The 72,089-nt window shown below is 47.1% G+C and overlaps 1 protein-coding gene across 2 annotated transcripts; it reads right to left on the bottom strand.

Moving 5' to 3' along the window:
- Window positions 1-24,150: 24,150 nt before the first annotated feature.
- LOC135827761 (uncharacterized) lies at window positions 24,151-50,832 on the bottom strand. 2 transcript variants are annotated; one of them, XM_065340210.1, is made up of 7 exons: window positions 50,553-50,820; window positions 49,126-49,338; window positions 48,644-48,784; window positions 33,200-33,331; window positions 27,715-27,837; window positions 26,622-27,241; window positions 24,151-25,508 (listed from the first exon to the last, which is right to left on the bottom strand). In XM_065340210.1, exons 1-7 carry the CDS (start codon window positions 50,683-50,685, stop codon window positions 25,074-25,076), a joined length of 1,797 nt encoding a protein of 598 aa, XP_065196282.1. In that variant the 5' UTR covers window positions 50,686-50,820; the 3' UTR covers window positions 24,151-25,073. The 2 variants fall into 2 exon arrangements, with proteins under 2 accessions (XP_065196282.1, XP_065196283.1); XM_065340211.1 differs by lacking the exon at window positions 33,200-33,331 and having other exon boundaries at window positions 50,553-50,832.
- Window positions 50,833-72,089: the final 21,257 nt, after the last annotated feature.

Below are 72,089 nucleotides of genomic sequence, written 5' to 3' on the forward strand. Positions count from 1 at the left end.
TTGCAACGTGAGATGTCAACACGACAGAGCTAGAGGCCCAACACACTGCGATAATTGTGATGCAGGGTACGTTTTTTCTCACGTTCGAAATTGGAAAAACGTGAAACATAATATTTTCTCCATTATTTATGGGCAAGCAACACACAATGATGGACTCGCCGATTCAGATCTGATCCTGGTGATTTTACAACAAAGAATCCGCCTCCATACACACCATCGTGAAACTAAAAGGTACGATATACATAATAATTATGTACTTCAGTATAACTATGTGCACGTAGTCCGAAGTAGTGTAATTCTATGGTGCATTTCTACGAATGGTTTGCACGTGTGCATGCAGTGAAAAGGATTTTCGACCTTTGACCACTTTGTGGTGGGTGTGATCTACATACACACCACAGGAGCTGCATCTGGGCTTTGATCCCAGAGGGTGGTGGCGTTCCTACGGATGCGGAAAACTCGGTCACCAGCCGATACGAGTCTCACATGAACCGTGGTCTTGTTTTGCGCTACCAGTTTTGCAGGACATGAGTGCTTATAGTTTACTCCATCTAATGCCTGGTTCCCACGATTTTCCCACTGATGCTCCCACACTGACTTCGACGAGAAATCGACGACTGTGTCGGATGAGTCGTAGACTTCTAGCTGTTCACACACAACGGTGGGCAATTTCGCTTGTACTATAGTTGTAGGCTGGGCTGTTACACGCGTACATGCGGTACACAGCCGCGCTAGACAATACTAGACGCTAGACAGCGGAAATGAGATCTTGCACTAGCTGCAAGGCCATCGGCAGAAGGGCGTGAACGGCTAGCGTCTAGTAACGGTCCAGTGTGGCCAGATCACGGTCTGCCCCCACGTTCTCCGCTGTCACTGTCAGTGTGAACAGCCGTGATTGGTCCGATGCCCGCTCCAAGCAGGAATGTGCACTTCAGTATGTCAAACAAATAAACAAAAATCAAAAATTGACTCTTGGTACATAAATCCATACTCAACCAGTCCACAGTTCTTCTGTGCCTGATTCGGCGTTGGAATGTCCAGGGGACCAAGTGACTTTCGTACAAAAAACTCGCCATTCAAACGCACAAAACACATCGTCAGAGCCTGAACAATACTGATGGGTATCAATGGTCACGTGTTTCCAGGGGGGGGGCAACCAAAGTGAAATACAACAATGGTGCAATGCGGTGAATAACGTGATGTGAACTGCACAGTTTCCAAAATAAGTAGAAGTGAAGCAACTGGTACAATGAGCAAATTATAACGAAATACTGTCATTTCAAAGAGACAGTGTCACACATGTATGTCGCAAATATGGACAATAAAAAAGTCTAACAATGCACCATGTGCCACGTTTCCACACCTTCCACGTACTGGTCGGAATAGTGCCAGTGGAATCAGCAGCTATCCGTCCTCCCAGTACCTGCGTAAACAGCGTTAGCTAGTGATAAAGCCTTTGTGGAAGAGTTGCACTCTAGTGTACAGGCAGTCCACCCCAGTGAACAGTGAAGACTACCAGTACATACAAAGACTTTAGTTTAGGTAGCTATGTCTAGAGTCCAACATCATCCACACCAAACTAACCGGCCAAGTGTTACTCTATGCAGCATTCACGGCATTTCAGCATGCTTGCCAGTTGAGTGACTTATTTTTCAAAGGCGTACTGCCGGTCGGGCAAGTGATCATACAGCTACCATCTTTTCTCTCCACACGGCTACTTTTCTCTCCATACAATGCTCGTATGATATAGGGTAGCGTGATGCCTTAGCCGTCAATATTCTCTCTTTGAAGCCAACAGTCCTCTCCGCAACGACGAGAATGCTTATCGCAAACGTCCACGCGTCGCCGAATGCTGTCATTGGCGGCGTAACATCTTGTGCCAGGCCAGCTTCCTATAGAAACTTGAGTGACGATAACGGACCAGGTGATCTGAGACAGAGTGAGCGAGTGAAATCGGACGTCAAAATAAATAAATATTTGAAATAACGTTACGACCCTCTTCACTGGTGAGTATCGTAGCCAGCTGGAGTCCTAGTCGGCAGGAGGTGGTGAGGGTAGTTCATAATGGTCTTCCTCCATCAGTCAGCTGCCATCAAACTTGCTGAAGTGGCGATACTACGAGCTCCAGACGCGGAGCCTCCCAATCGTTTTCTCTTCAATAGCAGACGTTAGACTGGTTTGATTTTATTGTGGGAGTGTAATCACGGCCATGAAGTGTAACTTGTTTCTCTCTCTGATGGTTAGTCGCACCCGGGTAACTATGTTGGCGGCTTTTTGGAAGGAAAAGATGGCACTTCCCAGCTGCGGAATCAGCTCATATTGGGAGTAGAAGCTGGGAGGCCACCACCATGAAGCTAGCGATTCTGGTGTTCACGCTTCCCATTTTTCAATTTCGAAAGAGAGATCTCACGGCCAATTTGGCGCCTCTAACGTTGCAACGTGAGATTTCAACGCGAGAGAGCTAGAGGGCAGACCCACGGTTAGAAAGGGCGATGCAACGCACGGTTTTTCTCACGTTCGAAATTGGAAAAAAACATTTAGAGTAAACTCTGTATTAGATGCGAGTAACACGTAGAGATGTGCTCTTAGATATTCATTGTAGATCTGCTGCTTGTGATTTTATGGCAAAGAACCCGCCTTTTTTCCCACCTACGGAAAACGAGAAGGTATGATTTACATAAATGTACATGTACCCCGAAGACTGGTGATTCTATGGTATATTAATTTTCTTCGAATAGTTTGCACGTATGAATGCAGTTTTAGGTCTTTGATCACTTTGTGGTGGATTTAATCTACTCACCTCTGGAGCTGTATCTGCGCCTTGATCCTAGAGGGTGGTGGCGCTCCTGCGGGTGCGGAAACCTCGGCCTTCAGCAAAATCTCACGCGAATCGTGATTTATTTGCACGTAAAAATATTAAATAACATAACTGCTTACATTTGACTCCTTCTTAGAAAACATTGGAAAGAAGCCAAGTCGGCGAGGATTTTATAGGAAAGGTTTTTGCGGCTCGCATGACAGCTCGCGCTTTTCCGCCAACTTGAACCTTTGCTGACCTACGACTGTCATCCAGAGCACTAGAGAAGTCCATCGAACCTTCAAATTCTTTTCTCTCGAAAAATGGCAGATTCTGCTTGAAAAGCAGTGTATTTGGCTGAATAGTGATATGCACCACCACTGGTTACGTGCCCGCTTTCAACACCAACTTTGTCGTCAACGGTAGGAGTTAGGGACCGCCGGATTCTGCTCGAAAAGATGGCAGATTCTGCTCGAAAAGCAGTAAAATTGGCAAAACCATTCAAACCTTATGACGGGCAATTCCTCGAATTCTGCTCCATTTTTTTATCCACATCAAACTTACCAGAAAAAGTACCGAAATCTGCCAATTTTCTGCCGGCAGATTCCGCCGGACCATAGCAGGAGTGGCAGTGGAGGAACCTCACTTCGGGCGGGCAGTGCAGTGAATGCCCCATGGGCCTCTGGGACTGTCGCGTCGTCTGGCCTCCCGCTTCTCTCACCTCGTAGTCACGTCACTATGGGCCCGTTACTTCAATCTATCATTATGAATGTATGTGTGGCAACGTTAGTGCGAACTTCTAATAGACTGCCTGCTTCAAGTGCTGGTCTGAATTCTAGCGCCATCTGTATGCATGTTCCATCGGCACTGTTTTTTTTAAGCCTCTTATACGGGCAATCACAGAACATGATTTCACTGGCCTGACCGCGGCAACACCTGCAAAGCAAAACAAAACAAAAAACGTAAATAAAAAGAAAATGAAACTTTACAATCTGCACACAATGACAACTCCATTTTTAAGATAGTCTCTGTTGATCAGTCAGTATCCGTTACCCGTGTTAGCTAGTTGCCAACAAGGAGGTCTTCCGCAACAGGAACATCTGGAGAGGCGTCATCCATCCCCGTATGCCAGGGAAATGGTGAGCGAGCCCCCGCAGACACATGATGTTAGCATGTGCGTTTCGTTATCGCCTTGATCACCCCTACTAGGCTTTTGAACTTTTTCACCTTCAACTTCTTTGGGTATGGCACTTTTCTATGTAGAACGTGCGCAATTGCACCACTTTGCCTTGTGTATATACTCATTCCTTTATCTGCTATTCATTCGTCGTCTTCCTCCTCTAAGCGAAATAGTTGTCTGGAAGATATACAATGCAGAACACCTACCCAATAACGAACTCTCTGTCTATGGAGTGGTGTGGTGAATGTGGGCGAAGAGCGCAGTGTGGAGAGATGGACGGTTAAGATTATTCACATTTTGTAGTACAAAATAACCTGCGAGGAGATAATAATTTTGATACACATGTAGCTATAGAATAGAATGAAGGCCGCAGACATCACGTAACTACGTTACTTCTTTGACATGTATGTGTATTAATTTTTATAACAATAAAGTCAGTATCGCCTAAAACGTGGGTAGTTGATTTTGATCATTTTATCACTATGACCGATACTGCATGCCATGTACTTGCGAGTGGGGTGTCCACCGACTCAGCGTGCCATGCACATACGCACTACATAGCTGGTTACAGATCCTGACACACAGCATCAGCAATAAAAGCATTCGAGGAAACGAAAAAAGTACATGTACATGTTTTTGATTTGGTTCTTTCTTCATGGTTTTACGCGATCTGTGTTGTGAAAAAGCCCGTTTTCAAGCAGTACATGTCCATGTACATATAGCACTGTTCTGTAGTGTGTTGCACCCGAGCTGAAATACTTTGTTCTTTTTCTGAAGGACTTGTTGTGGTTATATCATGGTCAAGTTATCCACCTCGAATATCGGTTGCCTGATTCTCACTTCTCTAAAGAAATCTATATCTCACCTGTAAACATTGATACCAAGAGTCTATCAAGTCACAGGCTATACGCTGTTTATGAACTGGAGACCCAAAATCAGGGGAGGTAGTCCCAATTCATCAGCACGCTGCTCCCGATCCCCGCTGCTTTGTCATGTCTTGCCCTTGGTTCTGTCTTCCCCAGCATTATGTTCTCTGCTGGACTGCGACCTTCAGTATAATTATTACACTCATGTGCAAATTAAAAAAACTGACTCTTAGTACATGCAGACCATCTCCCCCTCTCCGTCCACAGTTTTTAATCTGTGTCTAATTCCGAGTTTGAATGTCGAGGGACCAGGTGACCTGCGTACAAAACACTCGCACCCGGGCATATTCAACTGAAACGTACGCATCGTCAAGCATGAACAGTACGGACGGGCATCAGTGGCCACTTGTTTCAAGGACAACAACAGTGAAATAGAACTAGGGTGCAAGGGGGTGAATACCGTGATGTGAGCTGCACAGTTGCGTAACTAAATTAATAAAAGTACGGCAACTGGTACAATGAGTAAAGGATAATGATTTACTGCCATTTCAAAGCGACAGTTTGTCACTTGTCGCAAATATGGACAATGAAAAAAGTCTCACAATGCGCCATGTGCCACAATTCACACGTACTGGTCAGAGAATAGACTGGAATCAGCAGCTACCCGTCCTCCCAGTACATGCGTAAATAGCGTTAGCTAGTGATAAAACCTTTGTGGAAGAGTTACACTCTAGTGTACAGGCAGTCTACCCCAGTGAACAGTGAAGACTACCAGTACATACAAAGACTTTAGTTTAGGTAGCTAATAGCTATGTCTAGAGTGCAATATCATCTACACCAAACTAACCGGCCAAATGTTACTCCCTACAGCATTCACGTGAGTTCAGCATGCTTGCCAGTTGAGCGGTTGCTTTTGCAAAGGCGTACAGCCGGTTGGTTAAGTGCTTCATACAGCTGCCACTTTTTCTTTCCATACGGCTACCTTTCTCTACATAGAATGCTGGTATGCTAGAGGGTAGTTTGATGCTTTTGTCGTCAATATTCTCTCTTCGAAGCGACGCCGAGAATACTTATCGCAGACGTCCATGCGACGGCGAATGTTTTAATTTCCAGCGTGATATCTTGTGCCGGACCAACTTCCTATCGAACCTTGATTGACGAAAACTAGTGAAGTGAGTTCAGACAGAGTGAGTCGGTGAATTCCGTCGTCAAAGAAAATGTTTAAAATCCAATGTAAGACGTTCCTCCATAGCGTTGGTGTTTCACTGGTGTGTAGCGTAGCCCTCTGTAGTCCTGGTCGGCAGGAAGTGATGACGGTAGTTCATGCTGTTCTTCTTCTATCAGTCAGCTTCCGACTCGTTGCAGTGGCGATACTACTAGCTCCAGATGTGGAGCCTCCCAATCGTCTTCTCCTCAACAGCAGGCGTGCATGAAAGGGATGAGTTTAGACTGATTAGATTTTATTGTGGGACGCGCCTACACCTTGGACAGAGGTGCGACCCCGGTCGTGAAGTACAACTTGTTTCACTCTCTGGTTGTTAGTCGCAGCCGGGGAGCATGTTGACTGCTGCTGGCAAAAAAAATCAATTCGAAGCTAAGGCATCAGCTCGGATTGGGAGTGAGAGGGAGACCATGTCCACTGAGCTAGCTATTACAGTGTTTGTTTACGTTTCGAAAGCGAGATCTCACGGCAAAAAAAATCGCACCCTCTTGTTGCAATTTCAGACATCAACACGACAGACCTGGAGGGCCACCTCACGGCGATCAAAGCGGTTGAGCGCAAGTTTTGTTCTCACGTTCGAAACTGAAAAAACGTGAAACATAAACTCCCCATTATTTAGGTGTGAGCAACACGCGTTGATGGGCTCCTAGATTCAGATCTGTTGCTTGTGATTTTACAGCCAGGAAGCCGTCTTCATTCACACCATGGTAAGCGTAGACGGTATGATTTACATTCACATACATGTAGTTCGAAGTGGGGTAATTCTATGATGCATTTCTACGAATGGTTTGCAGGTAAGGATGCAGGGAATGATATTTTCGATCTCTACCCACCTCTTTTGTCTCATCTACTCACCTCTTCTGTCTGATCTACTCACCTCTTCTGTCTGATCTACTCACCTCTTCTGTCTCATCTACTCACCTCTTCTGTCGCATCTACTCACCTCTTCTGTCTCATCTACTCACCTCTTCTGTCGCATCTACTCACCTCTTCTGTCTCATCTACTCACCTCTCGAGCTATCTGCGCCTAGATCCTGGAGGGTGGTGGCTTTCCTGCAAATGCGGAAAACTCGGTATTCAGCTGCGTGTCGCGCGAACCGTTTCTTCTCTCGCACCTACCAGTGTAGCATGACACGACTGCTTCCATTTTTTCTTAGGAAGGTATGGAAAGAAAACGAGCAGTAGTGGTAGCGACTTCGGCGATGTACTTATGGTGAACGTGTTTGCTCCTTACACCGGAGCTTGCGCTTTTCCTTCAACTTAACTTGACACTTGATCAAGACTGTCATCCAGAGCACTGGAGACGTCCATCGAACCTTCAAATATTTTTTCTTCGAAAAATTGCAGATTCTGTTCGAAAAGCAGTGCCTTTGGCAGAATATTACAAACCGTATGGGAGGCACTTCCTTGAATTCTGCTCCATTTCTGTATCGACATACCAAACATGCATGAAACATACCAGAAAAAGTTCCAAATTCTGCCTTTTTCGCGCTGTATAGTTAAGTTTACTCCCGAAAATACAGTATGTACTACTGTTCTGTAGTGAACTGCACACGGGATGAAAAACTTGGCTTTCTTTATTAAGGACTTGTTGGTTTTATAATTTCAAGTTACCGCCCTCCAATATCAGTTGCCTGGTTTGTGACTTCTCTAAAGAAATCTACATCTCACCTGTAAACATTGATACCAAGAGTCTATCAAGTCACAGGCTATACGCTGTTTATGAGCTGAAGACCCAAGATCAGGGGACGTAGACCCAATGCATCAGCGCGCTGCTCCCGCTACCCGCTGAATTATCATGTCTTCCCCTTGGCTCAATCTTCCCCGGAATTATGTTCTCTGCTTGACTGTCCACTTCAGTTATAATAAACAAATAAACAAATAAACAAAATGACTCTTTGCACACACAGTCTATACTCATCCAGACCACAGTCCCTATTGTGCATTTGCATCGGAGTTGGATTACCCAGGAGCAGGGAACCAAGTGACTTACGTACCGAACGCTCACCTCACAACCGCTGCATATCCAACTCAAACACACACAACACATCGTGAAGCCTGAACAGTGCGGATGGGTATCAGTGGCCACTTGTTTCAAGAACAACAGTGAAAACTAGGGTGCAATGCGGTGAATACCGTGACGTGAACTGCAAAGTTGCCAAGTTAGATAAACGTACAGCAACTTGTCCAATGAGAAAATTATAACAAATTACTGCCATTTCAAAGAGACAGTTTGTCACATGTCGCAAATACGGACAATAAAAAGTCTCACAATGCGCCATGTGACACGTTTCCACATTTCACACACTGGTCGGAGTAGTGCCTGTGAAATCAGCAGCTACCCGTCCTCCCAGTACATGCGGAAATAGGGCTAGCCAGTAATAAAAGGGAATAATAATATTATCAGTAAAATCCTCCATCACTGAACAGATAACCACTCACTCGCCATATAGCGAATGTCCCAGTATTTTAGGAAATTTCCAAGATTAAAGTTTGCCAAAATGACAAACCCTTGTGGACGAGTTGCACTCTAGTGTACAAGCAGTCCACCCCAGTGAACAGAGAAGACTACCAGTACATTCAAAGGCTTCAGTTTAGGTAGCCATATCTAGAGTCCAACATCATCCACACCAAACTAACCGGCCAAGTGTTACTCCATGCAGCATTCCCGACAGACCAGCATGCTTTCCAGTTGAGCGGCTGGTTTTTCAATGGCGTACGGCCTGTTGGGCAAGTTCTTCATACAGTTACCACTTTTCTCTCCACACGGCTACCTTTCTCTCCATACAGTGCTCGTATGGTATAGGGTAGCAGGATGCCTTAGTCGTCAATATTCTCTCTTTGAAGCCACCGGTCCTCTGTGCAACGACGAGAATACTTGTCCCAGACGTCCACGAGTCGGCGAATGCTTTCATTTCCAGTGTAACATCTTTTGCCGGACCAACTTCCTATCGAACCTTGATTGACGAAAACGAGTGAAGTGATTTGAGACAAAGCGAGTCAGTGAAATCGGACGTCAAAGAAAATGTATAAAATTCAATGTTGGATTTGCTGTTTCACTGGTGAGTAGCGTAGCCCGCTGCAGTCCTGGTCGCCAGGAAGTGGTGACGGTAGTTCATGATGTTCTTCTTCCATCAGTCTGCTTCCGACTCGCTGGAGTGGAGATACTACTAGCTCCATACGTGGAGATTCCCAATCGTCTTTTCTTGAACAGCAGGCGTGCATGAATGGAATGAGCTTAGAGTGGTTTGATTTTATTATGGGACGCGCCTACAACTTGAACAGAGGTGTAATCACGGTCATGAAGTGCAACTTGTTTCACTCTCTGATTGTTAGTCGCAGCCGCGTGAGCATGTTGACTGCTGCTTGCAAGAAAAATAGCACTTCGAATCTAAGGCATCAGCTCAGATTGGGAGTGAGAGGGAGGCCATGTCCACTAAGCCAGCTATTACAGTTTTTGTTTACGTTTCAAACGTGAGATCTCACGGCCAAAAAATTCGCCCCCTCGTATTGCAATTTGAAACTTCAACATGACAGAGCTAGAGGGCCAACTCAAGGCGATAAAACCGGTTGAGCGCAAGTTTTGTGCTCACATTCGAAATTGAAAAATCGTGAAACGTTAACTCCTCATTATTTAGGGGTGAGCAACACGCAGTGATGTGCTCCTAGATTTACATCTGCTGCTTGTGATTTACAGCAAAGAAGCCGCCTTTATTCACACCATCGTAAACCTAGAAGGCTTGATTTACGTGCATGTACTCCGAAGTGGGGTAATTCTATTGTGCATTTCTACGAATAGTTTGCAGGTAAGGATTCAGAGAATGAGACTTTCGGTCTCTGACCACTTTGTGGTGAGTCTTATCTACTCACCTCTGGAGCTGTATCTCCGCTTAGATGCTAAGGTGGTGGTGATCCTGCGAATGCGCAAAACTCGGTCTTCAGCCGAGTCTCACCCGAACCGTTTCTTCTTTTGCACCTACTAGTGTAGCATGACACGACTGCTTACATGTAACTGGTTCTTAGGAAACTATGGAAAGAAAGCGAGAAGTAATGCTAGCGACTTCGGCGATGGTTTTATAGGAAAGGTGCTTGCTCCTTGCACCGCTGCTCGCGGTTTTACGCCAAATTGACTTGATTCTGCTAGAAAAGCAGTGCAATGGGCACTGAGTAGCGTAGCCAGCTGCAGTTCGTGTCGGAAGGAAGTGGTGACGGTCGATCAAGATGGTCTTCTTTCATCACTCAGCTACCAGCCACCACGCTGCAGTGGCGATACCACTACTGCTCTAGCTCCAGAAGTGGAGATTGCCAATCGTCTTCTCTTCAACAGCAGGCGTGCATGAAAGGAATGGGCTTAGACTGGTTTGATTCTATTATGGGATGTGGCCTGCAACCTGGACAGACGTGTGACCATTGTCATGAAGTATAACTTGTTTCACCCTCTGATTGTTCGTCGCAGCAGCCGGACGAACATGTTGACGGCTGCTGGTAAGAAAATAGCACTTCGCAGCCGCGGCATCAGCTCGGATTGAGATTGATATGAAGCCACATCTACTGAGCCATGGATTCGGATGTTTACGCTTCGCATTTTTTTTCAATTTCGAACGTGAGTTCCCAGGCCAAATAATTGGCTCTCCTCGCGTTGCAACGTTAGATGTCAACACGACAGAGATAGAGGACCAACGCACAGCGATACATGTAATCCAGGGTACGTTCGGGTAGGGTTTTCTCACGCTCGATATTGGAAAAACATGAAGCATAATACTCTCCATTATTTATGGGAAAGCAACACACATTGATGGACTCGCAGATTCAGATCTGATCCTGGTGGTTTTACAACAAAGAATCCGCCTCCATACACACCAACGTACAACTAAAAAGTACGATATACATAATTATTATGTAAAAAAATAAAAAAGGTAATTATCGTGTCCGTTCCCGAAGGGAACTCACGACGGCCGCTAACACCCGATAAACCCTACCCTAGAGGTACCTGGTTCAAGTCCTGCCCGGGAGCGGTTTTTGTTTTTGTTTTGGTTTTTTGGTTTTTCCAGTCGTGCTGCTACCCACAGGCACAAGGGGTACATGGATGCAGCTAATGGGGTCGTTTCGGCACTTGTGTCAGCGGTTGTGAGACTTGTCCGCTCACCCCCACCGTTAGGCGCTGCATCTGCCGCTAGGGTTTATTATTATGTACTTCAGTAAAACTATGTGCATGTACAAGTAGTCCGAAGTAGTGTAATTTCTACGAATGGTTTGCACGTGTGGATGCAGTGAATAGGATTTTTCGACCTCTCGACCACTTTGTGGTGGGTGTGATCTACACACCACAGGAGCTGCATCTGTGCTTTGATCCTAGAGGGTGGTGGCGTTCCTACGGATGCGGAAAACTCGGCCACCAGCCGATCCGAGTGAACCGTGGTTTTGTTTTGCGCTACCAGTTTTGCAGGACATGAGTGCTTATATTTTACTCCATCTAATGCCTGGCTCCCGCGATTTTCCCACCGATGCTCTCACACTGACTCCGACAAGAAATCGACGACTGTGTTGGATGAGTCGTACTAGCTGTTCACACACACAACGGTGGGCAATTTCGCTTGTACTATAGTTGTAGGCTGGGCTGTTACACACGTTGGTTGGTTGGCTTTATTATTTCAGTTCGTTGCCTCAACAGTACAAAGTACAAATATCAAGAGGGACGAACGAAAAGAGAAAACGTACATGCGGTACACAGCCGCGCTAGACAATAGTAGACGCTAGACAGCAGAAAATGAGATTTTGCACAAGCTGCAAGGCCAAAGGCGTGAACGGCTAGCGTCTAGTAACGGTCCAGTGTGGCCAGATCACGGTCTGCCCCCACGTTCTCCGCTGTCACTGTCAGTGTGAACAGCCGTGATTGGTCCGATGCCCGCCCCAAGCAGGAATGTGCACTTCAGTATATCGCACAAATAAACAAAATCAAAAATTGACTCTTGGTACATAAATCCATACCCAACGAGTCCACAGTTCTTCTGTGCCTGATTCGGCGTTGGAATGTCCAGGGGACTAGGCCTCGACCAAAATTCATATGCTTGCGCATATTTCCGAATATTCTGTGAGACAGTTCATATTATGGCATATTGAGCGACAAAGGGAATATTGGAATGAAGCCACCATATAATTCAAATATTCTGAAGAAAATGAGGACAAAACACTCATATTATGAACAAAATGCGTTCAGAAATGCCTTTAATGGATGGATTTGGAATGGTTGAAGCGTTTGCTACATTCCCCCATGGATGAACACTATCACTACGGTTGCTGCGGACACACCCCAGTCAAACTATTCCGCATATGTTTTGATTTGCACCATAAGCATGATAGCCGTGAAGCAAATGAATATTCCAAGGTTGTACTTTTACTGAAATGATTTGCACGTACTGCTTATGTCGAGCATATTTTGGCATATCTTTTTGAATATTTTGCTAAGCCTTTGGCCTAATTATTATGGACGTTTTCCTGATATGCGACGAGCATAATAAGCTCCTTTTTTAGCATACTTGGTCGAGGCCTACAGGGGACCACGTGACTTTCGTACAAAGCACTCGCCACTCAAACGCACACAACACATCGTCGGAGCCTGAACAATACTGATGGGTATCAATGGCCACGTGCTTCAAGGGGGGACAACCAAAATGAAATACAACAAGGGTGCAATGCGGTGAAAAACGTGATGTGAACTGCACAGTTGCCAATTTAAATAGAAGTATAGCAACTGGTACAATGAGCAAAATATAACGAATAACTGCCATTTCAAAGAGACAGTTTGTCATATGTCGCAAATATGGACAATAAAACAGTCTCACAATGCGCCATGTGACACGTTTCCACAATTATGTCCACGTACTGGTCGGAATAGTGCCAGTGGAATCAGCAGCTATCCGTCCTCCCAGTACATGCGTAAACAGCGTTAGCTAGTGATAAAACCTTTGTGGACGAGTTACACTCTAGTGTACAGGCAGTCCACCCCAGTGAGCAGTGAAGACTACCAGTACATACAAAGACTTTAGTTTAGGTATGTCTAGAGTCCAACATCATCCACACCAAACTGACCGGCCAAGTGTTACTCCATACAGCATTCACGGCAGTTCAGCATGCTTGCAAGTTGAGTGACTGCTTTTTCAAAGGCGTACGGCCTGTTGGGCAAGTTCTTCATACAGTTACCACCTTTTCTCTCCACACGGCTACCTTTCTCTCCATACAATGCTCGTATGCTATAGGGTAGCGTGATGCCTTAGTCGTCAATTTTCTCCCTTCGAAGCCACTGGTCCTCTCCGCAACAACGAGAATGGATTTCGCACACGTCCACGCGCCGCCGAATGCTATCATTGCCAGCGTAACATCTTGTGCCGGGCCAGCTTCCTATCGAACCTGGAGTGACGAAACGGACGAGGTGATGTGAGACAGAGTGAGCGAGTGAAATCGGACGTCAAAATAATTTAAGTTTGGAAATTGGACTCTCTTCACTGGTGAGTAGCGTAGCCCGCTGCAGTCCTGGTCGGCAGGAAGTGGTGACGGTAGTTCATAATGGTCTTCTTCCATCAGTCAGCTGCCAGCCAACTCGCTGCAGTGGCGATACTACAAGCTCCAGACTTGAAGCTTTCCAATCGTCTTCTCTTCACCAGCAGACGTGCATGAAAAGAACGAGCTTAGACTGGTTTGATTTTATTATGGGACGCGTGTACAACTTGGACAGAGGTGTGAGGGCGGTCATGAAGTGTAACTTGTTTCATTCCCTGATGACTAGTCGCACCCGGGTAACAATGTTCGCGGCTTTTTGGAAGGAAAAAATAGCACTCCCCAGCTGCGGAATCAGCTCATATTGGGAGTAGAAGCTGGGAGGCCACGTCCACTCAGCTAGCGATTCGGGTGGTCACGCATCACATTTTTTTCAATTTCGAACGTGAAATCTCACGAGGAACTGACATGCCCTCTGACTCCTCTGGAGTCCTCTGACTCCTTTGGAACACCCTATGTCTCAATTGCTCCAACCAGTACCGTCTGTTTTTAGTGTAAGTTCGTTCAATGTTCGTGGTCTATCGTCCAACACGAAAAGCAACTGCTGGCCGAGGACCTGCGTTGCTATAAAATTCAAATTTGTTCTCTGCAAGAAACGAAAATTCAAAACGGCTACGACGGAGTTCACGGCGACTACAGGATTGTGTGCCTCTCCTCGACTTGCCGACATTATGGAAACGGCTTTGCTATACACCACTCGCTCCTCGATAGAGTGTATCGAATCTGGAGCGAGTCGGATAGAGTTGCCGTTCTGCAAATTCGACTGTCAAAAAATAAACTATTGTCGCTCGTCAGCGTGTACGCGCCGACGTCGACTAGAGTTGCGCAGGACCAAGACTGCCTAGACGACTTCTACTCCTCACTCAACGCTGCAGTTGCCAAGGTAAAATCTTCATCTATCTTCCTCGTACTCGGTGACTTCAATGCCAAGCTCGGAACACAAAATAAATCACTCCATCAATGCATTGGGCGATACGGAAGAGGACGACAGAATTACTCTGGCAAGGTCCTTGCTGACTATTGTGACTCAGCTTCCCTATTCGCCTGCAGCACAGCTTTTCAGCACCCAGCACGGCACTGCACAACATGGACAGGATGGAGAAAGAATAATTCAAGTGGCGGAGCCCCCATTCCCATCTATAATCAAATAGACTATATCTTGTGTTCCACTCGTCAGCGCCAGCTCTTCACAGATGCCAGATCTTACGCTGGAACCCTGCTGGACTCGGACCACCGATTGCTCGTGGCACGAATGAAGCTGGACCGGTTGCGTGGTGTGTGGGGCCCAATAGAGCACGCTAAGAAACAGCGAGTAGGCATGAAAATTGCTGTGGATAGGCTGTCCGATCCACGCATACGGAAGGAATATCAGTCCGCTCTGGAAAATGATATTACCCAACACTGCAGCTGCAAGCCCGGAACAAAGCTAGCCCCTCAGGAGCTATGGGATCAGGTACATACGACTGTGATGGAAGTGGCCAGCGCTACCCTGGGAGCATCAACAAGACCGCCAAAAGGAAAATGGATACCTGACCCACAGCTGACGGCTATGGTTCAAGAAAAGCGGAAAATCCGGCTTCAACTGATGAATACCCCTGATGCAGCAGTAGCAGCACGTCTGAAACTCCACAAAAACCAGTTATCTCATCAAGTTCGCAGGCAAGCCAGAGACAATGCAAGCAGATTATTGGACGGTAAGGTGGCGGAAATTGAGAACCAGAAAGATGACGCGCGCATGTTCAAAGCTGTGCACCTGCTCCAACGAAAGAAACAACAACCCATCACGATAAATGATGCCAAAGGACGACGGCTTTTGAACCCTCAAGACATAGTTGGCGGAATCACGAGTCATTTCCAAGAAATGTTCACTCAGCCTAACACTACCATCCAAACAAAAAATACAGAAAAATTTGCAAAAGAAATCACACAGCAGGAAATCACATCAGCAGCAAGGCGCCTTAACAACGGCCGTGCGACCGGGCCAGACAACATGGCAGGCGAACTTATCAAGTACGGGCCTGCCCCTCTTCACCATGCTCTAGCTCGGATATACAATGCCGCTATTTCCAACAATGAGCCACTCTGTATTGGCGACGGGACTCTTATCCCGCTACAAAAACCTGGCAAGGCCAGGGGGCCCCCATCAAACCTGCGACCAATAGTACTGTTGACGGTGTTGCGCAAGGTGTTGTCGCTTGTAGCATTGTCCCGCGTAAGCAGAAAAATACATAAATACTTATCTCCCACCCAGAGCGGTTTCAGGCCTAACAGAAGCACCTCGGACGTAATATGGTCTTACCGTTGGGCTATAGCCCGATGCCAACGCCTACAACAGAAGTATGACATTATCGGTATCGACATGTCGAAAGCATTCGATACCATCTCGCGTCCGAAACTGATCAATGTTCTTGCGTCATTCCTTGACAACGACGACGTTACACTGATTTCATATCTTCTGCAACACACCACCTTGCAGGTTCGATTGCCGGGAACGGATGGCATTAAGTTCAAAACCGACAGAGGCACCCCACAGGGGGACTCATTATCTCCTGTGCTATTCATCGTGTATCTAGAAGCGGCCCTGCGGGACGTGCGAAATATCTTACCGATCCGGCCACAACTCGACATCGACCTGCACCTCCCAACTGACACATCATATGCTGATGATGTTGACTTTCTGTCATCTAGGGGAGCTGACCTCCAATCATGCCTCCCTGTTATTGGGGACACCTTAAAGCAATGGGATTTGACAGTTAACTCCGCCAAGACAGAATTCACCCATATCGAGAGGTTCAGCGACTGCATTGCAGAAGAATGGAGGCTGACCCGGAAGCTGGGATCGCTACTGGGTGACAGGGAAGATGTATCTCGGCGTATGCAGCTGGCCACAGGTGCGTTTCAACGGCTTTGGGCACTGTGGGTGAGAGGCTCGCAGGTGAGAGAGAACAGACGTGTCAAGCTATACAATGCATTTATCACACCAATACTTCTGTACAATTGCTCAACATGGGGAGTCCCAAGCAATGTCATCAAGCGATTGGAAGCATTCCACAGACGTCAATTGAGAACAGTCGTCGGGATCAAGTACCCTCAAGTCATCAAAAATAGCGAGCTGTATAAACGCACCAACTCCCAGCCCCTTGGGGAAACCATTGTGAGAGCGAGGTGGCGGCTCTTTGGCCATGTCCTGAGACTAAACGACGATGTACCAGCACGCGTTATGATGGCAGCATACTTCGAAAACCCAAGTTCCGCTGCCACCTGGCGGGGCCGGCCACGCACCACTCTGCCACTGAGTCTGCACCAGGACCTGCAGCGTATCGGGGGGTCGCTCAAGAAACGCGAGGAACTTGAGAACCTCCATGCCATCTCCCAGTCACGACAAGACTGGAAAGACCTATGCAGCAATGTGATAAAAGCGTACATCAAAGCCTAATACTGCTTCCACCTGTGGCAGCTGCATGGCCGTACGGTGTACCATAACATAACTCATTGACTAACATATTTTGTGAAAATATTATCCTGTAAAAGAATAGGAATGTAAACAATATACCTGTGAAAACACAACCTTGAATGCTACTAACACAACCTGTGACTACAATAATCATGAGATCAACCCCAAAACATTTCTTGCAGTTTACTTTCGTAGAGTTTGCAACTTTGTGTTCCTCAACACAACTTGCAGCTTTCTTCAAACATATCCTCAACCTTGGTTCTGTCCTAGATTGTGTATACATACATTCATTGTTTCGTCTCATCATTATGGAGCAGCTTATGCGAAGGCTAGCCAAGCTTGCTTGGCGATGCCAACGCGGAAAAGCCTATAATAAATAATAATAATAAATCTCACGGACAATTTGGCGCTCCTCACGTTGCAACGTGAGATTTCAGCGCGAGAGAGCTAGAGGGCCAAATCACGGTTAGAAAAGGCGATGCAACGCACGTTTTTTTTCTCGTTCGAAATTGGATAAAAACATGTAGCGTAAACTCTCTATTAAATGCGAGTAACACGTAGAGATGGGCTCCTAGATATACATTGTAGATCTGCTGCTTGTGATTTTATGGCAAAGAACCCGTCTTTATTCCCAAAGGGTATGATTTACGTTCGTGTGCATGTACTTCAAATAAGGGTAATTCTATGGTGAATTTCTACGAATAGTTTGCACGTATGGATGCAGTTTTCGGTCTTTGACCACATTGTGGTGGATCCGATTTACTCACCTCTGGAGTTGCATCTGAGACTTGATCGTAGGGGTGGTGGCGTTTGTGCGGATGCAGAAAACTCGGCCTGCAGCCAAGTTTCACGCAACCCGTGATCTATTTCCATTTTTACAAGTACCAGTATTGCATGACACGGACTGCTTACAATTGATTCCTTCTTAGAAAACTTTGGAAAGGAAACGAGTTAGTGGTAGCGACGAAGGCGATGATTTGAGAGAAAAGGTTTTTGCTGTTCACAGCGGAGCTCACGCCTTTCCGCCAACTTGACGCTTTACGGACTCAAGACTGTCATCCAGAGCACTAGACAAGTCCAACGAACCTTTGAGTTCTTTCCTTTGGAAATTTAGCAGATGAGAAGCAGTGCAATGGGCAGAATAGTTATTTCGTGCCTCCTAACGAATATAGCGAAAGTTAATTCCAAAAGAAAATTTGCACTTATACGGTACGTCACGGCGATAAAAGCGATTCAGCGCAAGTTTTGTGCTCACGTTCGAAATTAAAAAATCGTGAAACGTAAACTCTATATATTAGCGAAACAGCTGTCTAAAGGAGTTTATCAATATCGTCTACGGAAGTGTCCTCGCAATGGTGATGGTTGTGTGCAGGAGGGTCTAGTCGTCTAAAGAGCGCAGTTTAATGGTGGAGGTGACTCAACATTTTCTTCAATGGCCGAGAGCTCTGTCGCACCCTGTAATAATGAAACGTAAACTCCCTATTATTAATAATTATTTAGGGGCGAGCAATACGCATTGATCGGCTCCTAGATTTATATATGCTGCTTGTGATTTTACAGCAAAGAAGCTGCCTTCATTCACACTATCGTTAACCTAGAAGGTATGATGTCCTGTACTCCGAAATAGAGTTATTCTACGGTGCAATTCTACGAATATTTTTTACATGTGGATGAGGTGAAGGGAATTTCAGTCTCTGACCACTCTGTGGTTGGTCTGATCTACTCACCTCTGGAGTTCTGTGCCTTCATACTAGAGGGTGGTGGCGTTCCTGCGAATGCGGAAAACTCGGTCTTCACCTGAGTCTCACGCCAACCGTTTTCTTCCTTTCCACCTACTAGTATAGCATGACACGACTGCTTACATGTAGGAAACTATGGAAAGAAAGCGTGACGTCATGGTAGCGACTTCGGCGATGACTTTATAGGGAAGGTGTTTGCTCCTTTCACAGGAGCTCGCGGTTTTCTGCCTGCTTGACTTGACACTTTATTGATTCGCGACTGGCCATTCAGAGCACAAGAGAAGTCCGTCGAACCTATTTCGAGAGAAAAGAATTTAAAAATTCTTTTCTCTCGAAAAATGCCAGATTCTGCTCGAAAAGCAGTGCAATGGACAGAACGATACAAAACTTATGTCAGTTATGGCAGGCACTTCTTTGAATTCTGCTCCATTTCTTTACCCACATACCAAGCATGCATGAAACATAACAACAATTTTCCAAATTCTGTCGTCTTTTCCGCTGTTTTGTTAGTAACTCTTGGAAATACAGTACGTACTACTGTTCTGTAGTGTGCTGCACCGTGGCTGAAACTCTTGGTTCTCTTTCTGAAGCACTTTTTGGTTGATCATTTAAAGTTATCGACATCCAATATCAGTTGCCTGCTTTTTACTTCTCAACTCAAACGCACACAGCACATTGCCAAGCATGAACAGCACGGATGGGTATCAGTGACCATTTGCTTCTAGGATAACAACAGTGAAATATAACTAGGGTGCAATGCGGTGAATAACGTGTTGTGAACAGCACAGTCGCTTATTGAATAGAAGTAAAACAACTGGTGCAATGAGATAATTATAACGAAATACTACCATTTTAAAGAGACAGTTTGTCTTATGTCGCACATATGGACGAAGAAAAGTCTCTCAATGCGCCATGTGACACGTTTCCACAATTATTTCCACGTACTGGTCGGAATAGTGCCTGTGGAATCAGCAGCTATCCGTCCTCCCAGTACATGCGTAAATAGCGTTAGCTAGTGATAACATCTTTGTGGATGAGTTACACTCTAGTGTACAGGCAGTCTACCCCAGTGAACAGTGAAGACTACCAGTAAATACAAAGACTTTAGTTTAGGTAGCTATGTCTAGAGTGCAACATAATCCACACCAAACTGACCGGCCAAGTGTTCCTCCATACAGCATTCACGGCAGTTCAGCATGCTTGCCAGTTGAGTGACTGCTTTTGCAAAGGCCTACGGCCTGTCGGGCAAGTGCTTCCTACAGCTACCACCTTTCCCTCCACATGGCTACCTTTCTCTCCATACAGTGATGGTATGCTATAGGGTAGCGTGATGCCTTAGTCGTCAATATTCTCTCTTCGAAGCCACTGGTCCTCTCCGCAACGACGAGAATGCTTGTCGCAGACGTCCACGGGTTGCAGAATGCCATCCTCACCACTGTAACATCTTGGATCTGCAGGGTGACCCCATCGCCATGCCTATGTATGCCTTGGGTGTCACCCCGCTTATCGCTGATATGGCTTCTGCCGACCTGGTACAGGAATGGTACGAGGATGATTCTTCAGCTGGCAGGCGCCTATGCCCGCATAGCTTTGCAACCGATTGTCCGATTTACGCAAATGACGGCCCATTGGAAAGGTCTTGAGTGAGGCTATACATTGGGATGTGATTCAATTTGATATTTAAGTAAACTTCATTGTGAAATGGGGATGTTCATAAATCAGACTTTTGAACCCGATTTTTCGTGGCACAATTATCAGATTTTTCTAACGGATGTTTTGCTTTCCACTCGCTGTCGTCACAAGGTGATCATAGCTCACCTTGACCTTGTGGAGTCTGCCGACGGCTCTCTTCAGCTCTGTGTTGGCCAACCGAGTGGGATCGAGGCCGCTATACACGCCATGAACGACACCTTTCACAATCCGGACGTGAATGGCGTGCTCCTTGCGGACGGCTCCAACGCCTTCAACCGGTTGAACCGCAAAAGCCTGCCTCCTGAACATACGCCATCTCTGCCCGGGACTGGCCCCAGTGGTCATTAATACGTACCGATCCCCCGCTCGTCTCTATGTCGACGGTGAAAGAATTCTATCATGTGAAGGCACCACCCAGGGTGACCCCATTGCCATGCCTATGTATGCCTTGGGTGTCAACCCGCTTATCGCTGATATGGCTTCTGCCGACCTGGTACAGGAATGGTACGAGGATGATTCTTCAGCTGGCAGGCGCCTACGCCCGCTACGGCGATGGGGTAGTAGTAGTACATGTAGTAGTATTCTTTCACGAGGGCAATCCCCACAGACTGTGAGTCTTTTCACAGGGTAGCCTTGGTAAGTGCGTGAAATGAAGAAAGCCGTAAGTGCGTGAAATAGAGTAAAGAAAAAAAACCGGTGCCTGCATACTATGCCTTTACGTGTTGCAAAAGAGGCTGCGAAGAGTACTGTTGAACATTGCGAAGGAGGCTGCCTGGCGGCATGCTGCTGGAAGCGAATTCCACCTATCACGGTGGGATGACCTGAATGCAAAAGGGTCGGATTATGGGTACTTCCTGAATGCAACAAAGTCGATCCTGCTCGTGAAACCTGAGGCGTACGAGGAAGCCACTGTGATTTTTGCTGGTACTGGTGTGCGTATTGAGAAGGATGGTTGTCGTTATCTAGGAGTAGCCCTTGGCACACAGTCCTTTGTGGAAGAATACGTTGCTAATAATGTCACCGACTGGGTCCAGCAGATTCGTCGTCTGGCTGATTTTGCAGCGACTCAACCTCAGGCAGCCTACAGTGCCTTCATTTAGGGACTACAGCCGCGGTGGTCCTTTCTCTCAAGAACCCTTGAGGATGCCCATGCGCTGTTTGGTCGTCTTGAAGACGTGATTCGGGATATCCTGATCCCAGCTCTGACAGGCCACGCGCCACCGTCTTCTCAGGAGCGTGCACTGCTGGCCTTCCCATGTCGCCATGGTGGTCTTGGCATCACCGACCCGACATCTATGGGCGGCAACTACCGCAATTCACGCAGGATCACGACATCCCTGTGGGAGATATTAATCACCCAAGATTCCTCCCTAGATGGCCCGCGGCGCAAGAAGGCAGAGTTACGTACGACTTTGCGAACCAACCTCCTGGCAGCCGTGAAGCCTTTCAAGGATGGTGCTGGAGCAGAGCTTGAGCTGCAGTTGACCCTCGCATCGGAGAAGGGGGCCTCTAGCTGGCAGACTTGCCGCCCTCTAGCCATTCATGGATTTCGTTTGTCCAGTGTTGCGCGATGCCCTCTGTCTCCGGTACGGGTGGACACCAGCACGCGTGCCATCAGGATGCGAATGTCACCATGGTAATTTTGACGTCACCCATGCCTTATTATTATTTTTTTACTGAATACCACAGAACCATCAGATGCTGCACAGCGGGGGCGGTGGCATATTATCCTGCAGTACTGGGGGGCTTCCCCAGTATTCGCCACAATGAGATTCGAGACCTCACGGCTGATGTTCTGCGTCAGGTCGCGCACGGTGTCTGCACAGAACCGATGCCGCCAGTCATCGGAGAGAAATTCCGGCTTCGGTCCACAACGACCGCTGATCAGGCTCGTTTTGATGTTGCCACCAACGGAATCTGGGGTGGCCGATTTGAGCGCACCTTTCTTGATATAAGGGTTTTCAACCCCTATGATGCCTCAAATCGCGCTGCCTCAGTTTCCTAAGTGTATGCACGTCATGAGAAGGAGAAACGCCGGAGGTATGAGCAGCGTCTGCTTGCGGTTGACCGCGCCACGTTCGTACCAGTAGTGCTGTCAGCCACTGGTGGCAATAGCAAGTGTGCATCGGCCCTGTTCAAGCATCTTGCCAGCAAGCTATCTGACAAGCTGAAAGAGCCGTTCTCCGTCAAGATAGCATGGCTTCGCTGCAAGCGAAGCTTTGCATTAGTTCGAGCTAGCGTGATGTGCCTTCGTGGGGCAAGATCCTCATCCGCACACTGTGTCACCAGGGATCCCGCGTCTGTAGTAATAGCCGAGGTACGTGTTTCCTTGCAGGACTGTTGAACTAAAGACACATATGTTCATGTGTGTGTCTCGAGCCCCTTGGCGAGCTTTTCGCCTCCATACAAATTACTTGCCCCTTATTATTTCAAGGAGAAGGCGGAGAGCCGGAACGTGCGCAATTTTATTTTTATTATTTGCCATGGCGACCCCGTAAGCCCTGGTAACTGGCAGGCTTGCAGGGCAGGGTTGGGCATTTTTTTCTTTTTTTCTTTGACATATCTACGTCTTGTTTTGTTCGCCCGTAAAAGAGGCTTACCAACAAAAAAGAAAAAAGTTTGAGTCAATTATGTGGTTATAAAACAATTCTTCAACGTGAAGACCTGATGTGATGCTTTGCAAGCTCTCAAGACTAGTACTCTCAAGACTAGTACTCATCATACACTCTCCTGCCACTGTGACGTGTTAGTAAAGTGGTGATACGCAGGTGACCGGCTGCACTGATTGCCCCCGGACGTCTGGTTTGATTAACCCCACCTGCCCACTCATAGCTCGACACACCACTTCTAATAGGACCAGGACCATGACGGACTGTGGTGTTGAAGAGAATTCAGATATTGAATGAAGTACATGATGAGTAATGCTGGGATTACTGCAATGTACGTGACACACAGAACAGTGCATGCTTGCGTGAAAGTGAATTAGCTTAGACAAAAGATATCATACTAAGTCCATATTCTTCGTGTTCCGTTGCATTCACCATATCTTTTTCGCCTCTCTGACATGTTCTCCCTTCGTCGTGACTGCGCTCACACAGCTAGAGTAACCCGCGGCCAAGTCAATTATTCCCTTTCCTTACCCATTGTGCAAGCTCAAGCTGGATACAGATCTATTTCATTCCTTGGTGCTGACCGCTTTGATGCGCTTCCCGAATTCCTTCGCACAAATCTAATCCCCAATTCATTTCGCGAGGAACTTAACAATTAAATTTCATTCATCTTGGGCACCCCGTAAGAAGACCTTAAGGGTCTGTTGGGAATCCCCAAGTAAAATAATAAAATACAATACAAAGTGTGCATTTAGGCATGTGAACATGCTTATGTGTTTGTGTATGTCGTGCGGGGGAGGAGGGGGGGGGGGGAGGTGCTGGACTGGATATTATTGTAAAGTACAATAGTTCGTTAAGTTTAGACAGAGTGTGAATGTGTGATACATGTATTGTGAAAGACACTAAGACATAATGGCACAGTAAGCGATGTAGCTCTACTAAGGAGACGGAGGGGAGACGAATAAAGATACATTTTTGCCAGCTAGCTGGCCTCTGCGTACACCGCAGACACACCCACACACAACAGAAGATACAGATCACAGTAGAAGGGTGGTCTTTGTTCACTCACGGTGGAATATGGAAGAGCTTAGCGTAGTGCATACATGAGCAAGAAGAAGGGCATGCCACCTCACACATATACATGTACACGTATGTACCAGACCAACATGATGCAAAAAGTGAACCACTGTGGTGAATGGGGCCGCCAGATAATTAACCAGCCCGAAGCTGGCGGAAAAAAAACCAGGACTCCGGCGGAGGCACATCCCTGAGGAAAAAAACGGTGAGAAAATCCCCATCGGATAAATGAAAAAAAGTAGCCTGCAAGACCTATCCAGAAGTGAGAATAAAGGGGAGGGCGGGAAACTACAACGAAAAGAGAAAGACCACGAGGAAGAGAAAAGTTTGAGAACACTGACAAAAAATCCAGCTATAGCAATCCTGGTGCCGTAACTATGGTGCAAATGCTGGCAAAAAAAAATACATTTTCGTTTCATTTGCTACGCTCAGCCAACGAAATATAACACATCTAAGTTGAAGCCTAAATCGAAGCGTGGTAACGTAACTACTCTATCCGTCTAGTGGCACAAATGTCGAACGTCGGAAATAAAAAATGTACGAGCAATAGCAAAAGCGAAAGGATGAAGACAATGTGCAGACAGAGCATGGACATAGTCTGATAAACCATTATCCAAACACCATTTAAGAAGAGGTACATTCAGGGCGACAGGACGACATTAATATCGAATAATTTTACACAGGCAGAAGAACGAGCAGTTGCGGTTTCGAAACTCTGAGTTTCACGAAGTGAATCGATCATCTGGCGAAAATTGGTAATGACCCTGCCCTGAGAGTACTGCTATATACATGTACTATGAATGTGGGAAGCCCAGCATAACAAGTACCTTAGTTATGATATCAATTAATCTTATATGCATGAATCTGGCTGCGAAAAGGTGTTTTAGTTATTACTGTTGGGACACATTTCTTCAACGTGAAGGCTGGACGTGATGCGTGACGAACCGGATCTATAGTAACCTTCATACTTGTAACGGCCACTGTGGTCTGCTAGTTTAGTGGTGATGCGCAATGAACCTGCTGTATTGATATTACACACACCACTGATTGCTCCTGGAAGTATGGTGTAAACACTGCCACTTCCCGAATGATAACCTGACACACCACTTCTAATAGGACCAGGATCTTGACAGTCTGTGTTGTTGATGAGAATAGAGATAGTGAATGTAGTCCATGTGTAATGATATGATCCAAACGTTGCAGTGTACATGATACGTAGCACAGTGTCTGCTCTGGTCTTGTTGTAAATTACATTCATTGGGTAAACAGCACTGGTTCCTGTTACTTGCCGGAATGTTTTCCATGCAACAATGCCGCACTGTACACACGACAGTAGAAATAAACACATATCCATTGCCATTAGAAATGCATTCTATTGTAAATGCTCATACACGCACCCGTGACTATTCCGCAATATGGCCACAATGTGCACAGCCTTAAAAGATTTTAATGCGAATATTTATAATGGTATCTAGGTACACACTACGTACCCGTTGAGTCCTCTCATTTTATTGTAAAAACACTAATCCATGAGCACCAAAGTGTAGCATACAAAATTCAACGGAGTACTCATCATCAGCAGATCGTGAGTTCGAACTGTTTGCTTTACAATTGCCTGCGTATGAGTTATACACGGAGAGGTACAGGGTAAGAACGTCGTACACTAACAACAGGCCTCTCTTTTGTTTAAGACAAAGCCCAGGTTCGTATTCAGTCCCCCCCCCCCAGCCGTATTCTATCATTCACGCCGGAACTGCTGCTGCATAGCCTGAAGTCTAAAGACTTGGCAACTTCACGGCTGCCCCTGACTCTTGCGCTATGGGACCCCTCAGAATTTAGGCTTGGAATTGTAAAATATTCTTCTTTTCTCTTTTATGTGGCATTGATGGCTTTGTGTATAGTATGCGTACAATTACGAAATAATCAGGTGAGTTTGGGCAGCTGTAGAGTGTAGTGGAAACGACCCTGATCCACGAAAACAGGTGGACAGTGTACAAACGACCCTGATCTACGAATACAGATGGACAGTGTACAAACGACTCTGATCCACGAATACAGATGGACAGTGTACAAACGACTCTGATCCTGTGTTCGGGAACTACGATTCATTAGCCTCTGAAAGCAGGGCATCACTCTGTTTCCTGTTCTACAGAAAACAAATGCTCCACCTGGAAACGTATTGACTACAACATCATCTTTTCAAGTTTTCAGGGTCTCTTTCCATGGTCCACTTGACGTCTCTATGATACCTAGACCACATGTCGGCTGAGGACAACATGCCTCACGAACACTTTGCTCATATTTGGAATTGTGTTCTTTTCCGCTCAACTGGGTGCGAAATTAAACCTCATCCAGTATGCTATCGTACAAACCAGCAATGTCATTTTACTGTTTTGTTTCTTCTCAGTATAAGAGTGCCAGACCTACTTACAGTGGTGTTTTGCTTCCGTTCCACATTAGTCAGATGTTGATCAATTTGATTGAGATCGCTCCTCATCGCATCCACCTCCATGTTGAGGTGTTTCTTGGTAGTGTGCAGTTGGGATTTGGTGGCCATAGTGGAGATAGTGGAGAGAAGATCGGACTTGGTGCCATCCAACATTAACCTGGTGTCATTTGCTATGGTGACAAGTGATGTATCTACCATTGACTTGGTGTCATTCAACGTTGCTTTGGTTTCAAGTACAATAGCGGCGAGACCATCATCCATCATTGCTTTAGCATCAATCAACCTAACCTTGTTATATTTCACCATTTCCTGTGTTTGAAGGAGATCCGATTTTGTTTGAAGGAGATCCGATTTTGTTTGAAGGAGATCATCTCGCAGGCGATCAGTTTCTGCATCGAGTGTGCTTTGCATTGCCTCCATGGTGTTGGAAGTGTCCTTGTGGTACCTCCTGAAAGCAGTGGCCATTGAGTGGACTTCAAACACTAGTCTGGAAATTTCGCGATCGCGCTGATCCAATTTCTTCTCCAGTTGCTTGTTTTGATGTTGGAGGTGTTTCGCCTGGTGGCAAAGATTGGAATCCAGGGAGGATGTGCAAATATCAGCTGTGGGAGTATAGCAAAATACAAAAATCCAATTCAGACTCTAAACAGTATGTGGAGTAGTAGATATACATAATTATGGCTCTATTCGTAATTAGTACAGGTGGTGGGTCGTCTTCATTGATCTTCTCACCAACCTTCGCCTACTGAGCCTTTTTTCGTCAAGATTCTTGACAGCGATGGTGTTCCTATCCGATCTGACTTAGTATCACGCAAGCCATTCAATAGATACTTACTACTTCTCAGTTGTAATATACTCCATTATTTTGGATAGGGGTGCACGATGTGAGGGAGAACGGTAAAACGTATGGGAGAATTCTGCATTATTATTATGGTTAATGCTCATCGAAAAGAGCCTGGTGCATTGTTAGCTGCCAATACCCACGATCATTTTCTCATGAGCAGCTAAGCGGCCATAGTTCAATTCAGTGTGCAAGATCAAATTCGTGGCCCAAACGGTCTATTGTGCACTATACCTTCACAATGGAGACCATTTCCATGGAAACCACTCTTGCAAACACATGTAAACGATCCAATTGTGTTACTGCAGTTGGCATGCTCGTGACAGGGTGATGGTGTGTCAATGCACTCGTTGACATCTGTGGACAGAACATTCAACAAACGTGGAGCAAATAGGATTAATCCGAGGACACAATAAGCCTGAAAGTCCATACGGTTTGCGCTATTGTGATAAAACACTTATACTTGTCTCAGTTGCTGGTGCTCATCTCCGTTTGTTGCCCAGTACTAGAGGTCACAGTGCTTTTCTAGAATCTGAGTGACGTAGTACATGACAGAAATGAGTGATAGAAATGCGCATATTGGCAAACAAGAGTGATCGTACATTTCTGTATAAGTGTATATCAACGCAATGACGATGTTTATTGCTTACTAGGTATATATAGTATTACCTGAAGCCGAAGTGAATATGGGCAAATATTCACTAGTATACAAACCGAGGCGAAGCTGAGGTTTGTATAACTGGTGAATATTTGCCCATATTCACCAGGCTGAAGGTAATGTTAGACCTATACCTCTCCATATTCACCCTATCGTCCCTAAAGCCCAACAAACGAGTCACGTTTGTCATACATGTACGTGTACGCAGAACTAAGGCTGCAACCACACTATGTACAAAATCAAGTACGCGTTTGCGTTCAGCTTTTAGATAACGCAAAGTCGCATCCACACTGCCATTTCATGCGCAAGGAATCCTTGCGTTTTGTCTACATTTCTGGGTCCCAGAAAAAATAGCGCTGTGAAAATGTATTGTACTACATGTAGTAGTAGTTTGAAAAAGAGTCGCGAGCGCCTTGACATACACGTTCAAGGCCTCGGTCATCTCCTTCTCTCGGATTGTCCGCTCCAGGATGTCATCTGGCCCTGCTTCGTCTTCATGGTACGCTGCCCCAAGCTGCATGAGCTTCTCAATTTGAGATTATCAGCGAAATACAATGTAGTTGCGCGGCATCTCGAACTAACAACAGCAGGCAACGGGACTGTCCGGAACTTATACTGAAAGCAAAGCCCTGGCAGATGAAATCTCAAATACTACAAACTGCACTGACAAGGAAGCCGTCTACTACCGACACAGTGCAAGCCTCAACAAGAAACATCTACCCGTATGAAGAACCGAGCGAAACGCAAGGAAAAGGCGAAAAGTTGCTTTCTACAGGGGTACCCGGTTTGCTGAAACGAAACGCAGTACGTTTTGCGTTTCGTACGCGTTTCCTTGACGACACAAGCAGAAAAGTTGCGTTTACGCAGTTTTGTACCTAGTGTGGTTGCAGCCTAACGCAAGTCGTTGTTACTTCAGTATCGAAAACCGACTGGCGTGTTCTTGCATGAATCGGAGAGCGGCATGTTCAGAATCTTGTTCAATCGATCGTGTACACGTACTGGTGCATGTGGCATGGGAGGTGACGACCTTGGAGAACACGCTCGCGCCAATCACCATGGAGAACACACTCGTGCTTGACGGGAGCCAATCATCGTCCGTTTCGATGCGAAGATTTGACCAATCCGGATCATCGCGCGAATTCGGCAGTCGGTATATAAACAGCGAGCCAAGCGATTCTACCCTCGCTTCTTTTCTTTTCAGGCAGCGCTTCGGAGCTGTTGTGTGCCCTAGGAAACTTCTACGCTAACGTCCGTGAACAGGGCTATTCTGAATACAAACGAATTTCCTGGCTTGCGGCTTGATCCGCAATCATCGGGCCATTGACATGTGGAGCGTCCAAAACCTTGTTTGCACGCTGGAACGCTCCGTGTCTGTGAAGATGCTCACTGTTGGTTGATGACTTGTCAGCACCTGGTCACATGCGGATCCAGCGGCAATGGCAAGCAAGGAATTTCGTTTGTACTCAGAAAAGTCCTGTTTACGGAAGTTAGCGTAAACATTTTCTAGGGCACTCGACAGCTCCGGTGCGCCAACTGAAGAGGAATGAAGCGCAGCACCGGGTACTGCTCTCTGTACAGTAAATATCGAAAAGTGGTGAATATAAGCGGTGAATATTCAGCAATATTCACCACTTCTGTAGATGGCCAATTGTATCTGGGTGAATATGGAATGAGGTATAACACGTTATACTGCTCATCATAATCGTCATGTTATCATAGAATCCAGCAGCTGCACAAGGAGGCTCCTGGCCTCGCCAACAGCGTGATTTCGTTCATCAGATGGGCCTCAACCAGCGAAAACAGCCGTTAGGGTCAAAATATTCAAAATCTCTTTTTGGTTAGAATTCTTTTGAAACACATCTCCTGAAGGACCTCAGCCGAGAAAAAGTTCAATTATTCCGATTCAAAATGTGTGTACACCAATATACAAGATGTACTCCAAATTGGTGTAATTTATGTATACGATTCATGTGTACAATAAATATTCAGCATTCTAAGGTGGGTGGGCTCTTGAATACCTTTGAAACAGTGCAGTAGGCAGCTAGAATGACAAAGAATAACTAAATAGAGCGGAGACATGACCGACATATGCGCAGCTGCATCTTGCGTGGAGTCGTTCCGCAATCTCTTCTTCCATTTCTTCCTCAGCAACTGAAGACACGGCGTCGCTGCTGTCACTAGCCCCAGACTCAGAATTATTTATTTCAGGTGACGACTCCTCATCTTCCGACTCTGACTCCTCATTGGCCACCTTGAGCAGGGCATGACGGCTGCGATTCCGCCTCGCTGTCGACATATTTGTCGAAACCAAAGAACTTCTCATCTTCACTCTTCAGCGGCTACTTCAGCATCCGCTCCCCACCAGGCTCGAGCTAGCTGTACACAATGACAGCCGCGTGTGCTCGGCAAACAGCTCTGGCGTCCGCAGCCATCGCAACAAGATCAAGGAACACTCGAGTCGCAACTCGACACCACTTCAACTTCGAAAATAGATTACTTCAAGCAAGGAGCTCAAGAAGAACTCGTCGCGCTGTTCAAAAAATCGTTGAACGTCACAAATCGACCTTTTTCTCGAAAGAATTACGAAACCTCTAAGGGTCGTTTTCGCTGATTGCGCCTCAGATCATCATGAAGACCACGCACAGGTCTGGGCGGATAATGCTAGTTCCCGTAGCTATGCAGAAGACGTTACTTCAGTAACGTCTGGCGCTAGCCAGGGTCCACACAGCTTTAATTTGGTGTTTGTTTGTTTGTTTGTTTGTTTGTGTCACGGCTGGAGCTATCCCGTATCTGTCCCGTATCTGTCCCGTATCTGTGACTACAAAGGCTCTACAGGATTGTACATAACAGCTGTCCACAATATTTGCGGGCTCCTGTATCTGTCCCGTACCGTACCAATATTCGTCGTATTATGTATACGACTCCCTGATGTAGAGGGAGATTTGGAAAGAAATAGGGAGACGAGGAGGAAATTAAATTAGAATAGACGCCGAATAGGTGATAGGATGCGTCATCATAAACATACTTTGGAAGAGAGATCCCGTCGTCTCCAAAATAAGCGTGAACGAGCGATTCAGCGCCGGTCACAGGAAACGTCGGAAGAGAGATCCCGTCGACTCCTAAACGCCCGTGATCGGCAGAGTCCGCCGGTCCCAGGCAACATCAGGACAGACATTCCGTTGAGTCCAGAACGCCCGTGATCGGCAGAGTCTAAGCCGGTCCCAGGAAACGTCAGGACAGACATCCCGTCGAGTCCAGAACGCCCGTGATCGGCAGAGTCAGCGCCGGTCCCAGTAAACGTCAGGACAGACATCCCGTCGACGCGCAGAAAAACTAAATCTGCAGCCTCTTTTGCTGTCGGACAGGATACGTATTTTAGGAGACTGTAAAGTTATGTAATGTCCAAATTTCGACGTGAGCAGCAGGTCACTCGCGTTGATTTTTCGACGTGCGAGCCAAATAACGCGAGCTGAACTTTCGCGTCGCAGACATCCCGTCGACGCGCAGAAAAACTAAACCTGCAGCCTCTTTTGCCGTCGGACAGGATACGTATTTTAGGAGACTGTAAAGTTATGTAATGTGCTCCACAGGCAACCATGCATTCGGCGTCGTCATTGGCTCAACAGGTCAATGTACATGTATTACTACAAAAAGGCCAGAAAATCCGATTACTGTATTAAAATCAACTAATTTTCGCTGGCGATTTAATTTCGCTGATTTCGCCGCTTGGTATCAACCGGCCAAAGTAAATCGGAGGCCAAAGTTTGTCGTATAGGCAAATGATGCATGATTGAGCAATGGATGCATGTGAGAGCAAAAATACCGATCGATTTCAAATTTGACGTGAAATGTGGAAACGTTTTTGCAATACAGTGATGTGGCCAATCAACGGAAAAAGACATTTCCATCAGTTCTTAAAACATGTACGATGAGCTAGGCAAAAAAGCATAAAAGCATAGCGTAGGGCCCTGAGCTTCCAAGCTCTCTCGTTATTTTGCGGGATAATGCTAATAGCAATGCCAGAAAAACTGTATCATAATGCTACTTGTAATGCTGCTGTTCCTCTGTAATGCCAGCAATTCACCAGTAGTAAGTATGGAAAAATGGCTTGGTTTGGGCAGTATTGTGCACGCTTCGTAGTTCTGCGTAGACGGCATGGAAAATTCTAGAAAATCATGATCATAATTTTATGCTGCTATTGCTCCATACAATCCCTTTCAGCTAACTGTCCAGCGAGGAAAGTCTCGAGTGGAGGAGGCCTCTCGATCTGCTCGCTCATTCGCCTGGCATTCAGTAGCACTTTATCGCCAAGGACTTCAATTCAAAACAGTTTTTCACACTGCGTTTCAAGCCTTTTTCCTGGTGAACTTGCTGCAAACGTATGAGCTCTGCTGCGCGTGTTCCCTTTGTATGAGGCCCAGAAACAGCTAGTATCTCCGTACTTCGATTGGCTGGATCGATGTCGTCCAGGTTCTCCTCGCTATCGCCATCACGACTCTAACTGGACTCGATTTCTTCACCATTTCCGCAAGCAGCAGCTAGCGCAGAAATTTCGCCATCCCTGAGTGTAGGAGATGGAATCCGGCCGATCAGCTCAAAAACTCTTCGTTGCGACTAGAGGAGTAGCAGGGAATATTCTACCGGAAGCCCTTTGACCTCCCTGACTGCTGAAACACTTCCTGCCATGACTGCTGCTTCTTCAAACAAGCGAGATTCTCTTTGGTTCCACTTTATTTATTTATTTATTTATTTCTGCACCTCGTGGCTTCACTGCACTCGAGCGTCCACGCGACACAACTTTTTTTTACAAAACATCATTTTTTCTCAAAAGAGTGATTTTCACCCTAAGCCTGGTTTTCCAAGAGGTAAAGGCCATTTGAGTATAATGCCACTTTTGCGGAAATGTAGTGTTATAATGCTAGCATAATGCTCGTTGCAAATCGCACACTATAATGCTACTTATAATGCTTTGGCTTCATACTTGCTCATGCTTTACGTCGCAGTATGGAACAAAGTGGGTACTATACATTGAAGGAAGTTGGATTCACGGTTCCTATTTACCTTCACATAGACGGCCATCACCGTAGAATCCGCTGGTGCATTCACAAGCAAATGATCCATGTGAGTTGAAACACATGGCAATAGCAGGATCTGCACAATTGTTGAGTGATGCATCCGAGCACTCATCGATATCTGGAATACGAATTCAAACCAAATTGGATTACTGGATAATCTTGATTCAAGAAATGGGGGAATGGATTTGTACTGCGCATGTTCGTTACCGAGTGCCTGGTCTTTGTTAAGTGGGGGCCTTCAAACATTCAATAGGTGTTATAATAGGTATGTTTAAGAGAGCATGTCTGAGAAAACCAGAAAAACTGGGCTGGGCCATCTATCTTCATTTCGCTCAAATTTTGCAAGTAGGTCTCCTTTGGGGCCTACAACAACCATGCAAAAGGACTCGTTCAATAACTGACGGACACCTTGGAGCTGGGGACCACCTCGAAATGGGCCCTAAATGCGAGAGAATATTGGGTCCAAAAACGAGCGCTGGTACAGCGTACACGATTGAGCTGAGAAGAAACCACCACCATGCCAACACTACCTCACCTGAGTAGTGTGGTGATATTATAGCACCTTTCTCGGCCTGCATGGGTCTTGGCACTTAGGCTGCTAGTGACGCTGTGCAGAGCCAGCTGTCCGACATGGTGGGCAAGGGCGTCATTGAGAAGGTGCCTGTCGGCGAAGAATACACTTGGTGCCACCCACTGGTGGTGGTCCCTAAGAAGAATTCCAGTGAGCCGCGCATCACGATGGACCTGACGGGACTAAATAAATGGGTCAACAGGCCGGCATACCCAACCCGAATACCTCGGGAGGTCGTCGCTTCGACCCAATGGGGATGCAGTACTTCACCATCCTAGATTCTGGCCATGGCTACTGGCAGGTACCCCTCGACGACGACAGCACCAGGCTCACAACGTTCATGACGCCATGGGGTGCCTACCGTTTCAAGCGGAACGTCATGGGCTTGGTGTCGGCAGGTGACGAACACAACCGGAGAGGAGACGAAGTGTTCGCCGGGTTTTCGAATCTTCAGAAAGTGGTAGAGGATGTCATCGTGTACGACACTGAGCTTGAGGCGCACACCCAGAGGGTTCGCAATGTTCTCAAGCTTTGCTGGGCGAACCAAATCACACTGAACCGCCGCAAATTCGTCTTTGCGGCACCCAGAGCATCGTACTGCGGATTCGTGGTGACGCCGGACGGCTACTGTCCTGATCGTAGCTTAGTGGAGGATCTACACAACTTTCCAATCCCCACCAACCGCACTGATATCCGATTCTTCTGTAGACTCGTGCAGCAGTTTGACGCGTTCACTCCGCGCCTAGCGGAGCTTCTATCCCCGACCCGCTATCTGCTCTCTCCAAAGAATGAGTTCGTCTGGGAGGATCCGCAGCAGCAGGCATTTACAGCTATACTAGAGGAGCTGGTAAGCCCTCGAGTGTTGGCTACCTTCGACCCAGCACAGCCGCTTCGTCTCGAGACAGCCGCCTCGCAGCCAAACGGTCTCCGCATGGCACTGTGGCAGCAGCAAGTGGACGGGCGGTGGCGTCTAGTGCAATGTGCTTCACGGCACGTCACTGAGACCGAGGCCAGGTACTCTGCAACGGAGATTGAACTGCTGGCGGTAGTCTGGGCAGTCCACAAGGCTAGACTGTTCCTGGCCGGTGCTGATTTCGAGCTGATAGTCGATCACAAGCCGCTCATTCCTATCCTGAATGCTAAGACGCTGGATGAGTTGACGTCTCCACGAATCGGGCGACTGCGGGAGAAGCTGACGCCTTTTCGGTTCGTGGCTCAGTGGAGACCGGGTGCCGATCACAAGGTCGCAGATTGCCTGTCGAGACACCCAGTAAGTGCACCAGACCCTGACGATGAAGCTGGTTAGGAAGAAATCGAGCACTGCTCCTGTGTTCTCCGTCAGCTGTTGCAAGAGGACGAGGGAACAGGCCATACAGTCCTCCCCGACCTTGGCATTACGAAGGTGCGGGCGGAGGGCTCGACGGACCTGGAATACCTCAAGCTACTGAACGCCGTAAATAGCGGCTTTTCGGTGTACAAGGCTGTTCTGGACCTCGATCTGCACCCGTACTGGCAGGTTCGGCATGATCTGTCGATCGAGGACGGTATAGTGCTGTTGGGCCACCGTATTGTCGTTCCCAGAAGGTTACGCCAGACCACACTGGAGCAACTTCACGCTTCTCATCAGGGACAGACCCGCACACTCTGCAGGGCCAGGCAAGCAGTGTACTGGCCCCAGATCTCCAATGACGTTAAGAACGTCGTCCAGACATGCAGATCCTGCGTCACGCTGCTCCCCTCCCAACCTTCTGAGCCGCTCCTCTCTGGCAGTCGTCCGTCCAGACCGTTCGAAGATGCAGCGGCGGACCTCTTCTCCTTAGGCGGCTTTGAGTACCTGGTTCTCACCCACAAGTTTTCCGGTTGGCCATTTGTTGGGCGTTGTGGGAGGTCGGCTACCACGTCTGATGTCACCAAACATCTCGTTCAGTGGATGTCGGATGTTGGCGTTCCTACCCGCCTGACGACGGATGGTGGGCCGCAATTCAGATCTTCAGCGTTCGTTTCGTTCTGCTCAGAGTGGAACATTTGCCACGACCCCAGCAGCCCGTGCAATCCTCAGTCAAATGGCGCGGCTGAGGCGGCGTTCAAGGCCATGAAGCACTTGTTAATGAAAATCGGCAAAGGAGACGCCTACGGCAGCAGTGCCTTCAGAGAAGGGTTGCTGGAGTGGCGTAACACGCCGGGTGCAGGAGGAGCAAGCCCGGCCCAGCTGCTGTTTGGAAGGCCAACGAGGACCAAGGTTCCCACACTCCCTGTAAATCTGCAGCAGTACGCTACCCACAGCCGCAGCGCTCCCCAGCAGGTCTCATCCCGGCTTGGCAAACCTCTGCCACCTCTGCACGTAGTCGATAAGGTATGGATCCAGAACCCGTCTTCAAAACGCTGGGGTATGGAAGGAACGGTCACAAAATGCACAAGAAGAGGACGGAGCTACACAGTGCAGTCGGTAAGGGGGTCCAGCTTCTGGCGGAACAGACGGTTCCTCGGGCCACGTGCATAGATTGACTGGGAATGCTTCTCCTGCTTTTTCCTTGTTGGTTGTGCGCTACGCTGTGATTTTCGAATTTCAGTTTCAGGATTTTCTTTGTGTTAGTGCTCCAAAGTCGCACTTAAGCCAAGGGGGCACGTGGTGATATTATAGCACCTTTACCTGCTTGGGCCTTGGCACTCAGGCTGCTAGTGCTACTGTTCGCATCCTAGGCCCTGCACTGCTGGACCTCTGGCGCGTTGCGCATAACACATTCACTTATCACCTTTCAAGCCGCCTTTCCAGCCAGCTTACCTTTAAATGCCATTGCGTTTCACTGATGATTCAATCTCATCTTTCGAAGAATTGGTCTGCCTTGAGCAGGGCACAACAAGTAGTTTTCACATCACCACCACATAGAGCCATGGCTACATCCAGGAAATTAATGGCCATCATCTCCAAATATCACTAAATTGCATCGCTAAAATAGGTAAATTTCAAGGACCATAGCGGGAACCATTTATGACGTCTATTTTTCTGAACCATGCACTGCAGGACAGTGGACTATCTCCACTACCACCCGGGACATGTCTCGTAAAAAGTGTTCCACGTTCTCTGGGAATAAACAAATTTGAATATTTTCACTTCACCACATTCCAACACTGCCAATTTCCTACCTCACGACGGAAAGCGCCTCCTCAAGCTCCAACACCAGGTACCGCTCCAGACGCCAGCACGCCAAACACTGCAGCGTAGTCACCTCTACCGAGTCTGACCAGAAATTTGAACTGACAACCCTTGTCACTCCAAACAACAACCATTTCCTTCCCTGAACCACTCGAATTTCACTAGCAGCAAAGCTTTGCAGAAGTTCCAAAAATATTGAACAAATCTAGATTTGTGCGATCGAAGCACGATATATTTGCGTCCTGAAACTGGCCGTGCGCCGACCACCGCGTGATCTAGCAGATCGACGGATTTGATCGACAATCAAGATCAGAATCAAATCTAGACGATCAGATTGATCAGCAACATGATTTTTACGATGCTATGATGTATGATGGCATGCTGCTTGAGTGAACCATGAAGAGGCACGATGCCCTGGACTTCACGATATGGGCCATATATGGGATCTAGCTGCAACTTGTTTTCCAGGCAACTCATTCGACATTTCGCAATTTTCGGCCACGTAGTCACCACGGGTTTGAGCACGTGCTTTTCAGGTGCACTCCGGAGAGATCGAACTTCTGGGTACAGAAATGCATCCACGGCTATTTCGTGTGTCTTGTAAGTTGATCGTGTGTTTCGTGCATTTTTTGAGGATGCCAACAGTAATTTTGTGTAGCGCGCATGGATGACATCTGTTGTCGGAGCGACACAGCTCGACAAAGAGAACACTGTTGAGTTCTATCGACATAATGTCTCCATTCCCACCAGATCTATATTCCTGCAACCAGATGACGTGATGGGCTCAACACATTATTGGTGTTTTGAGCATAGTCATCCGAGTCCTAGAAATCGAATTTTCATTACGAGCTGAATTTCAAAATATCCTCCTTCTCAGGTCGATGAAGTCGCACTGAGGCCAAACGCTGCGTGGTCAACCAGCCCTGCATTGTCACTGATTAGAGGGTCGACCTTTTGGAGACAAATAGTTGCTCGACAAGAAAATTACAACAAGCAGACTTACGCTCGCTCCTCACCGACCGTGAGGAAAACACACACCTCGCTGCGTGCTGCGAACTCCGGCAACTCGGGTAAATGTACGCAAAAATCGTGTTGCTGATCAGCCTTCGCCTTCGGCATCCAGATTTTGATTCTGATCTTGATTGTCGATCAAGTCGATCAAATCCGTTGATTTGCTATGTCACGCGGTGGTCGGAGCACGGCCAGTGGACCGTATGCGTGTTAAAACAAAATGGCGTCACGATTTATTGAAAGTGGTATAGTTGGTGGAACGAGTGTTCAAACCCATTTGAACTTCATACTGTTCGTCTTCTTTTTGACATGCTCTCTTTCCATCGTCCTTAGCTTTTGTTTGTTGAGAGCTGTTTTGGCTTTCTCCTATACCTCTGGGGGATGCCAAGTGATGGATTTGAGAGGCTGGTGATGGCTGTGAGCGAGAGTTTGCCGATCGGCGTCGTCCTCGCTATAGCGATGAAAATACTAGTTACTGCGCACCTGGCAGATATCACAACACGTCGGAGCGTCCAGGAGCAAAGGAATCTTGGGTTTTCACTGGAATCTAGTTCCTCCAGCATCGTGTAGCCCACCGTCGGTGAATGGCGGTCCAGAAAGGTCGAAACTGGTCTTCTGCAGCATCTCGCAGTCCTGCGAGGCACACTGAATACGCCTGTCATGTATTCTACAAATAAAAATCACGAAGTAGTGGACTTTACAGTGATGAGTCTATCCTGTATGCTGCAAAAGACGCAGGAAATGTGACTGGTGTCCGTACACTGGACGCCAATATCATCCCAGTCTTCTCCTGCAGGATCTGTTTGACATTGACATACCGGTATGCAGTGGGTCGACATTGGCCTGGTTTGGCAGCTATCTGCCTGGGTGGATGTAGCAGGTTTGCATTGGCGCGTCGTCCAGTCCGACATTTTCTTGTAACTGTGGAGTACCGGCAGGGTTTGAGCGGTTGCTCGTGCTGTGAACACATCTCTACTGCCTGTCTCGTCCTGGAAGTGCCGTCTCGCCGCTTCCCTGCTCTACAGTCACGCCGTTATTTCGCTTTGTTTCGTGGTGCAGCTCAAAACCTGCCCAAACAACTGTGAGCTCGCAACATGGTATGGACAAATTGCACCACTCATGCTGGTTAACTAAAACCGGGATAGTCGAGTAAGCGAGTTCACTCCCTGGGCCATGGCAAGATCTGTTCAGCGCGGGCTATTCCAACCTCCAAGTGCATAGTCACCGATCGATCCATGCGATGGTGGTTGACCTACAAAGAGCCAAGGTCTACGAGTACTACTATTGGATGCTGTCTACATGCAGTCAACAAAATCAAAGTACCTCAGTATGCCCCAGAACAGGGCATGTGCATCTATAGCATGACACAACAGGGGTTCTGGCGGCACCTGTCAAACAAGCAGTAGCGACTAGTGCCAGCTACCTATTGGAGGCTAGCCGCTACAGTCTGTCACTGGAGATAATTATTATGTTCACTGTTTAGACTGAGCACAGTCAATGATGCCTAATCAATCTGCCCAATGTGTGTTGTGTTCCACCTAATTATAACGTCCCATCGCATCAACCCTACTACACGCACATGTCGTCACTCTAGCACGACTTGTGTTATTATTGTTTATTTTTATTCGCACGATAAAATTTATCGTGCGAATAAAAATAAACAATAATAACACAAGTCGTGCTAGAGTGACGACATGTGCGTGTAGTAGGGTTGATGCGATGGGACGTTATAATTAGGTGGAACACAACACACATTGGGCAGATTGATTAGGCATCATTGACTGTGCTAATAGAGCACAATAAACGTTAACTTGACCGAAGGTTAAAGGCGACTGCAGATAGAGGAACACATCGAGGTACAGGTACCGGCATCAATACAGTATCAGAGAGAAACAAACAAAAATGAGAGGTACGCAGAAAAAACTCTCGTAAGCCCAAGGGGAAGTGGTTGATGAGGGATGAATGCACTCTCCACGCTCGTCTACACTGTTCGTGGAAATGCACACATACATACAATAATATACAACATAGCAATAGCATGCACAGAACCGAACAATTTCATGTTCACACATGCAAGCACAGACCTGAACATTAGTACCAAAAGCCGATACAGACAATATCCCCATACACACAGACGCACACACACACAATGTCCCATGTATGCGCCCGTGGCGAGAAAAGCACGCAAATCTAAAAATGCACTGGATGTGAACCCACAGATTTTCTCTTATAGCAACGATAGCGGATCTGATTCTGAATGAAACACACACACAATACAATCATTGAATGCCCATCCGCAGATGATGGCAGGTCCTGAAAGAACAGGCAGTGTTCCAGTGATGGGGAACAGAACTTCGAGTGGCGAGTGAGGTATACACACACACACGTGCGTGCGCGGGCACACACCAAAGTATGAAGAAATAGAATCGACATCGTAGTATTCATTGGTTGGGGGAATGGAAAGGAAAATGAAACATTGCTGTAGGTTATTGTTGTAAGGACACTGGGAGCACAACAGAAAGGTAAGCAACTTGCTTTGAAGCAAAGAAAGTTATTATTCCACGGATCTAAGAAGGAAGGAACGTTCCAGAATGCTGCACTGGCAACAGGCGGCCTGCATGTGCGCGGCCCCTGCAGTCGGTCCAGCTGCCGGCCTTGCAGTGCTGAAAAGAATGTGCAGTACAGCATGTCACATAGTGGCGCAGCCTGGACAAATAGGCGCTGGGAAGTCCTAGTTATGTGCTCACCTACACCACGATGCACCAATCTTCTGAGCTACTTTGGCAACAACTTTGTCCACTTGAGACTCCCATGGGCTGAGCCAGTTGTTGAGGGCTGCATCAAGGTGGACGGCAATGACCGCTGATGGCAAGGCAATCCATGACACACAGTCACTAGGGCATCGTCAACATGGCGCTGAGGCTGGATCGATAAAATCAACCTTTAGGCTGCCGCTGGGTTGACAACGAGGCCGCTGTCTCGAAGCTAGTCAGTCAGCCTGGTCACCGCCATTGACGAACCAGCCGCCACCGCCAGCAGTGGCGGTAGGTTGTGACAAGTGTGGTGCAATATTGTCAGCAAATTCAGTACTCAGGATAAGATGAGTGACAAAGGGAACGTTGTGTTTGATAATATTGAAGTGAACAGGGATGATCACAAACCCTGCGCGTACTCTACCGTGAGTTACAAGAAAATTCCCGACTGGACGACGAGCAAACACCAACCTGCTACATCCAACCAGGCAGATACTATTACGATAGCTGCCAAACCAGGTCAATGCCGACCTACTGCATAATGTCAATGTCAAACAGATCCTGCAGGAGAAGACTGGGGTGTTGGCGTCCAGTCACTGAGCGTACAGACACCAGTCACATTTCCTGCGTCTTTTGCAGCATACAGGATAGACTCATCACTGTAAAGTCCACTACTTCGTGATTTTTATTTGTAGAATACATGACAGGCGTATTCAGTGTGCCTCGCAGGACTGCGAGATGCTGCAGAAGACCAGGTTCGACCTTTCTGGACCGCCATTCACCGACGGTGGGCTACACGATGCTGGAGGAACTAGATTCCAGTGAAAACCCAAGATTCCTTTGCTCCTGGACGCTCCGACGTGTTGTGATATCTGCCAGGTGCGCAGTAACTAGTATTTTCATCGCTATAGCGAGGACGACGCCGATCGGCAAACTCTCGCTCACAGCCATCACCAGCCTCTCAAAACCATCACTTGGCATCCCCCAGAGGTATAGGAGAAAGCCAAAACAACAAACAAAAGCTAAGGACGATGGAAAGAGAGCATGTCAAAAAGAAGACGAACAGTATGAAGTTCAAATGGGTTTGAACACTCGTACCACCAACTATACCACTTTCAATAAATCGTGACGCCATTTTGTTTTAACATGAATATCGCGGGTTTCAGGACGCAAATATAATCGTGCTTCGATCGCACAAATCTAGATTTGTTCAATATTTTTGGAACTTCTGCAAAGCTCTGCTGCTAGTGAAATTCGAGTGGTTCAGGGAAGGAAATGGTTATTGTTTGGAGTGACAAGGGTTGTCAGTTCAAATTTCTTGTCAGACTCAGTAGAGGTGACCACGCTGCAGTGTTTGGCGTGCTGGCGTCTAGAGCGGTACCTGGTGTTGGAGCTTGAGGAGGCGCTTTCCGTCGTGGGGTAGGAAATTGGTAGTGTTGCAATGTGGTGAAGTGAAAATATTCAAATTTGTTTATTCCCAGAGAACGTGGAACACTTTTTACGAGTCCTGTCCTGGGTGGTAGTGGAGATAGTCCACTGTCCTGCAGTGCATGGTTCAGAAAAATAGACTTCATAAATGGTTCCCACTATGGCCCTTGAAATTTGGCTATTTTAGCGATGCAATTAGCGATATTTGGAGATGATGGCCATTGCTTTCCTGGATGTAGCCATGGCTCTATGTGGCGGTGATGTGAAGACTACTCAGGTGACGTAATGTCGGCAAGGTGGTGGTTTGTTCTCAGCTCAATCGTGTACGCTGTACCAGCCCTCGTTTTTGGACCCAATATTCTCTCGTATTTAGGGCCCATTTCGAGGTGTTCCCCAGTTCCAAGCCAAGCAACGGTGTCCGTCAGTTATGGAACGAGTCCTTTTGCATGGTGGTTGTAGACCACAAAGGAGATTTACTTGCGAAATTTGAGCGACATCGGAGAGATAGCCCAGCCCAGCTTTTCTGGTTTTCTCAGACATGCTCTCTTAATAATACAGTTGATTGTTCCAACGTTAAAAGTCTCTGTAAGTTTGTATCCTTGGCGATGGTTTGGCCTGGAGAGCAGCATATAAAAGGTGCTTTTCAGGCACAATCTTCTTCATCCTACTCAAGCTCAACTGATGAGGGGTGAACTCCCCGAAACGCTGTGTATTGAGCAGGGAGTGGTGCTTTCTTGCAGGTTTGCTGAGTGAAAGGTGCGACGTGCTCCTTGTGCGCTAAGGATGGCAGTCGTGAGCCAGTCAAGTGTCAAGTTCGGCAAGAAGCATGTGTTCCTAGTTGGAACAACCAACTTCATAAGTTAAGTTAGTATGTATAATAATGAAGTTGAACACACCACTGCAGCTGTACTTATGGTTGATAAAATAATATGGTGGTAAATACACACCTGGCAATATGGCGGTAAATACACGCCTGCCCACACACGCTCTCTAGGCTGCTATGTCTTCTCCAGCCTGCTATGTTGGATACCACCAACCATGCATCGACTAGGCGCCAGGCGCGAACTGATGGTGGTGGTGGTGAGAAGGAGAGCTCTGTGCCAGAACTTTGCAGCCTAGATAGTGTGTGTGGGCAGGCGTGTATTTACCGCCGTATTGCCAGGTGTGTCTTTACCACCATATTATTTTATCAACCATAAGTACAGCTGCAGTGGTGTCTTCAACTTGATTCTCCCGAGTCAAGCTTCGTATGAAGACATCCTGATTCCAAGAAGAAGATTGCCTGATGAGTCCAGCAGGGACGAAACGTAGGTCTACGTCGCAATAGAGCTATATCGTTGCTGTGTCGTCTTCTATGTGCCATGCGCTACTTGATGTACCAGCCTGCTATGTCGGATACCGCCAACCATGCATCGACTAGGCGCCAAGCGCGAACTGATGGTGGTGGTGGTGAGAAGCAGAGCTCTGTGCCAGAACTTTGCAGCCTAGAGAGCGTGTGTGGGCAGGCGTGTATTTACCGCCATATTGCAAGGTGTGTCTTTACCACCATAATTATTATTTTATCAACCATGTATAGTAAAGTTATAATATTGGAGAGATCTGAGTTAGCATTACTTGAATGTTCAGAAACTCACTAACTATAGCCTTCGCTTCCGCAGGCCATCAAAGTATAGTGATTCTTTATACTTTTTCACCTTTGTGGCGAATGCAGACCTCACAAGTGAGTCAAGGGAGAGGAGGTGAGTCTCTCAATCAATCGGGCGTGTAACGGCCCACAACCCTGTAAACTGCATCCTTGTTATCCTCACTCCGAGCTGTGAGTAACCAGTTGACCGTGGGCGTCCGCGTAGTCCACCACGCGTAAAAAGTTTTTTTCACGCTCCCTGCTACCAGCGCTGGTCTCGAACTCGGGAACTCATGATTCGCGGGCAGTCCTGCAAAACAATCGGCCATATGCGTTGGCCCAAGTAAGTATGTAAGTACGTATGAGCAAGAATAACTGAAGACTAGCGTGCACCTCCGCAGCTGGCTTTTACTTGTATATGGGATGATCCGCGGCGGAATCGTTTGCTGATATGTCATATCTCAGAACGCGTCTTGTATCTGGTAAACAAAACACGAAGATCCATGTGCTGGAAGACCCCCTTCATCTGGAACTCTTTTTTATGGCCAGTCCCAAGGAACATTTTCTCCTTTTCTCTCGTTTCCGCGGCTTTTGACTTGATGTGTATGATTCATGACCCTCAGAAAAGGTAGTATACGGAACAGCTTGAAAATGCATAATTCCTCTAGAAAAACTTTGTGGATCAGTGTCATTATTTTATTAATTGTATTGATTTATTTGAATTCGGTATCTCAACAGCACAATGTACAACTTGGGAATATCCAATTTACAGAATATGATGTTCTTGTATTACGTGATCCGTTGAATAAGCTACGAAACACTTGTTCATTTATTTGTATTTATTTGAATTCGCAACTTCAAACGGGCAAGAACCCAATAACATGAAAGCGAATGTGATGATGGCTACGGCCATGGGGAGAATAAGGATAAAAATTTAGGGGATGATCTTCGTCCGGAACTGCAGGGCGTGATGAATGACACGGACGTTAAGTGAATTCCATAGCACTGCACCCCTGCAAGCAAAACTTTCTTCTCTTGCCATGGCTGGCTAACGCCCCCTCCTTTGCATTGGCTTCTGCCATTGGACGGTGAAATAAATAAAAACGCCCCTGACCTGCTGCAGAACGGGAAACTGGCACAGACAGACCCATGGCCGATTGGGGCGAGTATGGCCAGGTGCAGCGGGAGTGAGCAGGGCTTGCAGTTCTGGATTTGCCAGGGCTTATCGACAGCGCCACACAAGGTATACGAGCTTCTGGGTGAAAACTTCTGCCCAACGGAACACTTCCACGCACTCCAGCAGAGCGCGGGCGGAGCACAAGGGGGGGGGGGAGGTTGGCCGAATACCGCCCGAACCCCATTATTCTGGAGGACTTGAAGACGATCAAGGTACTTTTGTGGCAGGGAGCTCGAATACGCGTTGGAGGCAGACATCAGGTCAGACATGATCTGCGACCAGCGACATGAAGTGCGTCATGCGGGACTGGTGGTTCAGGCAGCGACGCATTCTCCAGAGCGCCCCGATCTTCTGGGAAACGCGTGCGGAGCATTTGGCAATGTGAGCGTTCCAGGAAATGCAGGAGTCAATAGTTACGCCAAGATAGCGACCAGTGAGCGCACTAGGCAATGGAGTGCCATTGCAGACGGCCTGTAAGTCTGCAGTGATCTGACGACCGGCAGGAATCGGCACGACCTGGCTCTTTCCAGCATTTAGGATCAGGCCTCGATCTTTCATCCAGTCAGTAAGGGTTGAAACCGAGGCAGATAAGTCATTTGATACGTACCGTGCTGACCTCCGGCTGCACACGAGCGCAATATCGTCCGCGAATTGACTCGATTCGGATTGGCCAACTACGGTGGGGACCTCCCGGGTATAAAGGCTAGCTGAATAGAATGGGACCCAGGACCGAACCCTGGGGGACACCACTTGTGCACGCTGATGTAGAGCTAGTCTGTTCACCCACACAGACGCTTTGGGTACGAACCGAGAGGTAGCTGGCAAGCCAGCGCAGGGCAATACCAGACACACCAACGGAATGGAGATCAGCAAGAGTGTTGTATTTTTGGACGTTATCGAACGCTTTGGACATGTCTAACAGACAAACACCTGTGAATAGTCCCTGATCTTTGGCTGTTAAAATACGATCGGACATTAGGACTAGTGCGTCTTCGGTGGAGTGCCCACGCCTGAAAGCAAACTGGGCAGTCGGTAACGACGCTGTGAGGTCGAGGAAGGCGATAATCTCCTTCTGAACAAACCTTTTTTACCAACTTGGAGAGTATGGGTAAAAGGGACACAGGGCGAAAGTTGGTTGGCACGGATGGATCACGAGCTTTGTACAGCGAAACGACGTTAGCTAACTTGAACCCCAAGGGGACATGGCCGCGCGAGAGCGAAACATTGAATAAGATGGTGACAGACGGTGCCAAGAAGTCAGAGCAGAACTTGAGGATTGTCCCTGGCACGCCATTGCTCCCTGTTGCCTTAGTGGGATTAACTTGCCGGAATAGCCGTTCAACAGCATTGATTCTGACATAGGAGAATTGGGGAAGTGAAGTGCGCGGTTGAGGCCCAAGGGGAACAGACAGTGTTTGCGGTCGACAGTTGTCAGTAACCACGCGGTGGAAAGCTGAGGCGACATCTTCGGCGGTAAAAGTTGGTTCTACATGGAGACGGTCTCTAAAAGTAACGGTGTTTATGGTGCGCCAAATCTTCTTGGTGTTTCCAGCGTTGGCTGCACATTGCGCCTGGAAGTAGGTGTTGCGCCTCTGGCGGTATGCATTTCTAGCTTCCACACGGGTTTGCTTGAAGCCAGTGTGGAGTGCAGCATTTGCCTTGTCTCTCCGCCACCTCCTGTGGAGCCGATTTTTGCATTGGCCCGGATGATCAGCTGGAAGAGGTGCCGATCCGACCAGGGTGGGAACTGCTTCCGCTGGGCAGTGGAACGCTGGAGAGGAGCATGTTTGTCGAGGACGGCCATGATTTTAGAGTGCCTGACTGTCCACATATCGTCAACTTTAGTGTTCGTGGGCCAGGTAGCAGGCATGTGCATCCTCCGTAGGTTACGGAACGGTTTCCTTGAATTACATGCTCGCTGGGACACTGGAACGTGCAGGGAGTCTCACACGCTAAGCGATCATCAGAAAAAAGTAATGAGTGAATCTAAAATTGAGCCTCCCAAGTTGGGTGGTCTGTTGCTTTGCGTCATCGGGTTGTAGTGGGTCTGGTATATCCTATAGCCTTATAGGCGTTTCACACTCACGTCTTTATTCGCGTCTTCGTCTTCGTTGCCTAGGCGATCCCGGGGAATCCCCAAAACGTGAGCTTCAAAACGCAGACGCGGCCCTATGGGCAGAGTCTTCGGCCACGTCTTCGTCTTTTTTGTCGTCTTGAACTCTTGTCTGGCCTATCCGCATGCGCATAGATCTTGGCGGGGAAATTTAAAGTGAGCATGCAGCCTGCTAGCTGCATCTGTCAAAAGAATTTTCGTCTTCCGTTCCGTTCTCTTCGAATTTGACATTGAGGTTCCGTTCTTTTCTTTTCATACAGGTGCCTTTGTTCGTACCTTCACCTTCACCATGACGAAAACGTTTGATAATGAGGCCGAGGCTTGCCTGTTGCGGATTTGGTGCCTGCGCTTCTTTCTAGATGACCGAATTCCAGACAGAGGACATATTAGCATGTCAATAGGGACATGGTCAAGCTGTTCATATGCAATCGCTCGATCGGTAAGCAATTGCCCAAGGCCGCGCCACAAAAGCAAAAGGAAGAGCCGAAGCACGCGTGCTTCCATCGCAGGGCGTAATATTCTTCACCTACAAAAGGGAAATAATGATGACCACAAAACTAAAACTGAGAACTGTTTGGTCTTCCTCGAGGCTGGCTGTTACATGGTGTGGAAACTACAGAACTGCCCAAGATTTTATTATTTTGAATCTACTCGCATGCCGTTATTTTTTTGGCCATGGACTGCTAAAAATGTTCCTGATTGTTGGCAAAACGATGTGTTCGATGTATGTGTGTGAATCGACTTGTGCAGCAAGTCGACGTTTTGGCTGAAAACGACGTCACAGAAAGACGCGAGTGTGAAACGGCTATTACTAGGTTCGTCATCATCCAGTGACTTTTGGGCATTCCTTTTTGCTCTGGGACGTACCTCGTGCTCTTTTTCGTCGCGGCTTCCTTCCCCTCTTGACCTTTCCCGACCTGAGCCTTCCAAGCTGGAAGGTGGTTGTTGGTTTGCACCTCGGAGAAGTGTAGGAGCTAGGTTTCAGGTCGTTGAATGTCTCAGTGCTCTTTGTCAGTTTTATGCCATTTTATCGCACTCGCTAACTGTATAAAATCTGGTTGCGCGGGTAGACAGTTTATAGTCATAACTTGTAACATTATTTTTGTCCTTTCTTCTTATCCGTAAGAAAATTTAAATGAACTCGGATGGAGAGCCAAGGATTATTTTTATAAAGTGAAAAGGACTTAAAGGACTGATGATGCCCAATGGGCGAAATATTGGCAAACTTGGTTATTTATTTGGTGCAGCTGAGAGCCTGTTGCCGGAATGGCGGTGTTTTCAAGTGCAAGGACTTAGGAACTACAAGTAACACTATAATGTCCACTAACATCACCAGTTACTAAACAATCAGCTCATGCGATAACATTGCACGACACTGACCGACGGTTCTGACGTTCTACAACAAACGAAAAAAGAGTGCTAAAGCTGTTAGCCAGTTAGTTGTAGAGCGTCAGTACCGTCGGTCAGTGTCGTGCAATGTTTTAGCATGAGCTGATTGTTTAGTAACTGGTGGTGTTAGTGCACATTATAGTATTACGTCTAGTTCCTTGCTCCTTTTTTACTTTTTAAAGAAAGTTTACATTCATTTCTTTCACTCACCTGTTTGGCACTGCTGTCCGGTAAGGCCAGCTTCACAGTAGCATGTGGGTCTTCTCTGTGTAGAGTTGTGAAGACACGTACCGCTTACCCCACAAGGTAATGCGTCTGGTGCTAAGTCTGCAGGGCACGTTGCGTTGCGAGCTGAGGGTAAGAGTAGGAGAAAACGCACATGGAGCAAATATAAACAAGTGGACTAATAATTATTTGAGAATAAATTTGCAAGAGTTATGAAGTTAGTTTGCGCCAAGGTAACAGGATGATAGGCAGTCATGCAGCACAGCACCAAATAAATCAATACCAAGCACCATTCGCCACAGTTCCATGCCCTTTGGGGCCAGGAAATTTTGTCAATTTGTACACCATGATTCGCAGTAAAACCCATTGTGACTAGACTAAGAAGTGTGATAAATACGCCTGTCTGGTGCCCATTGAGGAATTCAAAGCATTTTATAGGGAATCACACAGAACCAAGAAATACATACCCACGCAGGTTTTCAAACTATTCACCAGCCTCAAGTTGAAACCGAGCAGCAACTCCAGCACAATATCTCCGAGTGTTGATATTTTCAACTCGTCCAACTGGAACCTGGTGACAAGGGAAGCGGTGGAATAGGCCTGTGCCTCCGTTGGACTAGCACCTGCCAATATCAGCCATTGCTCTAGGCAGTTATATGGTGGGGGCGAGGTGGGATCAACTGAAGACACATTAGACACAAGACCAGAGAGGAAAGCAATATTGCATTAGAGGTGATTTGTTTGACGCCCGCAATCACAGTGGGGTCAATGTTATCTTGTGTGGTGGAGCGTTTCATTTGTCAAACTCAATCATGATTCAATGTATTGGATAAATTTGCTCATGTTTCATTCGTCTCACCTAGATGGAGAACAGGCGTTCTCGAATCTAGGTACTGGTGCTGTTTTGCTTGGTGTACGTGGATCATAAGATTATTTCCTATCGCCAATTTACAAGTGCAGGCCGGATCGGGTTGTGTCCACGATTTTCAATCTGTTTGCGTAGGGAGACAGTTGTATTTCCTGAAGGCATGAACCAACGCATATGGCCGATTGGTTTGCAGGCCTGCCTGCGAATCATGAGGTCCCGAGTTCGAGACACGCGCTGGCAGCAGGGAGCGTGTAAAAAGACTTTTTACGCGTGTTGAACTGCGCCGACACCCACGGTCAACTGGGTACTCACAGCTCGGAGTGAGGATAACACGGATGCAGTTTAGGGTTATGGGCCGTTACACGCAGGATTGGTTGAGAGACTCACCTGCTCTCCCCTGACTCACTTGTGGAGGTCTGCATTCGCCACTAAGGTGTAAAGGCATAGTGGTGGCCTGCGGAAGCGAAGGCTATATCTTGTGTGTTTCTGAACATTCAAGTGATGCTATCGCGGATCCCGCGAATATTATTATTATTATGAACGATAGTCGCCTTCACAAAGAATGAAAACAGTTTCTGCCAGACTACTGTAGTTATTTTTTCCTAAATGCAAGGTTTAAAATCCATCAAATCCTCGAATAGTTGTTCACCCCGATCACTAAGATGGAGCACACACTGCAGGAGTACAAACCTCGGGCTCTTCTTCAACACCAACATCTTGAGAAAATCTTGTTGGTAGAGGGTCTACCGGAAAGCAAACACAACTCCTCCTGTGCTGTACTGATTCACTCTTTTTTCCGTTTTCTCCAGGACGGCGCCGCGGACCTACGACGTGCTAATGGTCTACAGGGAACAGCGTGACGTAAGCACGATTTGATCATAGTGCTATGGTGCATTCGTGATGAGCATTTCTATAATCAACAAACGGTGAGACTTAGATCTATGTGCCGTATTCCTAAAACTTGAACAACATCTATTCTACTGTCACTCATCACGACGAGACAATACATGGTATTATAAGACATACCTTGATTCTCACTGCCATTGACTGCAGTGGTGGGAGCAACGTCCTGAGCAGCTGCACCGTTCACAATGAATTCATGCCATTGCAGGATACCCAGAAGGCACAGTGTAATCGGGATATTCCCGAGTCTAACCATTGTGGAATTGTCCTTAATGATCGCTCGATTTCACACACAATTGCAATCAGATCACAGGGATAAAATCCAAGTTTGTTACAGAGGCTTGAAAGGCGACTGGAGGAAAATATTCGTCAACAGTTCCTTATCATTCGTGATGCTGCAGCGGCGACTGTTCAAGTCAGCATGCAGACATCGCTGCGGCACATAACCCCAAGTATAGCAAAATGTATGGTGACCTTGTGGGCACTAGTGCTGCTGAACGTGCATAGAGACACAGCGCTACCTCGAAACAATCCTGAACACCGTCCTTAGGGATATCAACTGATTTCCAGAACATTCTCGCACCCATTGATACAGTATGGCAGAGGCAGTAAGAGCAGCAAACATCCAAACGTCACTCCGTTCTGCCATGCAGCTCCCCTGTTCATGCACAAACATGGTAGTGACCTCGGATGTGTTTACGATAGCAAATATTTGTGCTGACGTGATGTATCCTTGTTCACTGAGCCGAGAGTGCCAGTAACCTGGCATATGCTTATGATAGCAACTTTCGTGTGTTGACGTAATATCCACAGGGCCAAGAATGTCAACAACGATCAACTGAATGTGCACATAGACAATAACATTCATTGATGATAGGCAGCTGATTTGGATCCGTATGCAAGGTTGTGTTGCACGTTTTTTGGGATGTGTCACATCCTAGACTACAGATGTCAGGCTTACTCAAAACAGGGAGTGTGGAAGGGATTTTACATCTTCCGACGTCAGCAACTGGATTTCAGTATGTAGCTTAAACACGCCTAAAACCAGTATGTTATAATCTTAGTGTGCACAATTTATCCCCGTGTTGGCGCTTTGAACGTTTGTACGAGTGCGGAATCATGCGTCTTCTTTTCAGTCTCCGTATAAATCGTGCTTTCGTTTTCAAAATAGTTCTCGGCACTCAGTTTTCTCTCTCTGATGAGATATTGGTGATGGGAACGGCGGTATGTGGAGGAAATTGTATTTACCCATATCTACGACTTGTAATCATGTTTCTTTTGTCACTCACAGGCCTGCACCATTATACATGCCTGTGCACACACATCACATACCCCACCGCCCCTCTCTCTCTCTCACACACACACACACACACACACACACACACACACACACACACACACACCATGTACCATGTATACGCCCGTCGCAAGAGAAGCACGCAAATCTGCAAATGCACTGGATGTGCACCCACAGATTTTCTCTTATAGCAACGATAGCGAACAAGATCTGAATGAGACAGCACGCTGCTTTGAAAGAAGCAGACACTAGATGCACTGGTACCTTGAAGTGAAATTGGAGTTACTTTACCAACCCGCCTCGGCTACTGAGTACTGGGAACCCAGAGCCAACAGACATACCAACAACCTCAGCCATGAAAGCTATTATAATAACGACGCAATGGATTGACGGAGCCGAAACTAGTCAAACTTCCAAAGCTTTGGCAAGAAGGTAGCCTTCGAACAGGTTGGACACACACGCACACACGCACACACTCACTCACACACGCGCACACTCACTCACACCTGCACACACACACACACCGCCATCTCTCTCTTTCTCTCTCTCCCCCTCTCTCTCTCTCTCTCTCTCTCACACACACACACACACACACACACACACGCACGCACGCACACACACACACTCACTCACATACTGTTAAACACAGACCCACTCACACAAACATACGCTCATCACAGAACAAACCACTGCAGTGACAGCCACAGCCAGGCTTGTGGCACTCTTGTCTCCAGATTGTAGACAAAAACTCCAGCAAAAACAACACATCATAGGGTGACAGCGTTGTGCAAGGAGGATCATACAGAAAAGTACTACAATCCACAGATCACCCGCACATATCACTCCTTGCAAAATTTATAACCTATGCTGTACCCTGACCTATACTGTAGCAGCAATATTGAGAAATTTATCAGACAGAGTAACCCAGCACTGTTACTATCATGACTCCGGTGAGAAATCATACAAAGCTCCTCATTGGGAGGGAGGGTTGGAAACCAGCTGGCAATGCAAGGAAACCAAAGGATGCGGAACTGCGGCGCACCAGTACGCCCAATACACAGTGTTTCTGATAATTCGAAAACATCAGTTGAGCTTTAGTACGCGGAGGAAGATTGTGCCTGCAGAGCACCACTTTTACAGTCCATTCATTGGAAAATGGTACGCAAACATTTTGGTGTCTCCCGCGCATAGTTGTAGATATCGTGAAAACAACAGTACATCCTGCATTGTGTGAACTGTGCAATTACTCCTTGCCAAATTTGAGGCCAGGTTATACAAAATCAGGACAGGTATGCCGTGGCAAAATGTACGGAAAAGCAGATCCCAAACCCAGATTTTTGAGATTAAAAGTGCGTTTTTATCCTCAATTCGGCGCAAATCGGACTTTCAAAAGCCTGCTGGACTGTTTCCGATGAATGGACGGTAGTGCACTCCAGATACAAGGAAATAACCAGTCCCAATTCATCAGCCCGCTACTCCGGCTCCCCGCTGTATTGTCATATCTGTCCCCTTGGTTCTGTCATCATTCATCACCCCTACAAGTTCATGTACGTTCTCTGCTGCACTATGCACTTAAGTATAGAACATAAAGAAGGATACAAACTTGCAGTGACTCTCCGCTTCCTTTTCGGCAAACAACTCGTGAACACCAGATAGCAGCTAGTGTGATGCCTGTCGTGAGTCAGCCAAATGTCAAATCAAGTAGGCGGAAAGGGACAGGGTCAAGCGTGGGGAGCTTTAATGATCACACTAAATTTTCCTAAAATCCGAACCTCAAGGGATGTTTGGTTTGCTGCCCTCGTTCATTCCACTATGTTACACTAATACAGAATGATGAGACTAGGGCCCACAACCATACACACAGTACTCCGACGGAAAAATGTACTGGCCTTGTTGTACCGTGCGAGAGACACTCACAATTACACTTAAGACTTCCGCGGTATTTTTGTGGCCACTAAATCTGGTAGAGTTATATACTGCTCAATTAATCTAAACAACTTAGGCGGAGAATTGGCTATTCCATACGTATCATCATATATATCATCAAAAGCTTGGGAGGCTTACGTGTCGTAGTGGGCCAAATATCATGCTGGGTAGCTAACTAGAACAGTGATTGAAAACAGAGGACTTGTAGATGTACTGGGTGTAAGGAATTATCGTTAGGTTATAATTGTTATTATTTTGCACTACGAGCGTGATTGTGGGCTCAAAAAATTATATATACTTCAGTAATTATAATTATATTTCGCTCCTGCTCTTGTAGCAGTTGAGCACTCTTGCGTGGGGTAGTGCCTTTGCTGTTTGCATTATGCAGAGCTCACTGACTAGTCAGTTTGAGCACTCTGGCAAGGTACGTTCGGGCCTGATTGGAAATTTGTATTTCCATTGCTATCAGGTTCGGCCTCATTTTCTCTGTGCTGCGCTGATGAGTTCAAAAAGAACGAAACAGCATGCTGTCCGCAGATTGAGTATTTCGCTCCTGCTCTTGTAGCAGTTGAGCACTCTTGCGTGGGGTAGTGCCTTTGCTGTTTGCATTATGCAGAGCTCACTGACTAGTCAGTTTGAGCACTCTGGCAAGGTACGTTCGGGCCTGATTGGAAATTTTTATTTCCATTGCTATCAGGTTCGGCCTCATTTTCTCTGTGCTGCGCTGATGAGTTCAAAAAGAACGAAACAGCATGCTGTCCGCAGATTGATTATAATTATATATATATGCGCCTCCTTTGCACCATGGCTGGTAGCTCGGCCTATTTAGCTCGTAGCTGTACTGATGAGGCCTTTATGGCCGAAACAGCTTGCTGTCTACAGCATTGGGTATATATATATATATATATACTCAATCTGCTATATCTGTGTGTGTGTGTGTGTGTCCGTGTGTGCGCGCGCGCGTGTGTGTGTGCGCGCGCGTGTGTGTATGTGCGTGCGTGTGAGGGAGGGAGGTTCACTGCACGTCAAAGCAACGAACAGAAATTCTCAACACGAAATTGACAGGCTAACTGCCCTGTCGTAGTTAATAACCAAGTAATTGACAGGGAGGTTTTGGCACGTGTCAGACAAACGCACACGCGTGAGTGCAGTTTAGTCCTACCTGGTGAACAAGCTACTACTCGTCTGGCTCATTCAGTACAGGCAGTGGAGGCAATCCATAGGCTCTGAAACTGTGAAACAGTGTTGGTTTAGTGACACCTATCTGTCACGCAGCAGCGTAGTAGCCCCATGGTCTGCGCGAGAAACGGCGGCTGTTCAATACGGTGCATTTCCAGTGTCCCCTGTAATGAGAGATGAATGCGTAGAATATAATAGGATCTCCAGTGCTATCTCCGGTGCTAACTCGGTGCTACGCAACCTTGAACCTTCCAAGTTGGAAGGCTGTTGGTTTGCGCACTGGAGATGTGTTAGAGCTAGGTCTCAGGTCGCTGAATGTCTCAGTAGCCTGTCAGTTTTGTGCCCTGTTATCGACGGTTCTGATTCTTTATCATCTTGTTACATTCGTGGGTAGTTGCTGCATAACTCGTTCTCATGGGTTTCTTCTCTTGGTTTTGCATCTCATGTGATGAATGTTATAGCATAGCTTTGTGCAAGAGTGTCTGCGGGCTAAACCTAGTCAACACTGGATCGTGTCGAGTACTCCAGTAAATGTACTCTTGCGTCGGCTAGGGAGATGGTTAGTGACTGTATTCAATAAGATATCGTTGGTGGTATGCGCATTCGTTCTTCTCTTTACCAAAGACCACTTCAATGGCAAACGTGAACTGCAGATGAGGGAGCACGGAGACCATGAATAGTGGGGTTGAGACTTCGTGAGCTCGGCTCGTCCGTTGTCTCGATTTCATGGCCGCCCTCGAAAGAGTGCTCAATGCACCGGGGTGCAGAGCTTCATACAAAAAGAATAGAATGGGATACGGAGCTTGGGTTGGCTGTGACTCAGAGTTTCTGGTGTACTAAAGGCGCACAACAATTCGGTCTTGCGGAAGAAGCAGAAAGATGATCAACAGAGAACAGAGAAAAGATGAAACTGCAGGGATAAAGTTAACTGCCCCATGCATGGAAACTGCCAGATCAAGTCAATCGTATACAAGGCCAGCGTGACAGAAACCGGAAAAGACGAGCGAAAAGAGTACATCGGCCTAACGGAAATGACGTTCAAGAAGGGATACGACGGACACATGACGTCAATGAGGCATGAGCGAAAGGAGAAGAGTACCGAGTTGTCCAAGCACATCTGGGACATGAAGCGCAAGAATGCTGGGGACAGCATCAGTTGGTCAGTTGTCGCTCAAGCACCTGCATGCTCCAATGCCACCAAGCGCTGCCCTCTCTGTCTGCGTGAGAAGCTGGAGATCATGCATGCTGACAGAAGGGTGAACATCAACAAGCGATCGGAGCTAGTGGCCAAGTGCAGACATGGGAACAAATTCTACCTATCTAACTTCACACCTCCAGTTACATTAGCCAGGATTACACCTGATATCTGGCGCTGATCTTGCACGTACATGCATAGAACCACCGCTTGACCTTATTTGCGCTTAAATTCTCTGATACCACTAGCACCTTACCACACTATATCAAGAACATTCATTGAGTTTTTGTAATCATTGCTGTCTGATGATCGCCACAGTACAGGCGTGACTCTGAGTCACCGCCAACCCAAGCTCCGTATCCCATTCTATTCTTTTTGGGTTTTTTTGACAGAAGGAGACATATGTAAAGGGGGAGTGAAAGATAGAGAGTCATAGAGGAAGAGACAGAGAGAGATTTTTAGTAGTCTCTCCCTCCCCGTGCAGTTCAGTTATCCTCACGTACTATCACAGATACATCGTATTCCCTCCCCCCCCCCCCCCCACTGTTTACTCGCAATTATTAGTAGGCTAAATTTGTATTTTGTTCATCGAATCTCTCTCTTTCTCTGTTTCCCCCGTCCCCGGTGCACATCCTCTCTCTTTTGCCTTTGTCATGTCCCTCGGTTGATTTTCCTCGTTAGTGGATGCTGCATAATGTAGTCTTCTGCCACTTTTCTCTTATACATGTATATTATCCGTGTTTGGTCTGTTCTGTTCCTTTATTTTGTCCTTCATCGTTATTTTCCTGTTTTTTTGTTTTGTTCTTTTGTGTTTTTGTTTTTGTTTTGGTCTCCCCTCGCTCATTTTGTACGGACACGTGGCACAGTTTGGCACAAGCGAGGTGGGCAAACCCGCCCACTACGCGGATGTGCTTATAATAATGATAATCTCTTACCATTTGCTTCCATAGCCTTTATTTTGTTCTTCCATAGCCACTTCTAGGCTAAGCCTTCGCCATCATTTTCTTGAGTCGTCATCCCGTTTGAATGTGCGAAGTATAATAAAAATCAACCAACCAACCTTAGTAGTATGAGCATTCGCACGATCAGTGCATATCTAGAAAGTGTGCCAAATCAAGCAATTGTTTTTCACTATCGTCCCTGGCCAACACTAATATTCGTTTCAAGGTACATGTACAACATTCCAACCAGTACAAAATCTGTAACGAGAGAGCTTGGAAGCTCAGGGTCCTACGCTATGCTTTTTTGCCTAGCTCATCATGCATGTTATTAGAACTGATGGAAATGTTTTTTTCCATAGATTGGCTACATCATTGTATTGCAAAAACGTTTCAATCAGTTTGAATATGAGTTAGGCAAAAGTATTTGCAGATTTATTGCGGATATTTATTTTTATCTCACTTTTAGGCCTTGACGGATTATGCTAGCATAATTTTTCGCATAATTCCTACCAAAATCGAATAGTCGCATAATTCGAGGCAAATTGCATACGAATCGCATAAATTGGAATAATCCGCCTGTTCGCATCAACTTCCATACAGTTGTACATGTTCTACAAGTACAAGTACAAGTTGTTCACCAGGAAGTCGTAGGTTTACGACTCCCTTAACAACATGTCCAGTCCACTACAACCAGTGACGGTCGTAGCTAGGTCGGACGGTGCGTTGACCCCGTTGAAGTTTTGCTACTACAGTACAGCGTCCTCTACAAAAACATTCCCATGTTATTTTGCACAGAACCATCATTTACATTAGCAGCATATGTGAGCATAATGCGGCATAATTATTGATTGATTTTTATTTCACGGATCCTCCAGAGGCAAATAGATGCCTATCGAAGGGAGTCTCCTATATAAGTATGGAAAATGAGAAAGTATGTTCGTAAGGGAGAAGAGGTAGAAGATACATTAGAATATAGAGTACAGAAGAAGTAAATTCAGTACTTCGGGTAGTACATTGCATGCTAATCATAATGAGAATTAGAAAAGCAGCATTGCGGACTACTATAACTGACATATACACAAACTATTGAAACTATCATAGATGTGGTTAGCCTAGACACAAAAGTCAGGAATACCTTTCAAAGAAAACATAGATTGCGAATGATACCGACGAACAGCAATACTAAATTTCGCTGTTGTAGAGAGTGAACGAATATCTTCAGGAAGTTTATTCCAGGCAACACTCAAAGAAAAAAGGGTTGATTTACGAAAGAAGGTGCCAGCTTTAGGAAGAATTATGGATGAAGGGTGACGACTGCTTTGGGAAGAGGGTAGTTGGAAGTGAGACAACAAGGAGGGGTATTGGGAGAATACATGGTGGAAGTAGACATTATGTATAACGTTTAGCATAAACATAGCATAATTCTGCAATTTTTTCAGCAATGCGAAAAGCATAATTTCACGAAAATATTAGCATAATCCGTCAAGGCCTACTCACTTTATCCAATTTTGGTTTGCTCCTTCCTTTCCTTTTTATCTCCTTATAATTGGATTTTTAATCGGATTTTCTGGCCTTTTTGTAGTAATACATTGGCCTGTTGAGCCAATGAAGTAAAATTATATTCCGTGCAATACGATACAATACAATAATAAAAAATGTCCTTACCTTGATAGTGTACTTGTGCTTAACTGTTGCTGACGGCCGAATGCATGGTTGCCCGTGGAGCACATTACATAACTTTACAGTCTCCTATAATACGCATCCTGACCAGGTACCTCTCGTATGTCAATCATGGTCTTTGACCAACCCACAGGCCCTGAGCGAAAGAAATAAACTTTCTCTTCCCATTCGAGGGTAACACAACACCGCCTACCACATTGATGACCTAGGCAAAAAACCATAGGGATGTTATAAAATTTTCACATTCCAAGCCGTACCGCTTATCGAGACAGATCAAATGCGGTAGAACCCTGGATATGAAATGGCAGCCATACTTCACAGCATACCGGTGCATGCAGATTTCTCTCAGGATGCGACGCTTGGCACGCGGCGCGCTATCTGGACACTCGTAAACAGCCAGTTTGACAGTTCAACTTTGACTGAGGCCTTGTTCGACAGACTTGACGACAAGGATCGCTGTCTTAGCTCGCTTGACCAGTAATGGCAGTATCGTGTCTACACTACGCAACTCTTGAATGCTCCATGCACTGCACTATCGGCCTGCATGCATTCTCCCGATACACTTTTGCATACATACTCATTCTGTTGATGGTACGGTACTCTTGATGGTACGGGACAGGTACGGGATAGCGCCAGGCATGCCGTTGGCACAAACAAACAAATAAACAGCAAATCATTGGAATTGGGAATAGGATTGGTCTTTCGAGCTCTGTAGTTTTCTGTGGATTTTCAGGCCTCAGCGCGTCTCTCCTGCAAGCCCACTGATGCAGAGTGCCACTTGTTGCCGGTGCAACGGCAATGGCACCTGCGTTCGGTGTGAATGCAAGAAGGAGGGCCGCGAGTGTCAGAATTGTCTCCCGGGAAAAAAAGCAGATGCCGAAACAACAGCCCCTCGACATCCCAACCGTCACCCGTACCCGTAGCAGTGACAGATACAAGCACATGTACCGACAACCAACCGTCATCCTCAGTAGCCACCCCGGAAGAGCTGGTAGCTGCTGCACTCACTGAGAAGCCCTGCTCACGGAATGCCGAAACCCGACATCCACAGGACCACCAACGGCACCATGCTCACAACCTGGTCAGGTAGCTGCCACCACCGCCAGTGACGTCAATAGGGTTGACCTGCATGCCATGCCTGTGTCGAGCTCTCAACAACTAGCATGGGACATACTGGACCAGCAGCATGCAGCAAGCACCAGTGCCACAGATCGAGTTGACAGTAATGACGACACCCTAGGGCATGATGCAGAGTTGCTGGCCAACCTAGCACAAAGCCAATCTGTTACTGAGGAGCCCCAAGCACCGGATCCAGCCCAGCTCCCCCCATATCTGGAAGCAAATTGCAACATCACAGTTGGGACCCACGATTCAAACTCGTCTGCACAAATTGTAGATGCTGCATATGAAGAAGTGGTGCATTTTAGGCCTAACCTACTTTTCCTCCCTTCCGGGTCAGTCGGATCAAAGTTTGTGAAGCTCCTTGCAACACTCTACAAACAGTTTGGTGACAAATGTGCAGGTGAAGGCAAGTCTCTGAAAGCAGCTGCAGTGGCCACTCAGCTGCTCCTGCAATGTCCGCACCGCTCTGCAACCAGACAGGAGCACATCACCTGTCTACAGCGCCGCATGCTACTCTGGGAGGAAGGCAACATCAACGAACTGATGATAGAAGCCCGGACTATCCAATCTCTAGTGCAATCTTCCACAGCCTTCCAAGGCAAGGCTCAGCCGCAGGACCAAGCTCGTACCTTTGCCAACCTCATCACCACAGGCAAAACCAGTGCTGCAATCCGCACGTTGTCTGAAGACCAGAAGGGCGGAGTACACTCCGTGGGCACCACCATCAATGGCCAGACAGTTCTGGACATTCTCAAGAGCAAACACCCTCCCGCGGCACCAGCAAATGCGACGGCGATGATTACAGGAGATGTCCCTCCGTCACCGCATCCAGTTCTCTACTCCAGCATCACCCGGGAGGCCATACGCGAGGCAGCCCTCCACACACAAGGTGCTGCAGGACCCTCTGGACTAGACGCTGCGTCGTGGCGCAGAATGTGCACAGCTTTTCACGGAGCATCTGATGACCTCTGCGATTCACTGGCCAGCTGTGCCCGCCGCATCGCCTCGTCCTATGTTGACCCCACAGCATTGGAAGCTTTCTTGGCCAGCCGCCTCATACCACTAGATAAACAACCGGGTGTCAGACCGATTGGGATCGGAGAAGTGGCCCGTCGCATCATCGGGAAAGCCATCCTGCGATGCGCCTCATCTTCAATACAGAAGTCAGCTGGCTGCCTACAGCTATGTGCGGGTCAAGAGTGTGGCATAGAAGCAGCAATACATGCTATGCAAACAGCATTTCAGGAAAACGAGGCGGAAGGCGTTCTGTTTGCAGATGCGTCAAACGCATTTAACTCCCTTAACCGTGCTGTCTCACTGCACAATATCCAGCACACCTGCCCCACCATTGCTCCGGCACTGATCAACAGCTACCGCAGCCCGACTCGGCTGTTTGTGGATGGTGAATGTCTCCTGTCTTGTGAAGGCACCACGCAGGGAGATCCACTAGCCATGGCTATGTATGCCCTGGCAACCGTTCCTCTCATCCAGGAAGTGTCTCAGAGCGGAGCACTCCAGTCGTGGTATGCAGACGACTCCACTGCCGCTTCCACCATTCGAAAGCTGCATCACTGGTGGTCACTGCTTAAGCAACGAGGCCCAGCATATGGGTACTTCCCCAATGATGCCAAGTCGGTTCTTGTTGTGAAGCCGGAGCATCTTCAGGAAGCAGAATCCCTGTTTGCTGACACGGCAGTCCAGATTCGCACGGATGGCTGGCGGCATCTCGGTGCAGTACTTGGGTCTCCCGAATTCTGCAAGCAATATGTCACAGAGAAGGTAGAGACATGGGCGCTAGAGGTTGGACGACTGGCTGACTTCGCCACCACTCAGCCACAAGCGGCATACGCTGCTTTTATTCATGGCCTCCGCCACAAGTGGTCGTTTGTGGCCCGGACGGTCCCAGGCATCAGCGGACTGCTAGACCCGCTGGAGCACTCCATCCGACAGCGGTTCATCCCTGCTCTAACCAGTCGCCCCGCACCTGGTGACGAAGAGCGCGCCATACTGTCCCTCCCGTGTCGAGAAGGTGGTCTTGGTCTCATTGACCCGAGGTCTTTGACGGACCAATACAATATGTCTGTCGCTGTCACCAACATCCTCGTGAGCCGGATACTGGACCAAGACACCAACATGGACGAAGTGCCCACCACCATCCATGCTGCCAAGCTAACTGCAGCAGCAGCAACCAGGAGAGCCTCTCGAGACCAAGCCAGTCAGCTCCTGGCCACATGTGATGTGCCCACCCAGCGAACCCTGGGGATGGCGGCCGAGAAAGGAGCGTCCAACTGGCTCACTTGCCGGCCCCTGAAGCAGTTCGGGTTTGTCCTCCACAAAGGCGCCTTCAGAGACGCACTCTGTCTGCGGTTCGGCTGGGTCCCTCACCGCCTGCCATCCACTTGTGTGTGTGGCAAGGCATTTAACACCAGCCATGCTCTTTCGTGCCCAACTGGTGGATACCCGGCTCTCCGTCATAACACGATCCGCGACCTGACAGCCGACCTACTGCGTGAAGTGGCAACGGATGTGAAGATAGAACCTCCTCTGCAGCCCCTGGAAGGTGAAAGGCTCCGGTATCGCTCTGCCATCTTGGAAGATGGCGCTCGTCTTGATGTGGCGGCATCTGGTGTCTGGGGAAGTCGTTTTGAGCGCACGTTCTGTGATGTTCGGGTTTTTAACCCTCATGCGCGCTCGAACACTTCCTCAACTCCCGCGTCCACCTATGCCAAGCACGTACAGCAGAAGAGAAGGGCCTACGAAGAACGCGTCAGGGAGGTGGAGCATGCTTCCTTTCTCCCACTGGTATTCAGTGCATCTGGTGGGTGCGGCAAGGTAGCCCACGCTTTCCTGAAGCGTCTTGTCCATATGGTTTCGGAGAAGCGGCATGAACCCTACTCCTCCGTCATGTCCTGGATCCGCTCTCTTGTCTCCTTTGCTTTGGTTCGATCCTGCAACATGAGCCTCCGTGGTCACCGTGCTTCTCCCTACCGCAGTCGTTTGGATGCTGCCACTCCTGTTGTGCTGGCAGTCAACGACTGTCAGTTGCGTGACTGAGACTCTTGCGGAGTAGCCGTGTCTAGCCACGCTTTTATTATCCGATGATTTTGTTTTGTTTGCTATGATTCCGTGATTTTCTGTTGGTTGCTTTTCTGCTGTGCGAATAAATGCAGTGTGAATGGTAAAAAAATAAATAAATAAATAAAATAAAAAAATAAACACCAAATTAAAGCTGTGTGGACCCTGGCTAGCGCCAGATGTTGGTCAAATTGAGTTAGATGACATACCTAAAACTCAAATTCTCACTGATTCAAATGCAGAAAACCGTGTTGAAAAATCTCGAAGTATTTAATAGTTACGGCCACAGATGTGAAGGCAACTTTACAGAGCGAAGGTCTGTACCCTGCTTTCAAGTGCCCTTTTCTCAGTTGTGCGCGTGAGGCCAATAGCACCCTTTTTCTCAGCCTGAGGCTCAAATAGAAGTACAGAAACTGGCACAATGAGAACATTATAATGAATTACAGCCATTTCAAAATGACAGTTTGCCACATGTCGCAAATATGGACAATACAAAAGTCTCACAATACGTCGTGTGACACGTTTCCACACTTCACACACTGGTCGGAGTAGTGCCTGTGAAATCAGCAGCTACCCGTCCTCCCAGTACATGCGGTAATAGGGTTAGCTAGTAATAAAAGGGGATAATGATAATTATCAGTACAATCCTCCATCACTGAGCAGATAACCACTCACTCGCCAACGAATGTCGCAGTATTTTCGGGAATTTCCAAGATTAGAGTTTGCCACAATGACAAACCCTTCTGGACGAGTTACACTCGTACAAACAGCTAGACATCAACTCTGGGTGTGAAACCCTTTGGATCAGTGTTGCTGCACCGTCAGGCATGAAATTTGCCATCTGTGCTGCCTACAGACCTGGGACGAGTGCAGACAGCGACTGCAGTATCTTCACCCAGCTGGAATCTGACGTCGACAAAGCCCGGCAGTCCTGCTCACAATAATTATTGTGGCAGGGGACTTCAATGCCCACAACCGGGAAAGGTTTGGAAACCCACGCACTTCAGCTGCAGGAGAAGCTGCAGAAGACATGTGCTGTGTACATGGTATCCGACAACACGTCACCTCATCCACTCGTGGAGAAAACATCCTTGACCTTGTCATGTCGGATGTGCCTGGAACTGTGTCTACCACCACCCAACCACCTCTTGGCAGATCAGACCATGCTGTTGTCATAGCCGACTTCCAGCTTACTGCATCTGTAGACCAACCCACCACTCGTACAGTATGGCGATACCAGCGGGATGACTGGCCCCGCCTCTCTGCCTTCCTCCGGACTACTGACTGGGACACAATAATCGGCGACGACCCAAACATATCATGTGAGCTTCTGACCATGCGAATCACTGAGGGAATGCTGCGCTTTATACCTTCCAAGGTCTTCAAGACCAGACCGCGGGACCCAATCTGGTGGACGCCAGAATGCTCTGCAGCAGTTGACAGAACGCGCAATGCCTGGCGGAAATTCCGCAATGACCCCAAAAATGGAGCGCTCAAGTGTACATACAAGCTTGCATGCCTTGACTCAACAAGATGTCTAGCAAGAGCCAAAGCCAGACATCTCGACCATGTCAAGTAACGGCGCCAGCAGGACAGAGAGTGGTGGAGCGTGATTAAACGAGTTGGAGGGCATGGCCGGGACAGCTCCATCCCAGTCCTGGTTGACCCCGATGAAACATGGTTGAACAAGTGGTCACGTGCTCCTGGATGCCCAAATCACCTGGTCACCACGCCAGCAGGCGACAACTTTCACACCAAGGTTCAACTCGAGTGACAGGACTGCACCCAAAAAAGGTCAAACAGGCTAGTAAGTTGTACCCTGCAGGCACGGTGACCAGCTGACCATGTTCGATTGGGAATAAAGGAGGAACGCTGCATCGCAGCCTTTTCGGACCAAAACCAATCGACTCAGCGTCCAAAAGACTACAACATATGGGCCAATCGCGGTCATCCGTGCTTTTATAAGAACGAAATGGCGCTTTTAGTGACATTTTGCATACAAATCCCCATCTAGTAGGGCGCAGTCACCCAGTTTCGGTGGAAGTGCGCGAGTTCGATTGGGATTCAAGTAGGAAGGAAGCGTCTCAGCTTTCTCGGACCAAGACCATTCGACTCAGCACCCCGAAGACTACAACTGGTGAAATTTTAATTTTTGCCTTAACTTCCCCTTTAAACAAATAAACAAAATAAACAAACTGACTCTTTGCACACACAGTCTATACTCATCCAGACCACAGTCCCTACTGTGCATTTGCATCGGAATTGGATTACCCAGGAGCAGGCAACCAAGTGACTTGCGTACAAAACACTCACCTCACAACCGTTGCATATTCAACTCAAACACACACAACACATCGCGGAGCCTGAACAGTACGGATGGGTATCAGTGGCCACTTGTTTCAAGAACAGTGAAAACTATATATAGGGTGCAATGCGGTGAATACCGTGACGTGAACTGCGAAGTTGCCAAGTTAGATAAACGTACAGCAACTTGTCCAATGAGAAAATTATAACAAATTACTGCCATTTCAAAGGGACAGTTTGTCACATGTCGCAAATATGGACAATGAAAAGTCTCACGATTCGCCATGTGACACGTTTCCACACTTCACACACTGGTCGTAGTAGTGCCTGTGAAATCAGCAGCTACCCGTCCTCCCAGTACATGCGGAAATAGAGTTAGCTAGTAATAAAAGGGATAATGATAATTATCAGTAAAATCCTCCATCACTGAGCAGATAACCACTCACTCGCCATATGGCGAATGTCCCAGTATTATAGGGAATTTCCAAGATTAGAGTTTGCCAAAATGACAAACCCTTGTGGAAGAGTTACACTCTAGTGTACAGACAGTCCACCCCAGTGAACAGTGAAGACTACCAGTACATACAAAGACTTTAGTTTAGGTAGCCATATCTAGAGTCCAACATCATCCACACCAAACTAACCGGCCAAGCGTTACTCCATACAGCATTCACGACTGGCCAGCATGCTTTCCAGTTGGGCGGCTTCTTTATCAAAGGCGTACGGCCGGTCGGGCAAGTGCTTCCTACAGTTATCACCTTATCTCTCCATACGGCTACCTTTCTCTCCATGCATTGCTCGTATGGTATAGGGTAGCGTGATGCCTTACTCGTCAATATTCTCTCTTTGAAGCCACTGGTACTCTCCGCAACGACGAGAATGCTTGTCGCAGACGTCCACGCCCCGCCGAATGCTATCATTGCCAGCGTAACATGTTGTGCCGGGCCAGCTTCCTATCGAAACTTGAGTGACGAAAACGGACGAGGTGATGGGAGACAGAGGGAGCGAGTGAAATTGGACGTTAAAGAAATTATATGTTTAAAATTCATCTTGATGTTCCATCCTTCACTGGTGAGTAGCGTAGCCAGCTGCAGTCCTGGTCGGCACGAAGTGGTGACGGTAGTTCAGGATGGTCTTCTTCCATCAGTCAGCTGCCAGCCATCTCGCTGCAGTGGTGATACTACTAGCTCCAGATGTGGAGCCTTCCAATCGTCTTCTCTTCAACAGCAGGTGTGCAAGATAGGAATGAGCTTAGACTGTTTTGATTTTATTTTGGGATGGGGCTACAACTTGGAGAGAGGTGTAACCCCGGTCATGAAGTGTGACTTGTTTCACGCTCTGATTGTTAGTCGCAGGCGGTTAGCTACGTTGACGGCTGCTGGCAAGAAAAGATAGCACTTCACAGCTGCGGCATCAACTCAGATTGGGAGTAGAAGCTGGAATGTCACGCCCACTGATCTAGGGATTCGGCTGTTTGCGCTTCGTAATTTTCGAATATGAGATCTCACAGCCAATTTGGCTCCTCATGTTGCAACGTCAGATGTCAATGCCAGAGAGCTAGAGCCTTAGAGGGCCAACTCATGGTAAGGAAATGCGATGGAACGCACGTTTTTTTTCTCCCGTTCGAAATTGAAAATAACGTAAAGCGTAAACTCTATATAAGGTGCGGGTAACACGTAGAGACGCGCTCTTAGATATTCATTGTAGATCTGCTACTTGTGATTCTACAGCAAAGAACCTGCCTATATTCACACCTTCGTGAAAACTAGAAGGTATGATTTATGTTGAGTTCGAAACAGGACGACTGACAACGTATCCAGACATTACAACGGGAACAGGTAGGTTGGGGGAACGACATTTATTATACTAGTAGACGACGAGAGAAGAGACCAAGACGAACGAAACGACTACATGGTGATTATTGACGAGTGAGAAAAGAGAGAGAGAGATCAAGTCTAAACGGCAAGATAAAGGGCCTGGGTAGCTATGGCAAATATGGGCGCGCAAGTAGCTACCCAGGCCAACGGAGCAAAAGGAGACAAAAGGTGCGTACGCAAGTGCATGCAGGCCAGCTAGAAAATGTACGGGAGGTGGTACCTAACATACCACCCCTCCATGAAAAAATCCCGCGTCCTCGCGGAGAGAAAAAAAAAGAGAGAAAAAGATTTTTTTTTAAACGACTGAAGGAGAAAAAACACACACACACACACACAACGCACGGGCCTCACAAAAGTGTGTACTAAAAAAAAAAATGCACTACAGATCATTACAACCGTCAACGTTCCTGTACTACTCATACTATAGTGTGTACAAGGCCAATAGACACCCTTAGCAAAAAACGTTATGTTGTAACGGTTAGGCCTTGACGGATTATGCTAGCATAATTTTTCGCATAATTCCTACCAAAATCGAATAATCGCATAAGTCGAGGCAAATTGCATACGAATCGCATAAAATTGGAATAATCCGCCTGTTCGCATCAAATTCCATACAGTTGTCATGTTCTACAAGACAGTAGATGTACCAGGAAGTCGTAGGTTTACGACTCCCTTGATAACATGTCCAGTCCACTACAATCAGCGACGGTCGTAGCTAGGTCGGACGGTGCGTTGACCCCGTTGAACTTCTGCTACTACAGTACAACGCCCTCTACACAAAAATTCCCTGCTATTTTGCACAGAACCATCATAATACATAATACATTAGCAGCATATGTGAGCATAATGCGGCATAATATGATAACTTTTAGCATAAAAATAGCATAATTCTGCAATTTTTTCAGCAATGCGAAAAGCATAATTTCACGAAAATATTAGCATAATCCGTCAAGGCCTAGTAACGGTATTATCGTAAGGGGGAAAATACCGTGATTTGGGTTCGACCTTTAGCAAGATGCACGCTATTTTTAGTACGCTGTTGCCACGAGAATAGAGAGGTTAAGTTACACGTTTTTTGCCCTTTTTCAAAACGCGGTGCAAATCTCACGTTACGTGTAATCTTTAGAGGTTAAGTTACACGTGAGACGTGACGTGAAATTTTGCCTGGCAGGATTCGGGTTTAGTTCGCACAAATATCAAATCTTCCGACAAACTTGATAAATCTCGATAAAATTCCGGAAACTCACACAAATTCGGTCGGGATAACCAAGCGAAACTTCCAAAAACTCACGTCATGAACTTACGTGCGGGACAGTCAACTCACGTAAAACACGTCAAATTTTACGTGAGTTTTTTCACTTTTTGACGTAAAAGTTCACGGACGTAAGACTTTTACGTGAAACTTAACCTCTCTAATAGCTTTGATTTCGCGCGGTACAACCATTGTTGTCACCATATACGCGATACAAGGTGAAATGCGTACGGACTATGCAGTATTTGGCCAAAACACGTACCGTTGGTCACAACGATAAATCAGCCCCCATAACGTTTATACGCTGCAGCTTCAACGCTATTTGGGTGATCAAGGTACGAGTACCGTAAAAAATAGCGTTACCGTTGTTTGCTAAGGGTGTCTAATAACAACGGGCCCAAACGCCCCTTCAAAACATGGCACAAAAAACAACTATTGGAGTTCGACGAGGGACTTCAATTGTATTCTGATGACTAGTATTTTGCACGGCTAATAGAGCCTAGTTACACTTTAATATACGACATAAATAAGAGAGCGTGGCTCACCATGATCGGACCCCTAATATTAATGAAGGACACCCGCGCGCACACACACTAACAAAAAATTCACGAAAATAAATTTGACGAAGAAGGAACGCATACAAAAAAAAGAAAGAGAGAAAGGTAGCTGACCTGCATGGCTTGAACGACACGAGGTTGATATAGACGAGACGAGGTTGGCGTAGGAGAGACGAGGTTGATAGAGACGAGACGAGGTTGGCGTAGGAGAGACGAGACTGACATGGACGAGACGAGGTTGACATAGACGAGACGAATGGTGGTTGAGGACGGCTGGGCATGGGATGATCTCAGGGTCGTGGGTCGATCAATAATCGGGCGCCAATGTTGAATTCGAAACAGGACGACTGACGACATATCCAGACATTACAACGGGAACAGGTGAGTGGGAACGACATTTATTATACTAGTAGACGACGAGACAAGAGACCAAGACGAACGAAACGACTACATTGAAGAGTGAGAAAAGAGAGAGTGAGATCAAGTCTAAACGGCAAGATAAAGGGCCTGGGTAGCTATGGCAAATATGGGCGCGCAAGTAGCTACCCAGGCCAACGGAGCAAAAGGAGTACCTAACATTTACATACATGTACATGGACATGTACACTGAAGTAGGGTAATTCTATGGTGCATTTCCACGAAAGGTTTGCAGGTACTTGAAGTATGTGTGCAGTGAATGGGGTTTTCCGTCTTTCACCACATTGTGGTGGGTGTGATCTACTCACCTCTGGAGCTGCATCTGCGCCTTGACCCCAGGTGGCGTTCCTGCGGATGCGGAAAACGGGGCCAACAGCCGAGCCTCACACGAACCGTTTTCCTTTTTTGTACTTACTTATAGTGCTTGCCATGACTGCTTATTATGTTTCTCTTTATTGGGAAACTATTGAAAGAAAATATGTACTACTGTTCTGTAGTGTACTGCACTCGGGCTGAAACGCTTGGTTCTCTTTACGAAGCACTTGTTGGTTTTTGTTATTTCAAGTTACCGACCTCTGATATCAGTTGCCTCCTTTATCACCTCTCCGACGAAATCTACATCTCACCAGTAAACCTTGATTCCAAGAGCCTATCAAGTCCCCAGCTCTTAATCTGTGGCTTATTCGGCGTTGGAGTGTCCAGGGGACAAGGAGACTTGCGTACAAAACACCCACATCCGTGCATCATCAACTCAAACGCACAAACACATCGTCAAACCTGAACAGTACGGATGGGTATCAGTGGCCGCTTGTTTCAAGGACAACAACAGTGAAATAGACCAATGGTGCAATGCGGTGAATAACGTGATGTGAACTACACAGTTGCCAATTTAAATAGAAGTACAGCAACTGGTATAATGAGCAAAATATAACGAATAACTGCCATTTCAAAGAGACAGTTTGTCATATGTCGCAAATATGGATAATAAAACAGTCTCACAATGCGCCATGTGACACTTTTCCACAATTATTTCCACGTACTGGTCGGAATAGTGCCTGTGGAATCAGCAGCTATCCGTCCTCCCAGTACATGCGTAAACAGCGTTAGCTAGTGATAAAACCTTTGTGGAAGAGTTACACTCTAGTGTAGAGGCAGTCTACCCAGTGAACAGTGAAGACTGCCAGTACATACAAAGACTTTAGTTTAGGTAGCTATGTCTAGAGTGCAACATAATCCACACCAAACTGACCGGCCAAGTGTTACTCCATACAGCATTCACGGCAGTTCAGCATGCTTGCCAGTTGAGCGACTGCTTTTTCAAAGGCGTACAGCCGGTCGGGCAAGTGCTTCATACAGCTACCACCTTTTCTCTACATACGGCTACCTTTCTCTCCGTACAGTGCTCGTATGCTATAGGGTAGCGCAATGCCTTATTCGTCAATATTCTCTCTTCAAAATCACCAGTCATCTCCGCAACGACGAGAATGCTTGTCGCAGACGTCCACGCGTCGCCGAATACTATCTTTTCCAGCGTAACATCTTGTGCCCGGCCAACTTCTTCTATCGAAACTTGGGTGACAAAAACGAGTGAAACGAGCTGAGACAAAGTGAGCGAGTGAAATTGGACGTCAAAAAAATTTAAAAAAAGGGTGAGAATTCCCTCAGCACTTCCTTCTCTCACTGATTAGTAGAGTAGCGAGCTGCAGTCCTGGTTAGAAGGAAGTGGTGGCTGTAGATCGTGATGGTCTTCTTCCATCACTCAACTGCCGTCCATCTCGCTGCAGTGGCGTTTCTACTAGCTCCAGACGGGGGGGGGAGCTTCTCAAGCGTCTTCTCTTCAACAGCAGGCGTGCATGAAAGGAATGAGCTTAGACTGGTTTGATTTTATTATGGGATGTGGCTACAACTTGGACAGAGGTGTGACCCCAGTCATGAAGTATAACTTGTTTCACCCTCTGATTGTTAGTCGCAGCCGCCGGGTGAGCCTGTTGACGGCTGCTGGCAGAGAAGATGGCACTTCGCAGCCGCGAAATCAGCTCAGATTGGGAGTTAGAGCTGGGAGGCCACGCCCACTGAGCTAGGGATTCGGGTGGTTACGCTTAGCGTTTTCCAATTTCGAATGTGAGATCTCACGGCCAAGTTCGCGCTCCTCGCGTGACAACGTGAGATTTCAACGCGACAGAGCTAGTGTGGGATAGGCAACTCACGGCGAGAAAGGGCGATGCAACACACGTTTTTTTCTCACGTTCGTAATTGAAAATAACGATAAGCGTAAACTCTATACTAGATGCCGGTAACACGTAGAGATGGGCTATTAGATATACATTGTAGATCTGCTGCTTGTGATTTTACAGCACAGAACCCGCCTATATTCACACCAATACACCATCGTCAAACTATAAGGTCCGTTGCACACTACGTACAAAAACTCATATAAGCTGCGCATACTTGTATGTTCCCATGGAAATCAAAGGAATGTGGCGGGAAAATCAAGAAATTGCTTTTTCCTTTTCAGCAAGTCGCGTACCCCTGTAGAAAGCAGCTTATATCCTGCTTTTTGCTTGTTTGGCAGCTTTCCTTCTCCGGGTGAGTAAACTTGTCCTGAATCTTCTAAAGCAATGACTTGGAGCGGGGAGCTGGCATCTGCAATACAATCGCTTTGCTGGTCTTGAAAGCTTTTGAACAAGGACACAGTGGCGATGGCCACCTTCCGCCTTCCAGTGCTGCCAACCTTCCGTATTTTCCGTATTTGTACGGAAAATCACTCCTTCGTCCGCAGTGAGGAATTTGAGCAAAAATGGTACGGAAAATTGAATAGGATCGATCAGCTACAGGTAT

The sequence above is a fragment of the Sycon ciliatum genome, chromosome 11, assembly GCF_964019385.1.
Source record: "Sycon ciliatum chromosome 11, ocSycCili1.1, whole genome shotgun sequence".
NCBI classification, from domain to species: domain Eukaryota; kingdom Metazoa; phylum Porifera; class Calcarea; order Leucosolenida; family Sycettidae; genus Sycon; species Sycon ciliatum.

Bases quoted from the DNA above. Each gene is read 5' to 3' on its own strand.
- LOC135827761 (XM_065340210.1), bottom strand. From the start codon at position 50,685: ATGGTTAGACTCGGGAATATCCCGATTACACTGTGCCTTCTGGGTATC. The intron at 49,339-50,552 runs GTATGTCTTATA...ATGTGTCTTCAG, and splicing joins CAATGGCAGTGAGAATCAAG to TTGATCCCACCTCGCCCCCA. The intron at 33,332-48,643 runs GTGAGTGAAAGA...TTCGTATTCCAG, and splicing joins CGGACAGCAGTGCCAAACAG to ATATCGATGAGTGCTCGGAT.